This window comes from Furipterus horrens, unplaced genomic scaffold, assembly GCF_987537825.1.
Source record: "Furipterus horrens unplaced genomic scaffold, mFurHor1.1.pri manual_scaffold_8, whole genome shotgun sequence".
Lineage (NCBI taxonomy): Eukaryota > Metazoa > Chordata > Mammalia > Chiroptera > Furipteridae > Furipterus > Furipterus horrens.
In genome coordinates, this window is record NW_028327178.1 from 110300151 (window position 1) to 110368168 (window position 68018).

The 68018-nt window shown below is 63.9% G+C and overlaps 3 protein-coding genes across 3 annotated transcripts in view; 2 read left to right on the forward strand and 1 right to left on the reverse strand.

Annotated features, from left to right (window-relative positions):
- Nucleotides 1-21205: 21205 nt before the first annotated feature.
- Nucleotides 21206-23151, reverse strand: LOC150003792 (uncharacterized). Its single transcript, XM_090285346.1, has 2 exons — nt 23070-23151; nt 21206-22731 (listed from the first exon to the last, which is right to left on the reverse strand). Exon 2 carries the CDS (start codon nt 22419-22421, stop codon nt 21477-21479), a length of 945 nt encoding a protein of 314 aa, XP_090141472.1. The 5' UTR covers nt 22422-22731; nt 23070-23151; the 3' UTR covers nt 21206-21476.
- Nucleotides 23152-31068: 7917 nt separating this feature from the next.
- Nucleotides 31069-49858, forward strand: SLCO4A1 (solute carrier organic anion transporter family member 4A1). Its single transcript, XM_090285347.1, has 12 exons — nt 31069-31177; nt 38341-39207; nt 39586-39676; nt 41046-41167; nt 41499-41610; nt 44427-44581; nt 45775-45970; nt 46847-47012; nt 47093-47265; nt 47521-47585; nt 47861-48009; nt 49689-49858. The coding sequence occupies exons 1-12, from the start codon at nt 31069-31071 to the stop codon at nt 49851-49853; spliced, it is 2370 nt and encodes a 789-aa protein (XP_090141473.1). The 3' UTR covers nt 49854-49858.
- A 12284-nt stretch (nt 49859-62142) lies between these two features.
- The window catches only part of NTSR1 (neurotensin receptor 1), a 17017-nt gene continuing 11141 nt past the window's right edge, over nt 62143-68018 (forward strand). The window contains exon 1 of the mRNA XM_090285348.1: nt 62143-62884. Within this exon, the coding sequence (XP_090141474.1) occupies nt 62180-62884 (705 nt within the window). The 5' untranslated portion in view covers nt 62143-62179. The remainder of the gene's footprint in view (nt 62885-68018) is intronic.

Below are 68018 nucleotides of genomic sequence, written 5' to 3' on the forward strand. Positions count from 1 at the left end.
GCCAGCGTCTGCTCCCCCACCCCACCCCGGGCCACCCTGAGGGCACGGTGTGCCCACAGGTCCCATGTCACTGGCTGTGCAGTGATGGCGCGGTGAGCTACAGCAGCGGCCCCCAGGCAGCCCCTCCCCCACAGCGGCCGGGCCCCAGCCCCCTCCATGCCAGGGCAGCCCACGAGGGTCTCTCTGAGGACGAGGCCTTCAACATTCCTTCCTGGGAGGAGGTTTTATAGTAGTCCCAGTCCCCAAGAAATTGTTCCAACCTGGGTCCCCCCTTCCAGGGCTCTGTCCTCCTGAGGGTGGGCGTGAGGCATGGGGACAGGCAGGAGACCTCCCGACAACACAGTGGATGGGGCAGGAGAAGGGGCGTGAGGCTCTGCTTAAAGACACGTCAGGACCGGAGCTGGGGTCCCTCACAGGCTGGGAGCTTCCTTTCCATCAGGGCAGGGGAAGGGCGGCTCCGGGCATCATGGAAGAAGCGGGGGGGCCAGTGAGGAGTCTAGGCCTGTCCCCCAAGCCCTCCTCCATCCCGTCCCCACTGCCCCAAGCAGGCTGGCCTGCCACATCATTGGCGGGGAACCTGGAGGCAGAGGGATTTGGAGAGCTCTTGGGATGCAAACACAGTTCCCCTGGGAGAACAGTCTGTCACTCCCAGAAAGGTGACTGTGGTCTCCTGCCTGCCTGGAGGCTCCCCTAGCCGCACCCAAATTCCTCCTCCAGCTGTCCCAGGCGGGCCCCTTCCCCGTCCCCAGCACCGACCTTTGGGCCACTCTCGGTGAAGGTCACGTCTGGCATAGTTTCTAATCAATCCCGTCCGTCATAATCATCGCACAAAAATAGCATCTGTGTTTACATATCCCGGTATCACTGCCCCTACATGGGAAGCCCTCCCACCCCTGTACGGGGAGCCCCGTGCTTGGGAAGAGACTGCGCTCAGACTGGGCAGGGCTGGGGAAGGTTCGGGGACCGGAATGCCGGCGACCACCTGTTTCAGGCCTGGCCGGCGGTTTGCCGAAGGGCCCCGGGTCCACGTGAGGCCGTCTGTGTGTGCACAGACTCTACGGGGCCAGGCCAGCGGGGTCAGGTCGGGCTACGGCGTCTGCCGGATCGGGAACAGTAAACACGCAGAGGCAGAGAGACTTTCAGGACCTGCTAGCGGACAGCTCCCCGCAGCCGCCCTCCCTGCCGGTCCCCAGGCTGGTGGCAGGCAGGAGGGAGGTGCAGGGATGCGCCCAGGGACACGGCCTTGCCCTGACCCCCGCAGGGCGCAGGAATGGAGCCTCTGCCGGGCCCTCGGGCCAACAGATGAGGCCCATTGATGGGAGTCTCAGCAAGTTCGTCAAAACGCTTTGTTCATGGTTCCTGGCAGACTTGGGTGGAGGCTGTTACAACAGAGACTCCATGTATTTAGGGACTGGCCCCCAGTCTGCCCACGGGCCTGGCAATGTCCCAACATGCCCTCCACAGACCGGAGCTCCAGCACGTGGATTATTCATGAGGCGCTGTATTAATTGTATTGATACATAAATAATTAATAACGACACGCTCGTAACTGCTGTTGCGGCCAGTCTGCCGGTGCGTGTCCTCCTGGGACGTCCCGGCCTGGGACTGGGACCAGAAGGTGTAGCTCCAAGGGGCCGGCAGGACGCGGCAGGAGGAGCAAGCAAGTTTCTCTGTTGAGCCCCTACCCTGAGGGTGCGTGGAAGGCGGCTGGTGGCACCGTGACACAGGCGTCCACGCGGAAGTCCCAAGGGTAGCTGGGCCTCTCCCTGAGCAGAGGGCCAGGCTGCCGAGCCGTCGGTGTGGGTGCCCAGACTCGGCCGTGAGTCCACGCTGCCCCTGCAGGCCTGCGAGCGGGCGTCCTCCCGGCCAGTGGGGTTCCAATCCAGCCACGCTCCTGGGCTCAGTCGGCCACTGGGTCACAGCATGTGAGGGGGGCCCCAGTGGGAGCAGAGGTTACTGCCTGCCCCGGAAGCCCCTGAGGCTTCTGTCTCAGGTCTCTCTTTGGAAAGCACCAGAGTAAGTTCTAGAAACTGCTAAATTCCACAGCATCCTACTGCCTCCCGGCTGGGAAAGGAGTGGGAGCTGAGGCGTGTTTCAAAGGTCAAGGTCTGGAGGGTTGGTGTTTGGAGCGCACCGGGCAGGAGACCCTGAAACTCATGGTTCCCGGGCGCAGGCCCAGGTGGTACCAGAGCCTCCCCACACCCACCTGCAGGCCTGCTCGGTCACAGGTCACCGCTCGGCCCTGCTTTACAGGGCAGGCAAGTTAAGTATCTCCCCCAGGAGACTGCTGCCTGTGAAATGGCCAGTTGGGTTTCCAACACGGCAGAAGGTTCCAGAACCCGAGAGCACGGTCACTCAGGGCTACAGTTGGAGAGGCTGGGATGATGGGCCTCCCAGACGCCCCCCGTGCTTCCGCGGCCCCCGGCCCCCTCCGCCTGCCCCTCCCCATCTTCGCCGCCTCTGCCCCTGTCTGCCCCTCTGCTTCCCTGCCCCTTTCCCGTGCCATGAGGGTTCCAGGGTGCTTATGGGTGAGGGGAGCCGGCCTGGGAAGCCTGTCCCTGCTGGGGCGCACACTGGTGTGCGCAGGCGTGTGCACACAGGGACTCCCAGCAGCCTCCTCGCCTGCCCTGTGCCCGTGTCCTTGACCTTCAGAGTTGCTCCCCTGGGACAGGTAACTTGGCCCAGAACTGGGCACATGAACAAAAGCCATGGCACTTGCTTTTATGCGCCTTTGACAGCTTACTCCAGACGGGCCTCTCACCCCAGCAAAGCGTCCCCTTGGGGCAGGGCACCAAGGACGCGGTGAGGACAGAGTGGGGCTCCGTTAGAGGAGGACGACTGCTCCCAGGACCAGGCGCTCCTCCCACCGAGCCGCACCGAGCCGTCCAGGCAGGGCCCCCGGCAGTGCAGGCTCGGCCCCACGCGGCTGCGGCGGGCTTTGAGCGGTGCTGGCAGGGGCGCAGGACAGAGCCGGGGGCCCAGCAACCACGCGGGAACCCGGGGGCGTGGGCGGGCAGGTTTGCTGCGGGACAGAACATGGAGGAGGCGTTGGGGTCCCGAGAGGCGCAGACGCGGTGTGAGGGGCTGCAGCCTGGGCCCCGGGCCTGCGGTGACCTTGGGCAAGTGACAACGTGTCCCTGGGTTTCGGGATCCTCGTCTTTAAACTGGGCTGGCCGTGCGCACCCCTGGGCTGCCTTGGGGTCCAAGGAAGGACGGGTGCTCAGCTGGGGAGGCTGGCAGGGAAGCCCAGCCCCCGGCGGCCACACTTGGAGGGGACCCACCTTGTCAGGCCTGACCCCGTCCCCCTGGGGGCTCCAGTGTGAACTGGGCCCTGGGGAGGGAAGTCCTGGGCGGGGGGACAGTGGGGCCTGGTGAGGGGGTCTCAGCGTGGCTACTGCGCAGACGGCGGGTCCGCGTGCACCGGGGCGGGAGCACCTGCGACACCTGGGAAGTGGGCGCTGAGGGCGACGCTGGGAGGAGTCGTTTAAAGCGCCCACGGGTGCATGTGGGTGTGAACGAGGCTGCTCTGGAGGCTTTGGAGAAACTGCTGAGCGGCCGGGGCTGGTGCTGGGAGGGACAGTTGGTTCAGCTCTATCTCATATTTTCTCGATGGTCTGAAAGTTAAACCAGCGGCAAGGGCTGCTTTATTTAAAAAGCAGAGCCAACAAATCTCGGAAGACTGAATGCAGACAAGGCAAGAGCACGGATCCCAGGTCCCCAGCCAGGCTGAGAGGCCACCAGCCCCGGCCACCCCTCCTTTGTCAAAGCCCCCGGGCTGGAGCAGCAGGGGCCCAGCCTCCTGGGGGCAGTGGCCTTTGGGGCGATGTCACAGGGCATGGCAGCCCTGTCACTTAGCGTTCAGGCTGTTTAAAAAGAAAGCGCTTAGCTTGCTGTGAGCAGGTGCCCTTCACGGCCTCTTAGGGCTAAAGTGGGAGACAGGCAAACAGTACCCAAGACGTAAATATTTTGTAGCCGCCCCTACCCCCTGGAGCCACTGCCAGGCTGGAGGGACCCACTCACACCTGCTGCTGAAGGGCAGCTGGCCCCAAGGGCAGACAGGACCTGGCAGGGGGGCACCTCGAAGGAGCCAGAAGGAGCTGCGTGGAAGGGAGAGGTCCGGAAGAAGGGCAGCCGCCACCGTGAGAAACTCCGGGTTTTGCGGGAGGTCTGTGGTCCTGGAGAAGGAGAGGGGGTCGTGCTAAGCTGTGTGGGCCTGGGATAGCGCAGTGCCCATGGGCATCGGGGCCCGGTCTCCAAGGACAGGGTGGGGTGCATGGACCTGGCCTGGAGCCAGCGCGCAGGCCTTTCCTGCCTCACAGCCCTGCGCCGCCTCTTGGCACCCGGGGAAACTGAGGTGTGGAAGGCTGGAGACAGCCTTGGTGTCTCCACGTCCGTCTAGGTTCTCGGGAGAAAGGCGGACAGGGCTGGTGTTTGCACCTGTATCTGTCTGCCTGTCTGTCTATCACTCATCTGTCACCTGTCCATCCATTTGTGACTCCCTGGTCCCGGGGAGCCTGAAGGTGTGCATGCTGCCCACTCTGCACCCCAGCCCCCCCTTAACTCAACAGGAAATGCAGAGCAGAGGTCTGCTGCCCTGACGTGCACAGCCCAGGCACACACACCCCAAACACACGTGGCCCCTTCAGGGGCTGGTGTCTGGCCAGTAAGGGCTGCGTGGATGTGACCACAGCCTGCTGACCTCCAGGAGGTGCCCAGCAGGTGGCCCTGCCCAGAGCTGCATCTCCAGGCGGCCACTCCCCTCGGCACAGCTCAGCCCGGCTCTCAGGGGCAGGGCGGAGGGGTGGTCTGGGCCTGGGGACTCGGACGGACTCCACGTGGGCTGTGTGCGCCAGGCTCAGCGATGCCTCACCCCCGGCCTCGGCCTCCTCCTCAGTAACAGCCCTGCCTGCTGGACCACGGGCGGTCACACAGCAGCCGTGCGCTCTGGTCACCGCCAGCACGGCTCACCTCTGGGCGGGGCGCTGGCTGAGGCTGGTGAGCTCGGGTCCTGCCCGCCCTGGGGCTGACAGCACATGCGTTGTCCTGCCTCTGGGACACGCACAGAGCGACCCATCAGTCGTGTGCCCGGGATGTCACAGATGCGTAGATCACATGTTCCTAAACCAAGTACGAAACTGGATTTGGTGATTTCTCGCTCCTTAAATGCACGGAGGAAATCTGCCCGGGGCAGCTGGGAAGCACAGGTTCCAGGTGATGGGCTTATGGGCGCCCGGGAAGCACCTGCCACTAAAGCCGCCGGCTGCCTGAGCTGGCCACGGGCACACCAGCTGCAGGGGCGTTTCTGGGAAGGGGTGAGCGAGTTGCTGGCCACACAGCTCCTGCAGTGTCCTGGGGACACACTCTGGAAAGAACTGCTTCCTCCAGACTTCAACACCAGGACAGGCGGGGTCAGGGCCCCCCTGGCAAAGTCAGCAATGCCGTGGCAAAATGAGCCCAGCGCTCAAAGGAAGGGGCTCCCCTCTCCAACGACTCAGTGTGGCACGACCCAGGGCCTGATCTGGGCATCGAGGCTGCCACGCATGGGGGCACTGTTCGGGGCCCCAGAGGCAGACCCCGGGGCGGAGGTGGGGGCACATGGTCTGCTGGATGTGGGGTCAGCAGGTGTGATGAGGAGCCGGGGGCTGAGGCCCTGCGGGGAGGAAGGCCGCGAGGGCACGTCAGTGAGAGGTGACACTGGACAGCTGGGCTCGCTCCTCTGAGGACCCGCTGTTCAAACTTACTCAGAGCCGCTGGGGGACGCTGGGCGTCTCTGCCTACCGACCACGTCCGCCTTGCCGGGGACTGTCCCACATGCCATCCATTGGTGGCCAAAAATGTCACACTGGCCTGAGGCGGCCTCTGTGGGCCGCGGGGAGTTCACAGTCTCCTCCCACGGTGAAGTGTGGTTTCAGCACCGGGGACAGCGGCCACTGGGCCTGCGGCCGGTCCCCTACTGGGGTCCTCGTTGTCCAGAAGAGCCACGGCCTGCGCAGGGGCAGGCTGGCTCTGCCCAGTTGGTAAATCCCTGCTAAGGCGGAGTGCATGCCGCTGGCCTGCCAGACAGAAAGGGCTGCAGCCGCCGAGGGTAACAGCTTCTTGGGCAGCAACTTACGTGGAGGCAAGACCTACTGTCGTTGGGGGCGTGGGTAGCCAATTCCCTGCTAACCTGCCAGGTTTCCCACTAAGAATGACCAAACCCAAGCCATCTTCCAAGGCCTTGTACGGGGAGTCCCAGCTGCCCACGGGGCGTGGCGTCCACGTCTGTGAGCCCACCACGCAGCCGCCATGCCGCTCCCCACCCCCCACCCCAGCTGGAACACGCGTGCCCTCTCCCAGCACGCCTCAGTGTCCTGGCGGGCCTGTGTCTCTATCGCCCGGAACCGGAGAGAAATGCTGTCTGTTGTCCAGGTGGGCGTGCGGGGCTCCGGCTCCACCTGCACCTGTGTGTTGGGGGCGAGGGACAGGACCAAGGGGGTGCTGCGTTTAGGTGTCTGGGTCTCCCTGCTGTTCCAAAAGCCTTCCATGCAAAATCGTCTTGCTCCTCAAGGTTGGGCTCAAGGTCACCTCCTCCTTGAAGCCTTCCATACTGCACAGCACCTTCATGGTCTCCCAAAGCCCTTTCTTCCTGCTGCCCTTGTGGCTGGTCGCTCAGCTCAGCCCCTGTGGTTGGCAGCTTGCACACTGGCTTTTACAGCTCGGGGCTATGGCAGTGCTGGTGGACACGTGACCCCGAGCCCGGCATGTGCCTACAGTCCCCTCCCTTCATCCTCACTGTGGCCCCACTGTGTGGGGTCGGCTTCCCCAAACAGCAGGTGGAAGTCCGGGCTCAGGGAGAGAGGGCAGCCCCCAGGCCCCACAGCGCACTGGGGGCACAGCTGGGGTGTGAACTCAGCTGTGGCCCCAGCACGGGTGGCCCAGTGATATCAGGAGCGCCAGGCGGGCACCTGGGTCTGCTGGGCTCAGAAGAAGCGTGGGGGGGCCTCAGGGACCAGCGGGAGCTGCAGGGCCCCTCCTGGTCTGGCAGGGGTGTCTGCTGGGCATTGTCTGGCCTGCCCTGGGCCCCCCGCACCACTCCCAACATCCCAGGAGGGTGGCCGGCCAACAGCTGCATGGGTGACCCACGTCCACCACCCACACGGGAAACAGGGACCACGGGGCAATGCTCTCCGGGCCTCGTCCCTCATGGTGGACTGCAGGGAGCCCTCCCCGCGGAGGCCCACGCAAGGCCACGGGGGTCAGAGCTGCTGGGGTCCCGAGCACGTGCAGCTGGGGGCCACCCAAGGGAGCACTTGATACCCATCACCTGGGGCCTGGACAACTGGTTGGGCGTGGGCGCGGCCAGAACTCAGTCCCGCCACAGACTTGCCCCCGCGCCGTGCGGGACTGTGCGTGCGTGTTGGGGGTTCGGGCTGTTGTTCAGGGCCCCGTGCGGACCCTAAGCACTCCCAGCTGCAGCCCCTGTACACTCATACATGCACATGCACACACATGGGCTCACATGGCACACACATGCACACACATCAACGGGCACACACCCATGCATGCACACTCACACATGTGCACACCCATGCACTCACATGGGCACATGTGTGCATACACACACACACACACACACACATGCACACCCATGGGCTTGCACAGGGATACACGCATACACGCACACACATATACATGCACACCCCCAAGCAAATGTGTGGGTGCCCTTTCTGTGCCCCTGGAAACACCAGGAGAAAACAAGGCCATGTCTTCCTCACGAGTCCTTGCTCGGTGGACAGCGGCGTTTGGGGGTCAGTGCGGTGACCGGTTGGAGCCTGTGCTTGGCAGCAGGGACGTGGCCCCAGCCCCAGAGCCAGCGCGGGCTGCGGAAAAGGGAGGGGCCTGCGCTGAGGTTCCATTAACGGCAGGAACAGAGGCTCGGGCTCGAGCCAACGATGACTCACACGGCCGAGGTGGGACACGGTCCAGGACTACACTCGCCCAGCCGCGTCCCGCCCGGGCCTGCCCGTGCCGTGTGGGTGACACAGCAGGCCGGCCCCAGGCCGTCCCGCCAAGGGCAGGTGGGCACTGGCAGGAGGGGCGCTCAGCTCTGCGGCTGATGTCACCCCCACGTCCCTGGAGGCCGCTCTGATGGTTTTAGAGTGGGGGAAACTGAAGCCCGGGGGGCTCCCCTGCAGAGCCCTGGGCTGGGCCCCGGCCCCCAGCAGGGCTGCTCCGGCGCAGTGTTTGGGGCGCAGTGCCTGGGGAGGCCCCAGCCGCAGCTCCAGTGCAGACAGGGCAGCGGCCGCTGCGCACCGCGTCCCCAGGGCCCCCGGGGAAGAGCTGCAAAGCTGCCGGGCCACATGCGTGGCGGGTGGCTGTCATTGCTCCATTCTCCTCTGGCTACCACCCCTGTGAGAGGCCCCTGGCTTCGGGCCCCTCAGAAATCCATGGCACCCCTGAGCCAGCACCGGGTTCACTCCAGGAGCAGGGAAGCCAGTCTCCCTGCTGCGGCCTCTGCAGAGGGCGGGAGGCTGGGGCCCGAGGGCCTGGCCTGGAGGATGGGGCACGGATGAGCCTGGTGGGTCCTTCAGGCACCTGGCTGGTGGCGACGACACCTACCCAGCTCCAGCCCCTTCCCGGGAGGCCCTGTCCCGGCCGCGGGAACACTGTAGGACCCCGGCAGCTGCCTGGAGCTCTCACGAGCCCAGCATGGGCCCACGGCAGCAGCCTGCCTGCCAGGGCTGCCGTCCGTCTGTGGTGTGGGTGGGGCATGGCAGAGAGCCCCCCTGTGGGCACCCCCCAGGTAGCCATGAGCACGGCCTCCCCCCTGCAGGTTCGAATCCCACTCTGCCCTCGCTGCTGTGCCCACTGAGACTCTCCTCAGCAACCTCCCCACCGCCGGGAGGACATGCTGGGCGAAGGGGGTGTTTCTCACCACACTGCTTAGAAGAGCAGACTGACTTTGACTTGGGTGTATTCGTGCTTTTAAATTCTCCAGGGACAATGCTGCCCACACTGGCAGGGGCGCCTGCCTCCCCTTAGCCCTGGTGGCCAGTGATTAATTTCAGGGGAGGCGGGGACATCAACGGAGGGGCACGCGCCCAGGATGGGCTCCCGGGGAAGGAGGCTCGGGGCCCATGCCCACGTGTCCGGCCACCCTTGCGGGCCCTGCTCATCCTGGGACGATGACCTGTCCCATCGATCACCCTGAGGTTCTCGGACAGTGAGCCCCAGAAACGAGCCAGCCCCAGGCTGTGGACGCAGAGGTGCCCGCTGATCCCTGGTGACAGAGGGCCTTGGCCAGGGACCAACGCCCAGGCAGTGGGCACAAAACGGTGTCGCCCTGAACCAGCTGTGCCGGAGCCAGCCCTCAGCAGGCCCAGGAGCCGGCCTGCCTCCGATCAGAGCCCCGTGTGGCCAGTCATCCAGAAAGCTGGCGGCCACGCGGGTCCATCTGCCCGCTAGGGCGGCCTTCATCTCTCCCACGAATGTGGAAAATTCCAGCAGCCGGGAGCAACATTTTGTTTGTGTTAAATAGCTCTGCACGCTTTACCGTACCTAAGGGAGCGAGAGGCAGTCTCTGTGTTTATGTGGTCACCCTTCTGAAGACCCATGCCCCCGGGGCCACTGCCTTTCTGCCGTCAGCGTTCCTGGCCCAGAAGGTCAGGCCTGACGTAGCCGGGTTCCATTCCTCCGGGAGCACCTTGCTTCACCTGCATTCCTGAAAGACGCAGTCAGTGGGAACCGACCTCGTCCCCTGCGGCTCTCACGTCTGCTGCACTCCGCCCCGCCGTGGGTCACGCAGCCATCGTCTGTGTGTGGTCCCAGCGGCTCTAAGGATATTTTCTTTGGTTTTCAGTAATTTGATCAAGTTTCTAGGCGCATTTTATTTATTTATTTATTTATTTTTGAGATTGTATTTATTTATTTTTAGAGAGAGGGAGGGAGGGAGACAGAGAGGAAGAGAAACATTAATGGGTAGTTGCCACTCACATACCCCCCACTGGGGACCTGGCCCACAACCCAGGCCTGTGCCCTGACTGGGAATTGAGCCTGTGACCCTTTGGTTCACAGGCTGGTGCTCAATCCACACCAGCCAGGGCTCTAGGTGTGTGTGTGTGTGTGTGTACTCTTTGGGGTCCTCTGAGCCCCATAAAATTTTATTTTAAATTTATTTATTTAAAATTAATCCTCACCTGAGGAAACATTCATTAATTTTTAGAGAGAGGATGGGAGGGGGAGAGAGGGAGAGAGAAATGTCGATTGGCTGCCTCTTGTACCCGCGCGACTGGGGGTTGAACCTGCAGACGGGATGATGCTCCAACCCGCTGAGCCGCCTGGCCAGGGCCCCGTGAATTTTTAAATTTGCGTCTCCCCCAAATTTGGGATGTTTCTGACGTTATCCCCACATATGACTACTCTCCAGAATTCCCCTCGGAGGGTGGTGGCTTGGCCTTTGGATACTGTCCCTGCTGACCCCAGAGCCTCGGCCACTTTTTATTTTGTTAATCTCTGTCCTTCAGGCTGGACATTGTCTCGTTACCTTCGACTCACTGACGTCCCCCTTTCAGTCTCCCCCCCTGTTACTGAGTCCCTCAGCAAGTGTTCTAATTTCAGGTGTCACAGCTCCAGGTCTGATACTCCTGTCTATTTCCTGTCACCCCTCCCTTCTCTGCTGAGATTTCTTACTGTTCGTGTCGATCACACTCACTGCAGGTGTGTGTCATGTCTCGGGGGGGGGGGTCACAGTGCGGAGGGGGTGTGTCACGCGGGCAGAGCCCTTTCACCTGTCGGCAGCACCTGGGCCGTTGGGCCAGCGCCCACCGCTGTCCCCTCGGTAGCACCCAGCTCAGGTGCCCTCTGTCCTGCATCCATCCTCCATAGGGGCTTACACCGGCAGATCTACCTCGCCACCTTCTCGCCATTGCGGCTGGTTGGGGTCTGTCCTGCCGTGCCCCTCCGGGTGGGTCTGAGACACGTGCGGAATCCCCCCCGAATCGGGAGCCCCTCCTGTCCACTGTCTCCTGTCCAGGCCCCTCCTTGCCTGCAGGGGCCCCTTTCTGGCTCCTCTGGTGGAAAGTCGGGGTTTCCGTCAGCGTCAGAGCCTCCCGCGTGGCTGTGCTGTTTTGGGACGGGGCTCTGTCCTGGGGGCAGGTGCCCCATGTTTCACCTCCGCCCTCTCTGCCCACCAGCCTCAGCGGCCGCCAGCTGCCTCTTGTCCCAGGTTTTGTTTGTAATAGTGGAGGGACAGGCCCTGGCCCACTCAGGACCTTGGGGCTGGGCGTGAGACATCACCTCCCTCATTCCTTTCAAGGGCTTTGTGGCAGCAAAGCTGGGAGCTGGGTGGAGAGAACTTCGGGGGCCTGAGGTGCGTGCAGGCGCCTGGGCAGTGCCCGTCACAGGGGAGGTGGGGACGACTCCGGGAGCAGCTCTTGTTCTGGGACGCTGACCGTCCGCCTGCCCTCCACGTGGGGCCGGCGGGGCCGGGCTGGACGTCAAGTCTGAGCTGGGGGCCTCAGGACCACGTCGGCCCCCTTCCCGACACCCTCACACAGAGGCCCAGCCCGGGGCAGTGACCGACGACAGAGCCGATGAGCTCAGAGCTGGCAGCAGGAGGTCTGGCGGGCGGCCGTGACTCGGGGGAGGAAGGAGGCGGGCGCGCAGGCCTCTCACGGCCTCCTCGCCCGTCAGTGCCGGCAGGAAGGGGGCTGAGACGTATGGGCCGTGACAGTTTAATGGCCCTCGGTTGAAGTGTCCCCTGGATGGGTGGCTCAGGGGCAGGCTCTGAGCCAGGATGCTCTCCACTCTCCCCCCCTCTGCCCACTGGGCTGGGAGGGGCACCGTCACCTCAGGTGGGACCTCTCCCTGCTGGCCCTGCCCAGCCTGAGGGACGGTGGGCGGGCTGGGAGGGGGCTGCATGGAGGGATGTCACCCCCGGAGCCAGGAGGCAGGGGGCAGGGGGGCCAGGGGTGCAGGAGCCCAGGCCGCTCCAAGTCCTTCCAGATCCCGTGTTTCTTGGTTTGGAGAGACCGGGAAGGTCAGACAGGAGCCCAGATCCCCTCAGGGGCGGGGAGAGCAGGGTCGGGGGCCCCTGACTGCAGCTCTGGCCCCTGGTGACACAGTCCCTGAAGTTGTCTAGCAGGTACCGGCCTCAGGACTCTCTGGGACCACCTGGCTGCACCCTCTCATTTCCGGTCAGTGAGGAGGTTTGCCAAGGGCACACCAAGGCCGGGCGTGCGTGGAGCCCCGCCCTGGGCTGTCGGTGTGGACCCAGCACCTGCATGAACGGTGGCTTGGATCCAAGCAGACCCAGTGCGGCCAGCTCAGGGCAGGTACCCCTGTGCCTGGAGCGGGTGAGAGGTCCGTGCGGGGGGTCAGCAGAGCAGAGGCAGAGAGGGCAGGGCGCTGAGTTGGGGGATGGGGCTTCAGGACTGCTTCTCGTCCCCAGACACCTACCAGCTGCCATCAGAGCCCCACCTGGGACCCCTTTGGGGCCCAGTGCCCACCCCCCAGGCCCTGCTACACATCAGCATGTCTGGGAGCCAGCCTGTCTCTGGCTGCTGAGGCCCCTCACTGTCCAGGATGCTGGGCAGTGGGGGGAGGGTCCCCTGCAGATGGTGCCCATCCTCCTGGGACCAGGGTCAGCTCACGGCAGCTTCCCCTGCAGGCGGCCCATCAGCTGCGACATTGTTCCAGGTGTGAGCGCCATGCTGAATATGAACCAGCCACCCGGAGACTGCGGTGGCCCTGACATCACCTGTGATTCACCGTGAGCTCTGAGGTCGCTCTGTGGCTTGATTAGCAATGGGGCTGCGCATCCTGGGGGATGCAGACTTTGCCACACTGAAAGCCCCGTCTCACCCGCAAGGGAGAGTGTTCACGGTGACACTAAATGTGGTCACTAACCCGGTCAGATTTAGTGAGAATGGGGGAGAGACACTGCTGCACCCAAGAGAGGATGACAGAGGCGGGGGGACAAAGAGGGGGCGAGAGAGAGAGACAGGACCAGCAGCGGGCGGGGGGAGACGGACAGACAGAGAGACCTGAGGCCGGGGCAGGTGCCATGGAGAACGCAGCTGGAGCCTGCCCGCTGCCGCCCGGCCTCGTGGACCACAGGCCAGGCGAGGGGGCCCCCGGAGCGGCTCTTCCTGCTCTCCCTGGACCCTGCGATGACCCCACGCTGGGAAGCGCTGGGCTGGGGGCCAGCGAAGCACTCTCGTAGCCACACGCAGGCCCATTTTTAACTGGAGTTATTCATTAGCAGTTTTACTCAGCCGGCTGGCAGGGCCCCAACACGGGCGGCTGGCCGGCAGCCTCCGCAGATGCAGGGATGCGGGCACCGGGCGCGGCCCTCAGGGACGGACAGGGGCCCTGCTTGCAACGTCTTCCTCCTGCACTCCGGCGGGACTTCAGGGAGGCAACCCCGCCCTCCAGAGCTCCCCGCCGCCCCAGGGAAGGGCACCCACAGCCAGCTGCCAGCTCTCAGCTTTGAGAATTTGGAACCCAGATGGGGAGGAGGGCTGAGCAGCGGGTAAATTCTACTTGCAGCAGCTTCAACCCTCAGAAATCCTCGCGTTATGAGTTGCAGACCATGAGGCTGCCACAGTGACCCCAGTCTGCCCGGACACCTCTTGACTGAGTCCCAGTCAGGAGCAGAGGGTCCTCGCTGCCCTGGCCCGATCCCAGCTTGTTCTGCTCAGTTCACCTCAGGTTTGTGCTGAAGACAGTGAGGTGGACTCATTGGCCTCTGATCCCCCCGTGGGGTCAGGCCCTCCCCCCAGATATGTCAATCAGGTGCCAACCCCCACCCCCTGACTGCTGTTCATGTGGAAACACGGGAAGGCCTGGGAAGGTGGCCACCCAGCCTGCTCCCAGAAACACCAGAAAGGGACCGGGATTCCCCGCTGGCCAAGCCCATGCTCGGGGAGCAGAGCAAACGCCTGTCCCAGTGTTCCCTCCCTCTGTCTCTGTCCCCTGCCCAGCCAGGCCCCATGGCGGAGCTTTACAGGAACTGCAAGGATGCTGCACATGAAAGCGTTGCTTTCCCGGAAAACTGCTGACAGGCGGGACATTCTGGCAGAGAGACAGCGGGTGGGAGAATGGGCCTTGGACCCATGCGACCCACGAAGGCTCCGGCTTCAATCAATTCTCAGTCCCAGAACGAAAATGGCCTTGATTTATGAAATTTCACAAGTTGGTTCTTTCCTACGCTGCCCGCGCAGTGAGCAATGTGGTCCTGCAGGCAGCCCCGCCCGACGCAGAGGCACCCCCAGACGGCCCGATCCCCGATCCCCCCACGGTGCCCAGTTCAGGGGATGCTGAGTCTGCTTGTCATCGTGTTCCTTCTCGGAGACCGGAGGCCTCGCGTGTGCCGCCGGGGTCGGCAGCGGCTCGGTGACCCCGACCTGAGGGTCACCGCGCAGCAGGAGAGAGGATGACCAGCTGAGGGAAAACACCCTCCCAAGTGCACTGCCCAGGATGAACAAGGGTGGATTTGGGGATCTGACGAAGGTGTCTAGGCCTGTCAGCTTCTCCCACCTCCACCCTCTGTTCAGGAAGGCGAGCCCCGCCGCGCGTGATCAAAGTGAGTGACTTGAAGCAGAGCTGAGAAGACTTACATCGCCACAAAGCCAGACCCACCAGACAGATAAAATAGCAGGGACATTAATGTATCATTTATTACCTTGGGGTGGGGGGGCGGGGCTTTCTAAGCACCGCAAAGGGAAAGGTGGGTATATCAGAGGACGCAGGGACGTAAACCGCCGGGGTGGTTACTGACACCGTGACCCCAAATTAAAAGCAAGTCCCAAACCAGGAGAGAGGGTTTCCGTGTATGTGCCAGACAAACGGTTCCCCGCGTTCTCGTAAAGCAGTGCATTTTTAAAGGACAAGGACATTGTAGGAAAATGGGCAGAAGACGTGAGCAGGCATCTCACAAACGGCGCTCTGGCCGGTCAGCTTGTGACAGACGCTTGACTTCATGGGAATCAAAGCAACGTCCTGAGAGCGTTGATGGCATTCCTTGTGTCTTCTGTCAAACTGGCAGATGATGTTTTAAGTCGTAAAACCTATTCTGGCCAAAGAACAGGGAGAAGTGGGAATTGGCTGGTCTTCTCTGGAAGGTGGAGGGGGGCATTGGGGTGCATGTTGGCACGAGGCTCTAAAACCCCAACAAAATGCCTAGAAATCCATCCTAAGGAAGGAAGTTGCTACATGAGAAGTCGGTGCAAGAATCGTCAACATTGTGTATCCAAGCTGGAAACAACCTACGCAGGTGACATGGATGATGGTGCAACCGTAAGTATGTTGCCACTGCCGAGTGTCCATGACACGGACTGGGACGCGTGGTCAGCTGCAATGGAACAGAAGAGGCTGACGAAGACAGGGGACATCCTGAGCGTGCTCTCCGATGAGAAAGGAGTCCTTACGCAGGTCATCAAGGGCACGTGGACGGTGCTTGGCCGTCCCCGCCAGCTCGCAGGTGTCCAAGGGACCTTGCTAAACTTCCTGGCTGGGAATCAGAAGGAATGAATTACCAGAAGAGCTGGTCAGCTTCCTGGCTCCCACGCTGACTAACCCCCTCTCTGTTCCCACTGGTTTTGTTCTACAAATCACTTGCAGTGGTGTGATTGGAACCAGAATGCAGAGGCCTGCACTTGAACCAGGCCAGCCAGCACAGACGGAAGACGGGCACCTTCCTCTCGCCGGCTCCTGGCCCAGCAGGTCAGTTACAGCGGGCGGGGTTGGGGGCAGGGCCAGGGGGCTGTCACGGTGCTTCCCCTGCAAGTAGAAGGGATTTTGGGAAACATAAGGCTCGTGATGGAGAGGCGAGGAGGTGCAGGCAAGATGTGAATGAAGACTGTGTGCCCCAGGGGGGTTCTCCCACTTACCTGGGTTCTCCCCGTTACCTGGATCCTCCCAGAACAGAGGGTCAGAGGCCAAAGGACCAGCAGATCTCCCCCAGTGCCCGGCTGAGGAGGAGACACGTGCTTCCTGCAGGTGAGGCCCCCAGGTCTGGTCCCACCTGTCTTCCACGCTCTGGGGCTTCCTCAGGAGCCCACCTCCACCTATGGGCAGCCAGGTGTGGGCACGGGGTGGTGCTGAGCAGTGCTGTCCCCAGAGGAGCCGTGATGGGAAGATTTGCAACATGGTTCCAGTCCACTGAGTCCAGAGGCCTTGGTCAAGGACGGCCCCCACCTCCCGAGCGGGCGGCGGCGTGGAGTGGGGAGGAGGCAGCTGCCGGCTGGGTTTCGCGTCTTCTTCCCCTTCCAGCTGCGCATGAGACAGCAGCCGTGCCCAGTGCGGAGAGGCGCAGCACCCGCGCGCGGAGCCCCGAGCAGGAATGCTGCTCAGACGCCAGCCCTCCCCGGTTTGCCAGGCCATGCCACCGTCCACACAGAGTGCCAGGCGGCGGGCCGACCACTCACTGCCCTGCGGGGAAGCTGGGTGCATCGCACGCGCGGTGCCCGGGGTCAGGGGAGCAAAGGGCCAGACACACCTGGCTTTGCTCTGGGTCCCAGGGCCCCGACCACCCCTTGCCTTCCTGCTCACCTCCCACCCCCGCCGACACCAGCAAAGATGCCACCTGTCTTGTGGCTGCCAGAGGCATGGTGGCCAGGGAAGGACCCCGGTCGGGCAGCCTCTCTCAGCAGGCCCAAGGCCAAGGCCTCGGGAACCTTGGAGCCAAGGGGCTCCTTCCTCACCAGAGGCCCCCCTCATTCAGGGCCAGGGAAGGGAGGCAGGAGGGGTGCTCACGGTGCGGTCTGGACACTGCCCGCCTGCCCCCACGTCCTCGGTGGGCTTAAGACGCCCCTACCACAGGCAGCCGGCTGATTTCCTCCCATCCTGGGCGTGATGGGCCCTCTGAGACGTGCGCTGCGCCTTCTCCTGTTTGGAAATTCTGGCCGAGGGGAGAGGCACCCAGCAGAGCGGGGCCTGGTCTCCAGAGGGATCTGCCGACTTGGGCTGACAGAAGGGAAGAGTGGAGACTTGGGAGCCCCCAAGAGACAGTGAGGCACCGCAAGGGCAGGTGGGCGCAGAGGTCACGCCTCCCTGTGCCCACCCATGCCTCTGCTGCTCCCCCCACCCCGCCCCTGCTCAGCTGGGTGGTGGGCAGAGCCGGTCTCGCCCCGCCCCCCTGAGATGCCGGCAGCAGGGGAGTCCCTGGAAGTCTCCTGGCAGCTCCCAAGGTCGTGTGCAGCGGCAGCCACGTGCGCTCCCCTCCCTGCGTCTCCTGCCAGCTGGGGCGCGGCTGCCCTCTCCTGGCCCAGCCGGGCGCTGCCTGCCGGGCGAGTGACCACACTATTGGGCTCTCAGCGTTCTCCGGACAGAAGAGGGAGCCTTAAAAGGATGATGGGACCTCACAGCCAGCCCCTCGGCGTCCTGCCGCCAGCTGTGTGACCTGTGAACAGCCGTGGGTTCCCCAGGGGCACTCCAGGGGCCGGAAGGGAGGCACTGGGAAAAGCGAGGGTAAAAGTGTTCTTCCTATTCATGTCCCTCGTTGGCACCCTCAGCGGCCATCAGAAAGGCTGCCTGGCTTTCTCCCAGGGCAGGGTGACCGCCTAGCAGACCCAGGACACAGAGCAGACGTCTCCCACCAGGACTCGGGATTTGACTCAGCCCTCCCGTAGTCCCGGCTTGTGGGGGGTTCCTGTGTCCCCCAGTCCCTCTCACTCACAGAGGCTCCTCCTTGGGGCTGTGCTTTTCCACTGCGGCCTGCGGGGGAGGGGCGAGGAAGTGACTTCCTTTCCAGCAAGCCTGTGCAAGCCCCGGGGTTGGGATGACACACATCTGCGTCCCTCCCCCGCCCCCGCAGGAAGCGCTGTGGCTGCCTGGCCGCTGGGCCTCAGTCTCCCTCGCCCTCAGGCTCCCTGGGAGCTGGGGGGCTGCGGGGCCCACTGCACAGCCAGCCAAGGGAGGGGCAGAGCACCCTCCACGCCCCACAGCCCTGCCGCCTGCTGCCATTTGGAGACCAAGAATTTCCCAAAGAAAGAGTTACAGCTTGTCAAACATTTCCACTCCTGCCCCTGTGAAAGGTCACAGTGAAACCTGGTGACGTCCACATGACCTGCCATTTCCTGAGCACAGAGGCGCGGGCTCTGAGTAATTCCAGGATCACAGGTCCCCAGGAAGTGGCCTGGATGGACAAGCCCAACCCCACAAGGGGGCTCCAAGTCCCACGGGAATGTCCCCACCCCGCCGGCTGCAGGGGGGTTGCCCCTCAACACACTGGCCCCCTGCCCCACCCCCAGGGTTGCACACAGATGCACACACGTGCGCTCACACACCGCACACGCTCCCGGGAGCCGAGGTGCTCATGGTAACGGAACTGAAGGTGTGAGCCCCGGCTCAAACTTCCCACCAGGTTCTGTGTATTCAGACCAGCTGCAGCCAATAAAAATACAACAAACGGCCCTGGCCGGGTGGTTCCGTGGTTGGAACGTTGTCCGTGCACCAGAAGGTTGTGGGTTCGAGCCCCAGTTGGGGCCTGTACACGAGGCAACTGATAGATGTTTCTCTCACACGACAATGCTTCTTTCTTTCACGCCCACTCTTTCTCAAAGCAATAAACATCCTTGGGTGCAGATTAAAAAACAAACGAACAAAAATAATGCAGACATACGTGTGATTTTTACATGAAACAGGGGAAATTAATTTTAATCGTTTTTAACTTAATCCATTATCACCAAGATTATCATTTCATCAATATAATTGATATCAGGAATTCTTGTTTAAGATTTTATTTATTTTTAGAGAGAAGGAAAGGGAGGGAGAAAGAGAGGGAGAGAAACACCAATGTGTGGTTGCTTCTCGTGCGCCCCAAACTGGGGATCCGGCCCGAAACCCAGGCTTGTGCCCTGATGGGAATCGAACCAGTGACCCTTTGGTTCACAGGCTGGCACTCAATCCACACTGAGCCACACCAGCCAGGGCTGATATCAGGAATTACTAATGAAATATTTTGCTTTCCTTTTTCTCTATGGAGTCTTCAAAATCCAGTGTGTGTTTTATGCGTGCATCACTCCTCAATCCAGACCTGACATTGTTATTGGAGATTGTCGATTGTCCTTAAATTTCATAACATTTATGGTCAAAAGAGGACACTCCTTTACCTACGTTGTTCCACATACACATAATGGTTTTCAGTGACCAAACCAAGTTTGATTTTAAATTTTAAATTTAACCTAAGTCTTGTTAAACGGCTCTGTGGCTGCTCCGTGGGGCCCCGCGTCCCTCCTCCTGTGCCCACTGCCCGCTCTCTAGCACGGCAGCTGGGGACACTGTGTGCCTGACCCCGGCACCATCCCCTCCCCTGGCTCCTCATTCCCAGCTCCTTCCCGGCCTTCGCCCACCCTCCCCCTCAGACCCAAATGGGCGGGTGACAACCAGGGCCCCTTCCAATCCTTACGGTCCCTCCTTTACCTACGTTGTTCCACATACACATAATGGTTTTCAGTGACCAAACCAAGTTTGATTTTAAATTTTAAATTTAACCTAAGTCTTGTTAAACGGCTCTGTGGCTGCTCCGTGGGGCCCCGCATCCCTCCTCCTGTGCCCACTGCCCGCTCTCTAGCACGGCAGCTGGGGACACTGTGTGCCTGACCCCGGCACCATCCCCTCCCCTGGCTCCTCATTCCCAGCTCCTTCCCGGCCTTCGCCCACCCTCCCCCTCAGACCCAAATGGGCGGGTGACAACCAGGGCCCCTTCCAATCCTTACGGTCCCAGGATCGACCTCTGCGCCCTGACTAAAGCAGAGGACCACGAGGCCACGGGCCTGTCTGCCGAGGTCCGGAGGCTTTCTCCCTGACCCTCAGACTCAAGCCTGGATCCCCTCGCTCACGACCCCCGCCAGGCTGCTGCGCTTCCCCCCGTCTGTGTCACGTGGCCTGTCCAGAGGGGAGCTGAGCGCAGCTCCCAAGTGCCTTCCCTTTGGAGAGCTCAGGATCCTGCCTGGGACTTCCAGAGTTCACCTGCGTGTGCTGGGGTGACATGCCCCGACCAGTCACCAGGCAGGGAGGATGGGCGAGACAAATACTCAGGTCTGCGTGGTGTTCACAGACACGAATGGCGTCCGTCCGTCACCTGTGCAGGCTGGGGGCTCAGTGCGCTCTGGACCTCCTGGGACTCACTGCCTGACCCAGGCAATTGCATTTGGGGGGGCGGGGAGCTGAAGGGTGATGGGGCTCCTGTGCACGTGTCTGCCACTGCGGGCCGGGCCGGGCCCCCGGGCCTCTGGAAGGAGCCCTGTGTGTCTGACAGGCTCAGAGCGCGCACCTGCCGGCTGGTGTGGCCGGGCCCGGCGCTGATGGGGGAGCTGCCGGCAGGAGCCCGGCTCCGCGCGGGCTGAAGCACAGGAAATCTCTCCCTCCCGCGGCCCGGGGCGGAACCTGCCTAGCTTTCTGGCCTGGTGATTTTCCAGAGCTGAATCTTTCCTCTCGGGGGCCGGAAGGACATGGAACCACAAACAGCTCAACCAGAAACAATTCGGTCCAAACAGAAGTCAGCCCGGCTGCAGGCGGGAGAGGGGGTGTGACTGAGCAGCTGGAGGGAAGCAGGTGGGGGCGGGGCTGCCAGCTCCGGGGGGCCTCTGGGGCCCAGCGGGGGGCAGGGGTGCTGAGTGGTCTGGCCGCCCGCCATCTTTCAGGCCACGTGCGTATCTGCCTGCACGTGAGCGGCAGGACCTATAGAACAGCCCGTGGCCAGAGGCTCTGGGGAGGGGGGGGCCAGGACTCGCCCCAGCCAAGGTAGGCAAGTGGGCTGCAGAGGTGGCTCATGCCGGTGCCCACGTCGGGGGGCAGCAGAGGAACAGAAAGTGCGGGTCCCTTCAGGGCCCCAACGCACCGGACAGCTTCTCCTTGGCCCTGAGGCTGGGCTCTGTCCAGCTTCCCCAGAAAGGAACCCTGACCCAAACCCCAATAAGGGGTCGCACGTTGTGCTGAATCTACGCCTGGAACCGTCAGGGAACTTGGCAGGGGTCCCCTCCTCACCCTGCGGGCGGGAGGCCCACTCGCAAAGCGTCAGGTGGGAGCCCTCGGGACCCCGCCTTCCCCGACTGGTGGTGGGCGCTCGGGCTCCGAGTGGCAGGCCCCCGACAGCTGGACCTGCTCAGCCTGCGTGACAGAGATGCCTCAGGACGGGGCTCAGCCCGGAAGCCTCACCGACTGAGCCCCGTCTTCTAAGTAAGTTCCAGGCAATCCTGTATTTGGATATTTAACAGAAGTTCTTTATTACTATCTACATATGTCACTGTCGAAAAGGGGAAATGCCCACCAAGCCACATGGCTGCCAGTCCCACCAGACAGAGCAGGTTGGTGTGGGACTCGGAGCAGGAGGCCACAGCAGGCCTGCACTCCAGACAGGGCCCCGGGGTCCTGGCAGGCAGTGAGCGGGGGACAGGCTGTCTCCAGCCCCACGTCTGCAGGGAACACGACCACAGGAGCAAGGCAGTCCTCGTCCCTGCGTCCCCGCGTCCCTGCATCCCTGTGTCTCCATGTCCTCAGGTGCCCCGAGTCTCAGTGTCTGGTGTCCCTGTAAGCCACTGAAAGTTACAGGCTGGTCTGAGGAGAGCCCAGGGGTGCACACGGGTCACAGCGCCCAGGCACGCCCCCCGGAACCAGCCCTGTGCAGGCCCGGCCTTTGCCTTCTTCCCCAGAAATGGAAGCAAAGGAAAATGTGAATGCAAATCCCCTTTTTCCGAGCCCAGGTTCACCCACGGGCGGTCTCCCCATTTCCCGCTGGTGAATTTGCCGGTGATGAGCAGAAGCTCAGGGCTTAGCAAGTGACCGCAGGGGCGGCTGTGCCCAGGGTGGGAGTGCAAACAGCTCGATGCCCGTCCCCATCCCGTCCAGAGAGGCAGTGACAAGTTGTCACCATCATAGAAACTCCACTCTGACGTGCGCAGTGAGGTTCCCACCGCGTTTCTCCTTCGGTTTAACTCCACGCTGCTCGGAACCGAAACAGGACAAACCACGGCCAGGAAAGCCGCCGGCCCTGGCCCACCTTCCCTCCGCCCGCCCAGTGGCCGCAGTGCCCAGGACAGCAGCTTCGGGGACGCAATGTCCTGGGTGTGTGCGGCCAGGGGCAGCCCGGCCGGGGCGCTGGTTGGTCCGGAAGGGAAGGCGGGTCTCCGTGACCGGGGCCGAGTGTGATGAAGCCGCTGAACCAAGTCCGGGACAGGCGGGGCTGCTCGGCCGGAGCCCCGGGGCACATGCTGGGTCCAGGCGGTGGACAGGGTGACGCAGAAACCGGCAGGGCGGCCCCTCCGCCCTTGTGGCCCAGCCCTTTCTGGGTCCCCTTCTTTACAGTGACATCCCTCCTGTCTCAGATGCCTCGGGGCCCGGTGAGGCCTCAGACCAGGGCCAGGGCTCTGCATAGCTGAGGGTGTATCTGGGGGTCGGGGTGGGGGGCGGTGGCTGTTCTGCTTGGCTCTGCCTTCGGTCATCGGGGTTCTGCCGCTTCACAAGTGGGGGAACTGAGGCTCTGAGGAGGCTTGTGACTCGCCAGGGCGTCTCAGGACAAAGAGCAGGGACCAGGGGCCTTGCCATGTGGCCTTTCCACGTCTTCTGAAGTGATGTGCCAGCCAGTGCCAGTGGGGCTGCCCCAGACTCCCGCCTGGCGTGGGTGGACCTTGCGCCCCTCCTGCTGGGTCCCCTGACTCCGGGCTCTCCTTGGCCTTTAGCTTAACCTCCCGGACGGAGAGGCCCCTGGGGAGGGGTCAGCCACCTCCCGTGGGTGTCGGGAGCTGCTGGCACCTGTCAGGGTCACCAGGGAGGTGCTGACTTTCTCCCTCCTATCTGTGCCCCAGCCGCCCCCTCCTTCAGCCCCCGCCCGGAAGGCCTCGGTCACGGTCCCAGATAAAGGCCACCTCATTGCCACAGAAGAAGCCTCATTTCTCCAGGCCTGACTGTCCTTGGAGCCCCAAAGCTGCCTACCTAGCTGCCGACTCACTGTCCGCTCCAAGGACCTCAGAGCTGCCTGGGGCAGACACTCCGACCGCCGCCCCCAGTGAGCTCTTCCCGCCCTCCTCAGCTCCCAGGGGACCCCCGCTGTCCCTCCCCCACGTCTGCTCCAGGCGCGTCCCCACCCCCACCTGTCCATCGAGGGGGGAGTGTACGTCACGGGATGGAGAGCCGGGCCTCAGGAGCCGTCAGGGCAGCGTGCCCAGTGAGGCTCAGGGCTTCCCATGGAGCTGAGCGGGGGGGGGGGGGGGGCGCCCCGACGGGCTGACCCAGCGTCTAACACAAAGACTCCGCGCAGGAGACCTGAGAACCGTGAGGACCTGCTCAGCGTCCCGGGGCCCCTCTCCTGCTCTGCAGCAGGAGCACTGTCTGAGCGCAGCTCTGCTTCTTGGTCTCTGTTTCGATTTTGGGGGGGAAACACCCAGGAGCAGAGGGAAATACCCAGAGATAGGGTGACTCTCTGTTTAGTTTTTGCGGAAAGCCCATACTGTGTTCCATGCCATTGGCACCCCCATCTGCGCAGAGGAGGAGAGCTTCTCAGAAGCCCCAGCAGGCAGGAAGGGGGCTGGGTCCCTGAAAAGTCTTCCTGAAGACCGAGTCCCCAGCCACCCCAGCCACCCAGGCCCTTGAAGGAGCTGGCCGAGCCATCGAATGAACCAGGATCCCACCTGGGCAGAGCCTCAGTGACGTGTCGGATGGGGACGCCTCTGGGGGAGCTGGTGGGCAGCAGGGTGGGGGGTAGGGAAGGGGAGGAGCTGCAGGACTGAGGAGGAAGGGCTGGAAGGAGGGCGCTGGTCCCTCCCTGGGTGGGGGTGCGGTGGGGGGGGTGCTGCCTGTGGGCCGAGATGGAAGATGCCCAGCACCCACCCCCACCCTGGCGGTGCCTGGCTCAGGCATGCTAGACGTGCGAGACATGTGTGGGAGGAGACTTGTGCTAACTGCTGAGTGCAAGGCCCCCCAGGAAGCTGGCACTGAGGAGGAACGCCCCCTCCTCAGGACGGGCCATCTTGGAAGTGCTGTGTCCTGGGTCCGGCTGTCCACAGGGGAGGTCCCTTCTTCTGGCAGAGTTCAGCGTGCTAGGCTGGGGCACTTGGTGCCCTCTCAGGGCCTGGCCCTGCACACCGCCTGCCGTGGGTGGCTTAAGACAAAGGAACATGTGGGGGGGGGGCAGGGCAAGGAGGCCTGGCTGGCGAGCACCTCGGGCCCTATGAAGCCACAAGCCACTTTACTTCCTGCGACAGCACCAGCCCTCTGGGCTCCGGAAATGTGCTGGCACCCCAGACCCTCTCTGGGCTCCACGTTCCTGGGGCTCGGAGAACATGCAGGCCTCTCAGTGACCCAGAAAGTCACCGTTGTTCCCTGGGACAGAAACAAAAATTCTGCTCAGGGGGACAGTGCCCAGCAACCCTGCTGGGTACCGGCCACAGGTCACGTGGTCGGAGAGTCAGAACGGGGGAACGGGCTCCCTCGCTGCTGAGTGGGCTTTGGGGTCGTCTCTCACCTTCTCTGAGGGCTCACCTGTTCCTGGTCCTGCCCAGACCGCAGGCCAGCGTGTCCTGGGTCCCCGCAAGCTGGCACACGTGGGGACAGCTGACACTTCCCAGGAAGGAGCTTGGGGACCGCAGGGCCCCCCTCTTTCATGCCCGGTCTCCCGGTGGCCTCAGCCAGGCAGCTCTCTGCTGGCAGCCAGGGAACTTGGAGAGGGTCTGGCTGGTCACCCTGCCCTTGGCGAGGCTCTTTTGGGGATAACACACACCCTCGGGCAAAGTCCCACTGTCCCAGCCGCTCCCACGAGGGTTGCCCTGGGCCTGAGGGCCCCCTAGGGGTCTTCACCCTGCCTGCAGCTCCCGCTGTCCCCTAACATGCCCAACAAACTCCTCTGTCCTCCAGACTCAGTGGCCCCTCGAGAAGACAGGACTTGAGGGCTGCTTGTAGCCCCCCTGCCCTTTGTGCCCAGTGCCCACCGATTCTAAGGGGCAGCTGTGTGACAGGGGGCTGCCCAGACCTCTACTCCTATGCCCCAGAACCACTTCCCACTTCAGGACCACACACATGGGACGTGTCCCCATGCTGGGCCGGGGCTGACCTCCCGGTTCTTCTGAGAACAAGCCAGCCACCTCCCGCTCTCAGCTCTGTCACCACCTGGGAGCTCCCAGAGGTTGGTCTCATTCTCCCCAGGGGAGAGGGTCTCAGACTCCTGTATCCCATCAGTGGTCAGTCGGGCTGGAGCGGGCTGTCCAGGACACCTGCCGAGAATGCCCCTCATGAGTCAGGAAGGTCATGGGTGGGAGAGGAAGGCGGACCAAGGGCCCAGGCTTCTGACCAGCTGCTCAGCCAGACCCATGTCCTGGTGACTCAGAGAGCATCAGCAGCAGAAAGGGGTCATGGTAAGACCATTCTGAGCAGAGAGCACACTGGGGCAGGCTCCAGGCCGTGACATCCAGGATGTCTCCCAGAGCTGGGGAAACTAAGGCTTTCCCTGCTTCTTAGCCCCCCTGTCTCACCCAGGGCCAGGGTGCTGGTCGTTAGGTGACCAGCTTGCTTGCAGGTTCTCTAGAAAATGTGCGGCCTACCTGGGCCCAGAGAGAGGCCTATACCCAAGACACAATGAAGAGGCACAGAGCCCAGCACTTTGGCTTCCAGAAGTGGAGGAGAGGAAAAAGAGGGGACACAGTCCTGGCGGATTTCCTCGAGGAGGCAGGATTGAGATTTGCATATTCAGCAAAGGAGGAAATTTTCAAGAAAAGAAAGACTGGGAGTGGGAAGGCACAAGGGTGGGGGGACCACCCATGGGGTGTGTGTGGTGCAAGGAGGGTCCGGCTGGAGAAGTGGGGTGGGGCTGGGCAGGGGTGGGGGACACAGAACAAGGACACTGAACAAGGAGGAGTCAGGGCCGGAGGGGCACAGGACCTAGAGGATGAGCGCAGGACGGACCAGCTGCTCCATAGGAGAAGCAGAGGTCCCTGCCGCCCTGCGGCCTGTGACTGTCCCTTCCAGGTTGTCACGAGTAGCAGCTGGGGCATCTGGTCCCTGGGGAGGTGGCAGCTTGGGGGTGAAGACGCGGAGGGCAGGGCCTTGACGACAGGGAAGGGACCTGCCCACCCGTGTGCTGAGGTTCCCAAGAAAGTAGGACATGACTCGATGCCTAACTGGGCTGCCGACACCGGTGGGCCGCCTGAGCCTTTGCATTTAATGCTTTTAACCCCAAACACCCCAGTGCGATGTGATCTCGTGAGTCACAGGCAGTTACGGGATCCGCAGACAACGCTCCCCATTCCGGGTGGGTGGGCTGGGCCTGCCGGGGCCTGTCTCTCCGCCTTGCCGGGAGGTCCTGCGGCCGCGTGCTCAACCGTTTATGGAGCTGACGTAATGGCTCACATAATGTGAGCTCCTTCTGGAATGCGAGGTCTGACCCTCCTCCACCCAGACCTGCGGGGTGGGCGCTGGGCAGGCCCGGACGGAACGGAATGGCCTCCGGCTGGAGGACAGAGGCCGTCTCCTCTTTGTAGATGTTCCACAGGAAGACAACACGCGGCCCCCAGTGACGCTCATGCATCCCCACAGGGAAATGCCGGCCTGGACCTGGGCCGGCCCGGACAGCGCCGGTGTGCGGGCACCAGGACCCGGGCCACCTCCTCCCGCAGGCCCTCGGCGCCTGCATCACAAAGTCGCCTGCAAGGACGGGCTCCTCCCAGCCCATGAAGTCTGCCTTCCCTGGAACTGGGGGTCCCCCAGTGTCCTCACATGGTGCTCGCAGTTTGGGGCAGCCTGGCCTGGCAGGGAAGCCCAGACTCCGGCTCCCAGCCCTGCCTAATCTCTACCTTCAGGCTCTGAGCAGCAACCGGTTAGCTGGCGGCCTCTGACGAGAGCATGAGGCTGCCTCTGCCCGCTGGGCGCCGAAGCCCGAGCCGTTGCCGGCGGATGAGCCCCTGGCGCTGGTGAAGGACGGCCTCTGTTCTCCCGGGCCAGCCGCCAAGCGGGGCCCGCTGCGCAGCCATGGCAAGCACAGCGGTTCCTGTGTGGTCCTCAGTGTGGCTGTGGTCCCCGGGCAGCCCGAGCGTCTGGAAGAAGGCCTGGATCCGTGCAGCAGAACCGGGTTCCCCGGCAGCTGCTTTGCGTGGTGGCAGGTGCTCCAAAAAGACCAAGGTGGGGTGAAGCCCCATCTCCCGAGAGCCACGCTGATGCGGAGACAGAGCAGGGCCCGCCGGGCCTTTGTACAGAGCTGGCCGGGGTCCCCGCCCGTCTCAGTCCACATTGGAGGCGAGCAGATCAGTGTGGAAGGCACATGACGGTTCACACAGGAGCTCACACGTGTGTGCCCCCCTGGTGCCAAGCACTGTGAGAGGGGAAACTGAGGCCCAGGGGTGCCAATGAAGTGCCCCAGGCAACAGTCAGCAAGGGGTCACGGGGCTCCCAAGCTCTCTGGTCCTGCTCTAAAGGGCTCTCTCTGCCCTGGCCGGGGGCCAGTGGGTTGGCCTGTCACTTACACCCAAAGGTCACTGGTTGGATCCCCGGTCAGGGTGCTTCCCAGAAGCGACTGATCCATGTTTCTCCACCCCTCCCCCACCGCCCCACCTTCCTCTCTCTCTAAAGAATCAATAAACGTATCCTCAGGTCAGGATTTATAAAAACAATGTTCAAATAATAATAAAGGGGCTCTCCTCTCCTGGGGTAGAATTGTGGCTTTAGGGACAAAAATGCTTTTTACTACCTGTGGACTCTTGCTACCAAAGACCTTCCCAGTCTCCGGCATCCTCCCTTACATGACAGTCTCACTGCCCCTGAAGCTCTGCCTTCCAGGAAGTTTGAACTCCCAGACGAGCCTCTTCCTGGAACCACTCTGACCTCATGCTTCTCCTCTCTGGTAAAGCGTGTGCCTGCCGTCAGCCCACACCTGGCCTGAACTGTGATCGTGACCCCACCCAGGCACGGCGCCCACACACGCACACGCGGTGACTAGGGGGGCCCCCTGCATTCTCCCTTGGGCCGGATCCTCTTAAGCCTCAGCAAAATCCTTTTTCTCATGCAAAGCCAGGCCATCATAATGTGAAGTATTTAAAGTACATTTTTTTCCAGAGCCTCCATGGGGGCCGCAGCCCTGACTCGGGACCCAGGCTGTTGTCATTTCCGAGACTTGGTGTTGTCACCGGGCTGAGATGTCAACCCCGGGGAGTCCAAACAGGAAAACATTGTCCGTCCCCAGTGCCTCACCTGACACCCATGCAAAACTCACGAAATGCAGCATTAACACAGGACATTCCATGTTCTTCGTATATGGCATTGCCCGCCGGCCTAGGTCCGTTTTGGACACCATGCCTAGTGTAGTGTTTCTCAGGCCAGACCTCCAGACTGGGGGTCTAGTATTTGGGGGGGTGTTAACCTGTCCCAGAACCTGGAAGATGTTTCCTTCTCTCTCTCTCTCTGCCCCGCCCCCCGACCTCAGAAGGAACACCTGTTCCTTGAGGTGAGACGCTGTGAAGCTGGCGGCGTCCGCGGGGGGTGGGGGGGGTGCCTACCGTGTGCACACTTCAGTGTTGGGGTGATGTCAGGGAACTACGGCCGTGGAACGGGACACGCCTGTCCTGAGCCTCCCCAGCATGATTGGCAGGCAGCAGCATGTCCCCGCAGGGCCACTGGGACACCAGGAAACCTGGGCTCTTTCTTTCCTTCCCTCCTAATTACTTTCTCTCCAGACAAAACCCCACCGGGATAGGGCTCACTGAGTTCGGAATGTTCCGGGGCACCTGGGCAGGCTGCCCTTGTTCTGGAAGCCGCTGTGCTCTGTGGGTGACCTCCCCCCCCCCCCCCGTAACTCCTCCACCGTAGGAGGGAGAATAGAGAGCAGGTCAGTCTGACCCACAATGCCGGCACCTGGAGTCTGGGCCAGGTGTCTCCCCACTCCGGACACCACAAGGCTCGCCCCCGCTCCTGCAGACAGGTTGCACGGGGTGGGGTCCCAGGGCACACAGGTGTCCCCGGGGCCTCTGGAGGTGCCTGGGCGCCAGGCCTGCGTTTTGCATTTATCTGCTGGGACGTTCACTCCCATCTCCCTTTCACATCGTATGCAGGAGGACAGGGGGTTGGGGGCAGCCATCAGCCCAGGCTCCTTGTGGGCTTGGGGCCAGTGTCCCCCAGGCTGGTGAGGGCCCGTGGCATGTGCGTGCAAAGTGCAGTGAGTCACGGAGGGAGGCCTGTTCTTCCCCTCCCCCTTCCACAGTGCCGATCATGGGCAGGAGGTGCGCTCTCCTGGCAGCACATCCCCGACACCTGGCTGGCACGGCCGGCGTCCTTTTGCAATCGGGGAGAGCAGGTCTGGGGCTCAGCGTTCGCAGCAGGTAGCAGCAGTTCTTGGCTGGAACTCAATGCCACTTTGTTTCTTTGACCTGTTTTAATTGTATCCTCCCTGTGCTAATGATGCAAATTTACCTTTTAAAAAAATGCACCCTTTTAGTGAAATGCATGAACTGTTCATGTAAAAAACCAGTTCAAGGAATCAAAATTCAAAATGAAGTTCGGAAACACTGCGCGCAGTCCTACTTCTGACATATGAAAGCCTTTCACAGCCTCCCCACCAGAAAATTTGCTAGCTTTGCTTGCATGCCTCCCATGATGGGGAGCTCACTACCTATCTAAGGCATCTCCAGCCAGCTCTATTGGGAAATGTTTCTCCCAGCAGCTGAGGCCAGGTCAGAGCAGCTCTACCTTCCTTGGGGTGTTGGGGGGGTATTTGTGCAGTGTGCCCCATCCACTCCCAGCATCCTCTTCTCCCAGGTTCCTTAAATAGGTCCTCATCCTATTGGAGGGACCTTCTCCATCCGGGACAACAGCTGGTGTCTTTTTCTCTTAAAGGCTGTTTTCAGGAATGGAGGCGCCTATTCCAGGAGCAGCTGGAGCCTGACCCAGCTTCCAGGAGAGGAGGCTCGCACAGAGACAGCCAGGGACTGTTGATATCAGTGAGTGGGCACAGGCCCCACCCTCTGAGGGAAGAGCATTTCCTAAGTAGCAGGACTGTGAACATTTCTCCATGAGCCCCAGCACCCCCGCCCCCTCCCCCCCCCACCCCCCAGGAAGCCACTGAAGGCCTGTGTGCTCCCTCAGCAGCCCAAGACCACACTCTGGTCATTTCCTCCTTATCCAAAGTAGCTCAGGACTCACACACGTAGGGTTGACTTTTGTAGACTTCTTATAAAAATAAATTCATTTTACAGGAACCACAAGGGAACCATAGCGGCGTGTTACTGGGACCCGCTGTTACTAGGTTAACTGGGCAGCCTCGTCCCGCTTCCTGGATTTCGTGTTTACAGAGAGGAGGGAGGCAGAGATGGAGCTAAGTGTGCTCACTGCGGGCACCTGGCAGGGACTCTCGCAGGACCTCGCGTTGGTGGCGAGGTACCCCCTGTGGCCCAATGTCAGTGCTGCCTTCAAAACAGGATCGTTTTACCCAAAAGACAACAAGCAGGAAACACGGGATTCCCCAGGCGAGGGTGCTGGCCTCGCCATGCACCCAGGGCGCACGTCCCTAGGTGGCCTTGCCCTGACGGCCCACCTCCGCTCCCAGGGGCTCCAGGGGGTGCACCCGAGGAGCTGCGCACAAGTTGGGGTCCCGGCCTGGACCCCAGGGCCAGACCAAGGCCGGCTGTGACCTTCGCGTGGCCTCCGCTCCCTGGCCCGTCCCCCATCCGGCCACCGGCAGCTTTTCCGAAAGGTTGGGGAAGAAAACGCCACTCCCTCCCACGGCGTCGGCCCCATGCGCCCGGGTTCAAGTCAGTTCGAAACTGAGCCTCCGCGCGGCCTCGGCTGCGGCCTTCGCCGCTCGGCTTCGGTTTCCCGGCTTGCAGCCGGGGATGCCGCGTCTCCGGGGTTGGGGAGGGATTAGCCCGCCAAGGCGCGCGGTCCCGCGCCGGCTCCAGGGGCGCTGGAATCCCGGGCAAGGGCCACCTGGGGATGGAGGCTCGGGGTCGCGGCCCCATCCCTGGCCCCAGAAGTCCCGAGGCCCCTCCTCCCGCACCAGCCCCGGCCCCGCCCCCGCCGCGGGCTCCCGCAGATGTCACTTCAGTGGGCGGGCCCGGGGGCGCGGCTGGGGCGGGGGCAAGGCAGCCGGCTTCCAGGCGGGGGCGGGCCCAGGAGCGGATGAATGAAGCACCGGTGAGCCGCGAGCAGCAGTCAGAGCTGGGTGCGCAGCGCGGCGGCCGGGACCGGGGGCGGCGAGTGCTCCGGACAGCGCGGGCCGGCTGGGTAGGTGCGTTGCGCCCGGGCCTGCTGACGTCAGGAGCGCGGCAGGTGCCTGCTGCGTCGGGGCGGGGGCCAGCGGGGTCGAGGTGACGCCCGCGTGGGCGGCGGGGTATCGGGGCCGGGCGGGGGCCTGGGGTCCGCAGCGCGTCCCGGACTCTCCGACGGGGCGTGGGGGTGGGGAAGGACGGGACCGGACGCGGACTAGCGCCCCATAGCCCGTCTGCCTCTGGGAAATCGAATGAAAAATGCACCCCTTCTCGCTTCCAGCTCCCCATGTGGGGAACCCTAGGAGGGGACAGGCGAAGGGCAAGGGGATGTCTGGTGGGTGATTGGGGCCCAGATGGGGTTGGAGGGAGCGGCCAGCGAGGGTGGAGGGGCGCGCACGCTGAAGCAGGCCACGCGGGTCGGGCCAGGGCCAGACGTGGCTCCCGGAGCTGCTGGGTGGCTGCGGGCCCCCCACCTGCGGCGGATGCCGCCGCCGCTGAGTCAAGGAGGAAGCCAATCATGAAGTTATTCTGGGGAGGCCGGGCTCTGTTCGCGCCAACTGCGCTCCTCCGGGAGGGGAGCGCTTGCGGAGGTGTAGCTGCGGATGGGCTGTGGGGTGGCCGCGTGGGGGGCTGGCCCCCAGCCACCGGGACACCGGGCCACGCGCCTGTCCCCGCCCCACCACGCGACGTCCCACACCCGGCCCAGAGCTGTGTCTGGGGGACCCGGGCAACCCGGGTGCAAGCAGAGGGCAGAGGAGGATGGAAATGAAGGTGCGGACCCACTCTCCAGCCAGGTGGGCACACTGCGCCCCAGACCCGGAGACCTGGGGAGAGGCTGAGACCTGCTCTTTGTGGAGGGAACCTCTGGCTCTGGGAAACGGGTGGAGGAAACCCACGGGGGTAGTGAGGTCAATGGCCCGGGAATGGAGGGGAGGGCAGTTGGCCCCAGACACCCCCACCCAGGCCCCAGCTCCCTGGAGTGCCTGGGCTCCCTCATGCGGCTGACTGAGGTCCCCTGTAGGAACCCTAGTAGTTTTCCACAGGCTTAGACCAGCTTGTAGCCTCTGCGTGGCTTCCCTCGTTCTGAGCAGAAACTGGCTCTGGGAAGCACGGGGCTCGCTGACCGTGAGGCCGCCCGGCTGTGAGGGTTGTAGTGCTGGTGGGGCAGGTACGACTTAGCAGCAGCAGAACCGAAGACGGCAGGGGCTGTTGGCAGAGCCCCCGGCAGGTGCCAGCTCCGTGCTGAGTGCCTTGAACTCCATCTGGTTAACCATTGCTGCTGCAGAAGGCAGCCACTGTTGCCCCACCTTCCTGAGGAGCAAACCGAGGCCCAGAGAGGTTAAGTGAGCTGCCCACGGTCACACAGCTTGTCTGGGCGCAGAGGTTTGACTCTGGGTTTGTGTGACTCCAGACATTTAGAGCTCTGTTCCTGGGGGTGGGGTAGCCAAGCCTGACACAGAACGTGGTCCCAAAGGATGGGCTCCCGGCCAGCAGGACAAGAAGAGTCTTTGGCCCTGTGACACAGGGAGGCCCACCCTTTGGGACACTGTTCTGCACAGCCAGGCCATCCCCTGTGTGACTGGGGGGAGGCAGGAGGGGCATCTTGGGGGGACCCATGTTCCTGACTGCCCTGCACAGGGACCTGTCCTGTTCCCTGCTGGGCAGGGCCCAAGGTGGCACCCGGAAATTCCTCATGGGACTGCTTCCCTCCTGGGTGTGGCTCCCAAAGCAGGTGCCAGGCAGGTCCCGACCAAGTTCCTCCCTGTTGCCAAGGGGACATGGCCGAGTGCCTGGAGTCGGGCAGGATGGCGGCTGAATGAATGGGGTCCTTGGGCTGACCTGTCCTTATCAGCACACCTGATTCCCAGGGACTCAGCTGCCTGGCTCTCCCCAGCCCTGATGGACCCTCGCCTCAATCAGCCGTGGAGACGCGCGGGTTCTGGTTTGCCGCTGGCTGCCAGATGACAGAGGTTTGCTTGGCTGATCTGACTCTAAGTCATTGGGCTGAGCACCCTCTCTGTGGTGCCTTCCTTCTGGAAGTCTCCAGCTCCCCAGGTCAGCACGGCCTTGTGGGCTCACAGCTGGGGGCAGTGGCTGCTGGCTGCTATCGGGGCAAGTTTGAACCCCTCAGGCCCCCCGTGGGTGACATGAGCGATGGACAGGAGGAAGCTGGGCTGGGGCAGCCGGCCCAGTTGGGGACCTAGAGGACTGGCCTGGCCATCCTCCTGCCCCCTCTGGGGTGTCATCCGGCTGGGGCGTAGACACAGACCAGGAAAATGGCCCCTCTTGACTCCCATGGCCCCCTGGGCTCAGTCGCGGATAGGAGCCCATTGTCTGCTTTCGGAAGGGGAGGTGCAACAGCCCTCAGGGCCTCAAGGCCACTTTGTCCCAAGACGTCCAGCTGCTTGCCCGGCCGGGTGTGGTCACGGTGGGTGTGGGGACCGACAGTGGGGCAGGTCATGGGACAAGCCCGCTGGGATTCCGCTGGGAACAGGGCACCCGCTCGACCTCAGGGGGCCAGGTCCTGCTGCGGGAGGCGGAGGGGACTGGGCTGGCCGCCTGAGCACTGACCCCTGCTGTGCCCCCTCAGGGGCCGCGGTCCTCAGACACACCTTGTCCCTCCCAGAGGCCCCGGCACAACCCCATTTCCACCAGCGCCGCCCAGAATTAGCGCTCAGGCCACACTTCTGGGGACAGGCGGATGCCATCAGAAAGCCCATCCTCTGCACATGTGACTCGCGGCGAGGCCCACGCACGGGATGGCCCCACTGGCTCCGCTGACGGGTGCCGAGGACCTGGGGCTGGGGGTTCCCAGCAGGCCTTCCGCCCCATGTTGAGCTGGACCCCATGTGAGCACCCCTGCCCATGGTGGCTGCCTATTCTCAGGGACGTTTTTACTTGGAAAACCTTGGGGTTACCCCTCTGCACAAGTCACAGAGGGCTGGGGCTGGGCTGAGCTGAGGGTGGTACCCCACCCCCACCCTGGGCTTGCTCGGGGCCCTTATGTTTTGTGGGTGTCTACCTCTCGGCAGGCACCGTGGGCCTGCTATTTGGACTCATGGGCCTAAGAGGGCCACTGGAAACGGCCGAGGGCAACCTACGCTCGGCAGGCCCGCCATGTGGACAGAGCATGCTCCCCCTGCACGCCCTGCCCCGTGGAGACTCTTCTGTACATCTGCATCTCTCATGAGCCTCAAGGGGCGTCCTTCACCCCGAGGCCCCTCCCATGATGACATGCCCTGTTCCCACAGGGAAACAGGCTCACAGAAGCCTGCCCCGAGGCGGAGCCCGGCCTGGCTCTGAGTCCCTTTCTGCATCCCCTCTGTGCTTGGGCATCGCCCCGCAGAGGCAGGGGTTGTCTTCTTTCTTTTGGGTCAGGAGTTATGAATTGGGAAGAGGTATAAGCTCCCTCAGTCAACTGCCTCTGGCAGCTCACCCCGCCCTCCCCACGCTGGGGCTCGGGCGCTGGAGACAAGGGCAGGGACAGGAACATCCATGCTGAGACCACAGGACGCTCCCTGAAGTTCCAACCCTCATGCTCGCTCCCAGACAATCCTTCATTGTCAGCCCCCATGCAAAGCAGCGGGGCCACCAGGCCTGCTGTGGCCTTCCCAGACTGGGCCATGTGGGTGTCCATAGTATAAACAGCTCTGAGCCTCATCTTGCAGAAGTGAAAGCCCCCCCAACCAACACACACACACCGAAGGAGACGCCAGGATAATCTCAGAAGGCAGCTTCCTGGGGAGTCCCGGGATCCTGGGGTGAGGACTGAGGGTCCCAGGCAGCAGTGCTGGGGCTCGGGCAGGGCTATGGGGCCCGTCACCGTGCTGTGGGCTGCGGCTGGCGGCCTTGGAGCTGTCAGGTGGGCACATGAGGAAGAAGAAGTGAAATCTGTGATTTCCTTGAGAGCCAGTTCCCAGCAGGGCTTGGGGCGGAGCCTGGGGGTGCTTGAAAGTGAGGGGCTCCTTGGGGGGCCTTTACGGATCAGCTCTGCAGCCAGATGATCCCGTGGAGGCTTATAGGACCCGTCTTGGTCACGTTGCTTCGGCCCTGTCTGCCCCGCTTTGCAAAGATAGAACCTCCACCTGGGACGTGCACTGAGCGCATGTGGGGACCTGCAGAGGCATCTACAGAAGTAAGAGGAGCGAGACGCGCGGCTGCGTCCCCACCATGTCAGCCCTTTATGGAAGCGGGGATCCCAGACCTCACAGACAGGGCCGCGAGGGTGGGGGTGCTCAGGCACACGAGTCCGCGTCCCCTGCCCCACCCCACCACAGGGGAGCCCCAGGCTCCGTCCCCACTCACTGTCCTCGACTGGGAGACTCCCACTGCCCCCGACCAAGGACAGCCCCCTCCCCCGGTGGGCTCGCTGTGCAGCTGAGCCTGTGCCCTGTGACCCAGGGCGGCTGGGGGCCCCAGGCAGACCACCAGCTCCGGGGTCTCATAGCTACAGCACCCAGCGGGAGACCTCGTCCCGTGTGCTGGGCTGTGGTGGAGGGCAGGGCTGCAGGGACCGGCGGTGAGGTGGGAGCCAGGCACTTGCCTCCATGGGAGGGGCTCTGCCAGCAGCGGGGCCTTCAACGGGGCATTTCCTTGGGGGGCTCCCGCAATGTGGGCCCGACCTTGAGGCTATGAGATCCCAGGGGGCGCACGCACAGCCCCGGCCTCTCGTGGGAGCTGGCCGCCGCTGACAGGTTCCAGACGCCAAGGCTCCGCGGTGGGGGTGTCCCATTCAAGCTTCTCTTGCACCTCGGCTCCTGAGTCTCTGGGGACACGGCTCCCCTTTCTGATCCAGACTTGCTGATAAGGCCCAGAGCCTCCCAGAGAAGGAATCCCACTGTCAGCGGGACAGGCTCCTGGAGCAGGGCTGATAGGCACGTGCTCCCTGGACTGAGAAGTGGGGTCACAGATGAGGTGGGGGGACCCCCCACACCTCAGCCACGGTGGGTCTCAGAGTTGTCAAATCTGGAACCGGGCCCTGAGGGCCCTGGAGGAGGCCTTGGGGCTGGTGGGAGCGAGTGGGCCTTTAATTCTTACCATGTGCACGTGCCGATGGACGCGTAGGTGAGCTGTGGGGTTCGGGGCTGACCGCTGTCTGCCTGCGTCAGAGCCACAGCCGTCGGCTCAGGCAAAACTTGGCCCCAGAACTGTTGGGACCGCCCATCCCTAGAAGTTCGTGCATTGGGGTGGCTTTGTTTTCAAACAGGAAGCTCTCTGTTTCTCCACCGCCCTTTCTAATGACAAAGGCTGCTGCCCATGTGAGCCGTGCCCAGAGCAGACGGGCAGGCGTGGAGAGGACAGCTGTGGGCAAGGGGTTGATGGCAAGCAGACCTTGCTCGTGGGTTCGCAGGTCACTTACTGGGGATAGCCACCCACCAAGACTTCCTGGGGCCACACAGGTTTCTGGGTGGCCTCTGAGAGCCCCGCTGGCCCCTCAGCCTGGCCTGGCTTCTTCCTGGGGGGTCCTCTCCAGCCCCGGAATGAGGTGCAGTGCCTTGCAGTTTGCGTGTGCACACATGCAGACAGTTGTGAGTTCGTGTGCTTGAGTTGGTGCGTATGTGTGTGTGCGTGTGTGTGTACATGCATTGAGACAAAAGACACGGGATGACTTCCAGGCCTTGGGGTTGGAGGTAGTGTCACGCCTTTTCTGCACTCCCCTGGGTTTCTGTTTCAGCCGCCGTCTGAGTTGCGGGACGGGGGCGGGGGTGGTAGAGCCGTCCCGTCCGGGGGCTCAAGCTGGTCTCTCTCCATGCCCTCCCATTGCTTGCCTCCCACGTGTGCACGCCGGGGGTCTCCTAGGCGGCTGCCAGCTGGGGCGGCTGTGAGCAGGGGCCTCCCCCTGTCCCGCACGAAGCTCGGACGGCCCCTTAGGCCTCCTGCTCTCTCGTGACTGAGCCTGGCGTGCCAGCCTGTGCAGGGCGCTGGCACATGAACAAAGTGCCGGACACGGGGACAGCCCCAGGGAATGGCTGCAGCGGAACATTTGCCGTCTGCCCGCAGCCTTGATATGCGGCCGTGATGGCCCGGCGGCACCGGCTTCCAAGGAGACGGCCAGCCCGTGTGTAAATGCCACCCAACTGGCCCCAGGTCTTTCCATCAAAGGACAGTGAGGACATCTCTGACGCGTGTGCACGGGCTCTGAGCCAGCCACGTGGGCGGTGTTGTTCACCAGGGGCTAGCTCTGTGGCCATGGGCACACTGCTGATCCCTCCGGCCCACTTCCAGTACCTGTAATGCGGGCTGTGGCCAGGTGTGTACAAGGGACAGCCACATGGGGCCTGGGACAGTGTGATGTCACCATGGGGTGAAGTGGGGTTCAGCGGCACTCCCCCCACGCCCGGCTCTGTGGGAGAGGAGCCTGGGGTGAGGCTTAAATTATCAGCTCCGCAGATGCGACCTTCCAGTTGCGCAGAGGAGCGTGGCGTTGGCCACATGCCTGCTGCCCACTGCCTTGGTGATGTGGCCGTGCAGGAGGCCCAGGAGCAGGTGGAGGTCGTGGGGGGAGGCCTGGGAGTCCCCAGGCTCTAAGGCTCAATCCACAGGGCATGGGGGTCACTGTGCTGTCACAGGAGGGGTCCCAGGGAGGTGGGTGCTGCTCTGTCTCCCGGACCAGGGCAGGTCCCACCTGGACTCCGACTCCTAGTCTGTCTGCTGGGACTCCTGCTGCCGGACCCCACGGTGGTTGTGCTCCCATGGGCCCAGGACCCGTGCCTGACCGTATCCCCTTCCTCACTCCCACGCCCCCCAAAGTCGGACTAAGAAGGATTTATTGTTTGCACGAAGGGGTGTGAGTTTAACAAGAACGAGGGCTGAGCCGGACACTTGCTGTGGGAGGTCTCTCGGCACCGGCAGCTGCAGGTGCCAGAACCCACAGCCCAGCCAGTGGGGGGGGGGGGGGGGGCGGGATGGTCAGCGTGGGCCAGGGGCTGCCCTCCAACCAGGCCAAGGCACGTGCCCACCCCCAGCCCCCCAGCCCAGCTGTGGTCCGAGTCACACTGCCCTCAGTGTGTGGGTCTAGGTGCGGCCTTGGCTTCAGGGACAGGGCTGGTCCGGGAGGGTCACCCCATCAGGCAGGTAGAGCTGTCAGCCGCCGCAGGGGACAGGGCGTGCGGGTGTGTTCTCCCTGCGATGTTCGTGTGTTCATGGGTGGGGCAAGTTTACTCACCAGAGACTCTTCTCACAGAACAGACTGGCCACACGAACACGGTCACGGTCCCCACCTGGGCGGAGATGCCCCAGCACACGATGGGGGACAAGCCCTCTGTCTCCATGACTCAGCTGGTCTCGCCCAGCCCCGCCGCGGCCCTGGACGACGGGGGTGGCCGCACCCCCCCCAGCAGGCGGGCGTCCCTGAGCGCGCCCCTGAGCCTGGGTGCCCTGTGCCCGGCCCCCCACAGCCCGCCGGACCCCTGCAGCCAGCCGCTGTGCCAGCCGAGGGCCCAGAAGCCTGGGGCCCGGGCGGTGCACGCGGTGTGCTACGCGGCCGCGGGGCCGCAGGGCTCCCGGTGCGGCTGGCGCACCTTCTCCCCTGAGTGCCTGCAGGCCCTCAACACGCCGCGGGGCTTCCTGCTCTTCCTGTGCGCGGCCTCCTTCCTGCAGGGCATGACCGTCAACGGCTTCATCAACACCGTCATCACCTCCATCGAGCGCCGCTACGACCTGCACAGCTACCAGAGCGGCCTCATCGCCAGCGCCTACGACCTGGCCGCCTGCCTCTGCCTCACCTTCGTCAGCTACTTCGGGGGCAGCGGGCACAAGCCCCGCTGGCTGGGCTGGGGGGTGCTCATCATGGGCGCCGGCTCGCTGGTGTTCGCGCTGCCCCACTTCACCACGGGCCCCTACGCGGTGGAGGCGGACGAGGGCCTGGGGACGTGCCCGGCCAACCGCAGCAGCGTGGCGTGCGGGGGCCGCGCCTCGGGCCTGTCCGGCTACCGGCTGGTCTTCATGCTGGGCCAGTTCCTGCATGGCATGGGCGCCACGCCGCTGTACACGCTGGGCGTCACCTACCTGGACGAGAACGTGAAGTCCAGCTACTCGCCCGTCTACATCGGTGAGTGAGGCCGGCAGGGGCGTGGGCAGCCTGACGGCGACACTGGCCGGCCCCCAGCTCAGAGCCGGGCCCCTTCGGCACATTTTCCCGTTGCCACACCTGGTCACACATGGCCCCAGGGGCTCCTGGGTGAGGGGGAGAGATGGCTTTGAGAGAAAAAAATTTAAATCCTCTTAAAAAGCTGACCCCTGCCAATTTCAGAGATGAAGACCCTGATCGAAAGGGATCCCTCCCCGGGCGGGGTGCAGTCAGGCCCAGAAGGGCAGGTGGGGGAGGTGCCTCTCCCAGGCGGGTCGGCACGACTTCTGTGTGTCACGCACTGTGAGCCGCGCAGGGAGCAGGCGTGGCAGCTGCCCAACGGCTCTGCTCCCCTCGCAGGCATCTTTTACACAGCGGCCATCCTCGGGCCCGCGGCCGGCTACCTGATCGGAGGCGCCCTGCTGAACATCTACACGGAGATCGGCCAATGGTGAGTGACCTGGGCTCTCTCTGCTGGCACGGAAATCGCCACGCTGTCCACTTAGGAGCGCGCGGTGCCCACGGGGCAGGTGTGCAGTGCAGCCCCTGTGGGGCTGAGGACCACAGCCCCCGAGCTGGCCTCGCTCTGGCTCACCTGCCGGTCTGGGGGACAACAGGCAGGGTGGCTGCGTGGGTCCCAGAGCCACGTGAGACCAGGCCACAGTTTCTCTGATGCCCTTTGCGGAACTGAGAGTGGGTTTTCCTGCTGCCAGTGTGAGACTCCTTTCTGTGGGTTTTCCCACACCAGCTCGGTGGCCCAGACCCAGCTGCATCCTGACACTGACTCCCCCACATCCACGCTGGCCCCACAGGTCAGGGCGGGGTCCCGTGCGGCCGCCCCCTTAAGACACCAGGGTACCCACAAGCCCTGTTCCGCTTGGGCATGACACCGAGATTCTCACGACCTCCTCCTCAGCCCTGTGATTTTCTCGAAGGCTCCCGAACCTCAGAAAGGGCGTCACTCACTCCATCACCAACTTCTCACACAGGAAACACACAGGGACAGGCAGGTGGCAGAGAGCGCAGGGCACGGCGTGACAGTGGCGGAGCTCCGTGCCCTCTCTGGGCGCCGCCCCCCAGCTCCTCCACATTCACCCCCAGGAGCTCTTGGACTCCCTCCTGTTCGGGTTTTGTGGGGGCCTCACCTCAGAGGTGTGGTTGGTCAACAGCCTCTTGGAGGTCAGGCCTGGGGCTGAAAGTTCCAACTCGCTAGCCTCCTGGTTGCTCTTTCTGGTGACCAGTCCCGTCTGAAGCTCTCGAGGGACCTGCCAAGCGTAGCCACAGCCAAACACACGTCACTGCTGCCACCCAGGACATGGCGCAGAGCTGAGCTCTGTGCCCGGAGCCGGGGCAGAGGCCAAGTAGGTCTTCCTGGTATCAGTGTTTCTGTTGTCCCCCACGTGCTTTGCTTGCGACACTAGTGTTTGTGAATGTGGGCAGGACAGAGAGAGAGAGACAGAGATGGGGAGACCGAGGGGGCAGAGGGGGGAAGTGCACCCTCCAGACCTCACCGGGCTCTGCAGGGGGCCCCGTCCTTCGGGCGCCTCCACCTGCTCGTGTCCCAGCACCTCTGAGACGCACGGTGGGCACCGCGGGCTACCCCTTGGACTCTCTCTGCAGATGGCGCTCTGCCCTGGTTCACATGCCACCTGTGGCCTCAGGTTGACTAAATGGGGTGTCAAATGTGCACGTGGGCAGTGCAGGAGGTAGGTGGGGCCGTGCCCCTCTCTCTACACCCCCCCCTGGCCTGCGTGGACCGGCAAGCCGAGGGGCACCCGGCCATGTGCCTGGCACGCTGACCCCACGGTCTCTTCCCACAGGACTGAGCTGACCACCGAGAGCCCGCTGTGGGTCGGCGCCTGGTGGGTGGGCTTCCTGGGCGCCGGGGCCGCCGCCTTCCTCATCGCGGTCCCCATCCTCGGCTACCCGCGGCAGCTGCCAGGTGGGTGCCCTCCCAAGTGTGCAAGCCGCATACCCCCCCCAGTCGTGTGGCCGCGGAGCAACACAGGAGAGCCCAGGTGGCCTGCCTGGGTGTCTGCCGTCCTGCAGGGCGGGGCCGGCCAGCTGTGCGTCCCCTGTCCAAGGCCACGGACACTGGGGGTGGGAGTGCCTTTTCTCTGCCCTGTGGCCCCAGGGGGCGCCACCAGCTCTGTCCCACTCTTGTCACCATGGTGCATCCTCACGCCTCTGTCCCACGGGGGTCCCCAGCCTGGCAGGGGCGGGGCCTCCAGAGGCCTTTGGCCCCGGCCTCTCACTGACATCTGTCCTGCCAGGCTCCCAGCGCTACGTGGTCGTGAGAGCCGCTGAAGCACAGCAGCTGAAGGACAGCGGCCCCCACATGGCCAGCAGCCCCGGCTTCGGGAAAACTATCCGGGACCTGCCTCTGTAAGGAACTAGCTGGGGGGTTCCCCTGCGTGTGCCTCTCACCTATGCCCGTGCGTCCTGAAGACGCGCTGGGGGCCCCCCCACACTGAGTCTTATCCCCAGACCAGGAGTGTCCGAGGGACCCTCCAGGGTTCTGTGGGGAGCGCACAGCTCCTAAGCCCCCTCCTGACCCCTGGTCCCCAGGGCCACGCGTCTGACCCTCAGGCCCGCCCCCAGAGTTGCCCCTAACTGGCCCCAGCCCCCACCCTCACATCCTCCAACCATTTCATCCTCTGTCCCCTGCTCGGGGCTCCAGGCTGGAGCTGCCCTCCTGCCCCTGCTGCCCTGCACCGGCCCCTCCTCCCGGCCACACACGCATCTTGTCCACTGCCCCCCCCCCCCCGGGGCACATGGTCTGGCTCTGTCATCCCCATTCGCAAACAGAGCCCTGGGCTGCTGGGGTCTCAGCGGGATGTGAAGCCTGGCAGCCCCTCTTCACAAGACCCAGCCCTCCATGGGGTCTCTCCCCATTCCCGTCCCTGGCCTTGCTGAGCACCCACGGCCCCCGCTGCATCCTGAGCCCATCATTAACATCAGCGTCAGCGGCCCCAGGAGGGTGTCAGCGGCGGGAAAGGACCTGGGGCCTGCCTTCAGCGCGGGAGGGCGGCGGGGGCGGCAGGGCCCCCAGGAGGGCAGGCTGGCACGCAGGGGGTGGGGGAGCGGACCATCCCCACCACGTTTAGGGCTTTTTTCCCCCATCCAACCTCGTGTGAGGTCACCCCAAAGAGCCACTCACTAAGGAGGGTTCCCCCCAGGGGGTGGGCGGGTCGTATCCCCGTGCCTATTCCGAGCCAGGCTCTGAGCCCGTTGGCAGCCTGGTCCCAGCGGGGCCCAGGACAGAGGGCCGGCACCAGGAAGCCCGTGCTCAGCCTGGTTCCCCAAACCAGTCACTGGTTGTAGAAAAGTCCGGAACGGGCGCCCTCTGTCAAGGCCATGACCAGGTCTCCGAGCCCCATTCAACACAAGAGCTTCCGCCAGGCAGCCCGCAGGCTGGGAGGGAGGAGGGAGGGCATCTGCCTGCCTCGGGGGCGGCACCTCCCCGCCCGGCCAAGGCCCTGAATCTTGGGCAGGTCTGGGCAAGACGGCGGCAGGTCCGGCTGCACCTGGGTGTCCCTCCCAACAAATGCACACACAGGACCTGTGCCGGGGGTCCCGCGGCCCTGGCCACGCCCCCTCTGGTGGCATTTCATCCACGGCCTTTCGGGAGCTCAGTTAGAAAGCCTCTTCTGCAGAGTCGGTTCCCTGCTGGAATGAGGCCTGTGAGGGCTGTCGTGACGTCAGGCTGAGTGGGTCCCTGAGCCCCGGCGCCTAGAAAGACCAGTGGGCGGTCCTTCACCGGCCCTCCCGGCTGCCTGCTGCGAGGCTCGGGCGCCCCCGGGGCTCGCTGTGGCTGTCCTGCACGGGCCTGCCGCCGAGAATCCCACTCAGGGCCGGCCTCTGTCCCCAACGTGAAGAGCCTTTGGGAGTCCCATGTTCCAAGTTGCCCTGACAAGTGCAGGGAGGGGCTGTGAGGGTGTGGGGGTGGCCATGGGGTTATGCTGTCAGGGCAGGAGACCCATGAGGACAGCATTCAGCTGCCACCGAGAGCCTCTCCACGGTGACACCAGGCCACGGCAGAACTGCTGTTACTCACACATTTGTCACTGAGCACAGCACCTGCTTGGCTGCTGGGGTACAAGAGTGAGGCTGTCCCCGCCCCCAACCCGTGTCCCTCACGACTTCTGGGCACAAGGACGTAACCCCACCGGCCAGCACCTCTGCGCTGGGCCCAGGCACCCCCCCACCCGTGGCTGACGGGCTGGGACGGCGGGAACCCAGGTGTGGGGTGAACCCGTCCCCGCACGGGGTCTGCTGGCCGCCCACACAGACCGAGCCCTTTATTCCCAGGCCTCCAGGGGCTGTCACTTCCCTGTTCCCCATGCTCAGCTCTGCCCCCCTCACTTAGTGCCTCTCCTGACACTGTCGCCCGTTTGAAGGGTGGGCTAGGCGCCCCACTGCCCCCACTCCTCCCGGGGCCTCGTCCTCCCAGAGCCCGTAGGGTCATCCCTCAAGCGGACCGTGGCCTGGCACCGAGCCCCAACACTGTGATGCTGGGGACGCCTCCCCAGCAAAGCTTCAGGGTGTGACGCTGGCGCCTCCAGGCCTGTGGCCCGTACTCATGCTCCTGCACCCCACCACCGCCAAGGCTGTGTGGGGCTCCATCCTCAGAAAGGGGTCCAGGCAGGGCACCGGGGAGCCAGCAGGCCAGGCCCAATGGGACCAACACCGGCACCTGTCCTCAGCCTGGCATCACCCCTGAGTGCACAGCAAGCGAAACTGGGGGCCAGCCAAGACCCCAGGGCTCCTGGGAGGGGCTTCCTGGGGTCCTTCCCACAGGCTGCTGGTTAAGAAGGGGCCCCATGCCTCAGCGCCCCATTCCCTTTGCCCGGGTGCTTGGTGACCCTGGAGGTGGTTAGACCATGATAGGGGCTCCTCACCCCAAAGCCTGCACTCTGGCCAAGTGCGGAGGAGGTTTTCCTGCCATCGGTGGCCCAGCTTCTACAAGCCGCAGGCTGAGAGTCCCGGGGCCGGTCCCTGCGGGCCACAGCCCAGCCCACGCGCCGCCCCCCGGCTCCTCTGGGGTAACCCTGAGATGCCTGCTGCTCACCGGCGGCCCACGCTGTCCCCACGGAGCTGGGCTCAGTGGCCTCAGGAACGGTGGCTTCCCCGAGCCTTGGCTCTGACCCACTCGGACCCCTGTCTCTTCTCTCTGTCCTCCACTCCCCGTCCCCGTCCAGCTCCGTCTGGCTCCTCCTGAAGAACCCCACGTTCCTCCTGCTCTGCCTGGCCGGGGCCACAGAGGCCACGCTCATCGCCAGCATGTCCACGTTCGGCCCCAAGTTCCTCGAGTCTCAGTTCAGCCTGAGCGCCTCCGAAGCCGCCACCTTGTTCGGTGAGAAAAGCCCCCACGCCTTGGTGGGCCTCCACGTTTCCACACGTCCTCAGATGAGCAAGGGGTCTCTGAGAGTATGTTCTAGAAGGCACAGGCGCGCGGCTCCCCATGTGGCCCAGCCAGGCAGGGCGGCCCGAGAGTGAGGGCCAGGCAATGCTGCTCCCAGGTCTCCCCGACTGATAAGAGCAGACCATCCTTCCTGGGGGGGCGGGGCGGGCTGGGTGCGTGGACCACATGGATCACCTGGACCACCCGTGTATGTTTAGCATGTACTAATGGGTCTCTGAGGACCCCCGGGAGCCGTGCAGCCCTCCTAGTGGGAGCCCACTCTGCTGCGGGCGTGGGGTGGCGCTAACTCGCCCGCTCCTCCCGTGCGCCCCCGCCCAGGGTGAGTGAGTCCCAGGTCTCAGAAGACCTGCCCGGCTGCAGGCACCCTGTGGCCAGAGCCAGTTGGCCCTCCCGGGGGAGGGAGGACCCTCCTCCCGCCGCTGCTCACCCGGCAGCCTCGCCCCCCTGAGGATACTCCTGGAACCGAAGGGGTCGTCCCAGGACCGAGGTCAATGCCCTGTGTGCAAGGTGGGGGTCTTCCAGCAGCATCGGCCAGTCCCGCCGTGTGCGCCCCTCAGGGTTCCGCTCCTGCCCACGAGGGAGCCTGTCCGATTAGGGGACCGGCCCCCTTTCTCTAACGCCCCCCACACTGCTCCTTGCCTGGCCTTTCAGGGAGCGACTCCACACCCCAGATCCCAACGCACAGCAGTGCCCGTCCCTGCGTTAGTACCCGTCCCAGAGCAGCCATGTCCTCTGGGCTCCCCCCTGCCCCACCCCCAGAGCTGGCTTTGCTCAGTGCTGGGGAGACAGCCCACTGCCCCTGGGAGCCTGGGCCAACCGCCCCAACTTCACACTGAAGGGCCGCGACCGCAGGCTTCCGATGCGCCCCCCAGGTGGAGGGGCAGCGGCTGTGGGTGGAGCGGAGCCGCGGGCCTGGGCCCCTCCGCAGAGGCAGGGCGGCCGCGGAGCGCTCTGGGCAGGGCCTGGCACCCCGCGAGCCCCATGCTGCCACCCGGGCAGGGAGGGCTCTGCACCTCAGTTTCCCCATCTGTAAAGTGGGGCTAACACGACACTAGGGGGTTCAGGGCCCACCCCAGGCTCCCAGGACATCCCGAGCCCCTGGCTGAGCCCGGCCTCTCCCTCAGGGTACCTGGTGGTGCCAGCGGGCGGCGGCGGCACCTTCCTGGGCGGCTTCTTTGTGAACAAGCTGAAGCTCCGGGGCTCGAGCGTCATCAAGTTCTGCCTGGCCTGCTCCCTGACCAGCCTCCTGGCCACCTTGGTCTTCTTCACGCACTGCCCCAACGTGCCCATGGCGGGCGTGACGGCCCGCTACAATGGCAGGTGAGGCCTCAGGATGCTGCCGGGGTCACGGGCGGGGCCCCAGCGGGGGGCTGGTTGTGACAGTCACACCAGCAAGGCTGCCACCCCCCGTGTGGCGCACGGCACACCCAGGACAGGCCCTCACAAAGGACCCCTGGGCTCCGGCCTGGCTCTGAGCCTGTCTCTACATGTGTTGACATGGAAAGTGGCTGAGGATCACGTGTCACTGTGTCCCGGGAAAGTGCGGGGAGAGCTGGCATGTGTTTATTAGGGAAAATCTGAGGTAGACTCTGGGGACCTGCCCCTGGGCCCAGCGGGCCGCTCTGGAGTCCCAGGTGGCGATGGCCAGTGAGCCTCCAGAGCATGAACGAGTTTGGCTGGGAGCCCCTGGGAACTGGCGGAGGGTAGGCTGGCTGGGCTGCCTCCGTCCCTGCCCGGGGAGCTCACCGTGGGGCGGGGGAGGAGGGGCAGAGCAGTGCGCACGGGCACTCATGTGCGTGAGAGAGCGGAGGCGCGTGGGCGTGCTCAGCCGTGAGCCCGATGAGCTATCAGTGGGGATGCGGGGCCGGGCCGGGGCCGGGGCTTCATGCCTGATGCTCCTGTGCCTTCTCACGTGGAAGCACGTGAATCCGCTGCCTGTGGGAAAAACAAGCCCGAGGGGACACGCATGGCATTCGCGGCTCGATTCGGGGCTGGGTTTGCTTTGCTATGACAATTTCCAAGGACCCTGGGAGCCACCAGCGTGGTCTGAAGCCCTGATCTGTGGGCAGAGCCATCCCAGCGGGTTGGAAACCCACAGACGTGGGCCATGGGGATGAGACCAAGGCCGACCGTGTGTCCCCGGGGTACCCTGCCTGGCCCTGACCTGCACCCCATTGCCCGCTTCGCCCCCCGCAGCGCCTTGCCCGAGGGCCGCCTGGAGCTGCTGGCCGCCTGCAACGCCAACTGCAGCTGCCCGCCAGCACACTACAGCCCCGTGTGCGGCTCCAACAACCTCATGTACTACTCCCCCTGCCACGCGGGCTGCCAGGAGGTGACCGCGCCCGGCCCGGGCCGCCAGAAGGTGAGCGCGGCCGCTGCGCCCCGGACCCCGGGAGCCCCGCCCCGGCCTGCTGTAATCAGCGCTGTTGTTGCGCCCCTCAGGTGTACCGACATTGTAGGTGTGCCCTTCAGAGTCCGTCCTCTGGTCCTGGCCATGCCACCGCGGGGAAATGCACTGCAGCCTGTCGGAGCAAGCCCCCGCTCCTGGTTTTCATGTTCGTTGTAATTATCTTTACATTCCTCAGCAGCATCCCCGCACTGACGGCAACGCTACGGTAAGCGCGGGCCGGGGGCCGCTCCGGCCGGATCTCCCCCTTGCAGCGCGCTCAGGCGGAGCTCCGCAGAGCCCATGGGGTCCCTGCCGGGCCCCCAAAGCGGCGGCGAGGGAGAGCCGTGCCTCCGTGAGGTGCTTCCCACCTGGGGAGGTGGCGGTCAGCCTGGGGTGCGGCCAGGACCCAGCCGCAGGCTTGGGGGTGTGACCCACGGTGGCCAGGCTTCCCCGGGCGCTGACGCTGCGGCTTCCCTCTCAGGTGTGTCTGTGACCAGCAGAGGTCCTTTGCGCTGGGAATCCAGTGGATCGTGGTTCGAACTCTAGGTACTTGTCTGTGGGAGGAAGGGCGGGGTCCCCTCACCGCACGCGTGTGCATCCCACTTGAGGCTGGGCGCACCGCCCCACCCCTAACCCTCCCTCCGCTAGAGGACCCACCCCCTTCTGCCCAGAGGGCGCCTCTCCCTCACTGACACGAAGGCTCTGTGGGGGAATGTCCCAGAGAAGGCACATTTGGGTCCCCTCCGCGCCCCCGAGAGCATCAGCGGCTGCGGCCCGGCTCTGGAGCCCGGGCGGTGGAGTCTGAGCGCCTTTCTCCGCAGGGGGCATCCCGGGGCCCATCGCCTTCGGCTGGGTGATCGACAAGGCCTGCCTGCTATGGCAGGACCAGTGTGGCCGGCAGGGCTCCTGCTTCCTGTACCAGAATGCGGCCATGAGCCGGTACATGCTCGTCGCCGGGCTGCTGTACAAGGTGAGCGGCAGCGTCGGCGCTGGGGGCTGGGGGCGGTGGGGGGTGCTGCGGGAGGGAGCCCTGGAATCTTCCAGGAGGGAGGGGGTCTGGGCTCTCCACTGGGACCAGCCCAGCGGCCAAAGATGGCCCTCCTGCAGCCCTCGTTGCAGGACCGCGCCCTTCCCCGTTTAGAGCTGCCGCTGGGGCCCTGGTGGCGCGGTCACTGCGACAGAGCCACCGGTCACGGCACCCTCCGCCCCGCCCCCACCCCCACCCACACCCCGCTTGCCGCTTGCAGCCCCGCTGCTGCCTTCCGGGGCCTTTGCTCTCAAGCCTGGCTCTGGGCAGCTCTGGGCAGCAGAGGCTCTGGCGTGTCCGTGGGGGCGGGCGTGATGGGCCAGGGCCACAGGGCTGGGCTGGGTGGTCCCGGGCCCCCGCCCCACAGAGACGCCCTGCCGCGCCCCCGGTGGAGCACAGACCTGGTGTTTTGCATCCCTCCGCTCCCCACCCCCCCAGGAGGAGGCCCAGGACTTTGCAAATAAAATGAACCCCTAGGGCCAGTGGGGAAAGTGTGTTCACCTGCAGAGCATTTTCCTGAAGGGCCTCAGGCTGACCCTGGTTTATGTCGCTGCTGATTAGCATAAAAATAGCCACGTGTGACCAGGGGGCTGGGGGCTCCTCAGAAGAGCACAGGGTTGATTTTAGAGAGACTCGCCCTTCCCAGGGAGCCGGCCCCTTGGTTTTCTTGTGTGTGTGTGTGTGTGTGTCCTGTGGTCCCCCGCCCAGGGCCGCAGGCTGGTACCTGGGATGTCTGTCTGCCCAGGCAATAACCCCGAGACCTCCGCACGGCCAGCCTGCACCACGTGCTCATTTTACAGGGGGAGTGGCAGGGGTGCCCCTACGTACCTTTGCCACAAAGTGACCTCAGGCCTGTCAGCCCGTGACGCTGCAGGGAGCAACGTGGGCACTTCCGCTAAGACCAGTGCCCACGGGTTGGGGGTGCGCAGGGGTGGGCAAGGCCGGCGTGGGAGCCCGCGCGGCTCAGGTGCAGGCTGCCCGGGGTCCCCTGGGGCGGGAGTGCAGGCCCACGGGCGCTGAGTCAGGTTCCTGCAGCCGCCGTGAGGAAGGCCCTCAAGCTGGGCAGCTTAAAACCGTGGGGATTTACGGTCAGCTCTGGCGGCCAGCATCCACGCTCAGGGCGCCTCGGGCCCCGTTTCTTCTGGGGGCTCTGAGGGAGGGTCCGTCCCAGGCCTGTCCCTCAGCTGCTGGGGGCTGCCAGCAACCCTGGGCTTGTAGACCCATCACCCCATCTCTGCCTCCACGGCCATGGGGTCCCCCCTGCCTCCTTTCTCTTATAAGGTCACCAGCCATTGGACTGGGGACCCCCCACCCAGTACGCTCTTGTCTCAAGCTCCCTAATTACTTCTACAAGGACCCTATTTCTAAATAAAGGTCCCACTCCCAGGTTCCAGGGTTCAGGACTTGGTATAACTTTGAGGGGAACACTGTTCAGCCCCCCTCCTTACCTGGTGCCTCTGCTTTTAGTCCAGTGGCATTTCCATTCCTTGACTAATAGTACTGGTGGCCATGCTGGGGACTTCTCGCCCCAGCAGGGCATCCTCAGAACCTCATGAGGAACAGGGGCGGGTGGGGGCCCCCAGTAGGCAGCCCGAGGGGTCCAGCGGCTCCTTTCTCCCCAGGCCCTGGGTTTCCTCTTCTTCGCTGCTGCGTACGTCCTGTACAGGCCCCCGTCGGGGTCTCCCCACGGCCTGGAAGCTTCTCTACCCAGCCAGTCCTCAGCCTCGGACACCCCCTTGGGCCTCCAGGACGCCCCCTTGGACCTCCAGCTCCAGAGCAACGTCTGATGCCCGCCCGCTTGGGACCCGGGCCAGCGCACGGCGCTCCCTGAAAACACTGTCTAGCTGCTCCCTGGCAGGGCAGACCCCTCACCGATTGCTCGCCCAGCACTTGGGGCAGGGGGAGCCTTCAAGAACATCCCAATAGATTCGGGGGCTCAAGCCAGGGGTGTTGCGCATATCTGATCCTGGTGGGCAGCAGGAGTAGTGCAAAGCCATTAAAATTCATGTGGCGGGAGCACAGGGGCTGGAGGAGCCGGCCGGCGAGCACCCCCTGCACGGGGTGGCCTCCTAGCCGGACGAGTCTCCACCCCTCCCCATCAGACCATCGTGAGAAGCTGGCGATGGCCTGCAGTCGCTCATCCTTTGGTGCACAAGATCTCCATGGCTCCTGTGTCTGAGACAGATGCCAGATGCTGGCAGAGCTGCTCTGTGGGGAGCCCCACACGCAGGCCCCGCATGGGCGCCGGCAGCCAGCGGTGCCTCTGAGAGTGTCCACTGCGCGGCCCGACGTCCTGAGTTTGTCCTGACGATGGGGAGTTCGGTGTGGGGCCGCTTCCTGGGGTGCGACCCCCAAGGAGCCGGCTCCTGGTTCAAACCTGCTGTCCCCTCCTGTCCTGCCGACGACCTGCAGTGGGACGGGAGCAGGTCGCATAAGCATGTATTTATGGACCCATATTTTGTGTAAACACTTATTTCTGGAATCTGATTTTTACCTGTGGATTCTTCCCGAGGGTGTCGGACTTCCATGGGACGTTTGTTCCCTGGGGTCCTCCCTCAGAAGTGTGTGTATAAATATATTTTAATATTTAAAACACGCGCCCTGTTAGTGTGCATCATTTCTGCGTGTTTGCAAAGCCTGGCGGTTTTGCACCTGCCTTGTAGGGGTTTTCTCAAGTCTGTGGCGGGGCTGCCCGGGGAGCCCTCTCTTGGCCAGAAGCCTCCTGGTGGGTGTCCCCCCAACCCCACTTGCTGAGAACCAGGCAGGGCGTGGGCTTGAGCAGTGAGTGCACGCTGGAGGGCCAGTGGAGCGTCTGCTCTGAGCCAGGCCCTGTGCTGAGTGACAGGGACCCCCGGCCCGGCAGGAGGGCGGCAGGGCCTGGGACAGACCCACAGGCAGTATTTGGGGCCCTCCTATCTCCCTGACACCCTCTCCCCGATGGAGGACATGCCCCACCCCCTTGTGGGGTGCGACCCCAGCCCCTGGCAGAAGCCGAAGCTTCTGCATTTGTCCGTCCTGTCTTTGCCCTTGAACGGGCTCCAGGCTGGGCTGGGGACTGTGTAAAGCTCACATGTTTAGAAAGCTTTACTGGAACATAAGCACATGCCGTGTGGGTGTGTGCGTGTGCGTGCGTGTAGGTCAGTGGGTTGCAGCGAACTCACGGATGGTGCATCTCTCTTCACCGTCAGCCAGAACATTTCATCACAGCCAAAAGACACCCCTGCCGACCCTCGGCCACCACGAGTGCCCTTCCTGTCTGTGTGTGGGCCTGTTCTGGACATTTCCCACGAACAGAACCACACACGGCACACTGACTCCAGCTGTGCTCATGGAGCGTCACGCGGGAGGTTCACCCACGTTGTCGCCGGTGTCAGGGCAGGTGAGGGAGCATCGGCTTGTCTGCGCCTGGCTCTGAGGACGGCCCTGGCCAGCCTGGTGCTCCGCGGCCACCGCTTGGTTGTCCCAGGGCCCCGAGGCAGCCCCTCGCTGGTCTGAGGTCGGAGGCTGGTGGTCCCTGAAGGAGGGCAGCGCTGGTGGGAGAGCCCTGTGCGCTCCGAGTGCCAGCTGCTCGGGGCACAGGTCCACGCGGGAACCACTTAACGACTGTGCTGCATGTGCTGCCTTTTATTCTCGGCTGGCTCCATGGCAATTCCATTCTGCCACGTTCAATTCACAACTCGGCCATTGATTCCAAGTGCTGCTGGGGGCCTCAGGCTCTCGGGGCCTGTCGCTGAAGGAGCCTGGCCCTCCGCTACGGCTGCGCTCGGCAGGGACGAGACCCATCTTCCCATGGCCTCGTGGGGGCTCCCAGCCACAGTGGCACGGTGACAAGGTGCAGATGAAGAAGCAGATACATTATTGCTGTACCATCAGATGCATTGTCACCATAACCTAATAACTCGGCCGAGGACCTGCCAGAGGCCTGGCTCAGATGCATGTGGCCCAGGGCGTTTTCCTTACGCGTTCTCTGACCCGGTTTCCCCACCTCCAACGTGGGGAGGACACCCCAGTATTGACTTCACTGGGGTTTTTGAAGACGAGAGGGGTCTCGACAAGAGTAAGTGCAGTACATGTGCGTGTTTATGCCATAATTAATCATCGTCCTTGCTCAACAAGGAGGGAACCGAGGCCCAGAGGGCTGAGCGAGCTGCCTCAGGCGGGGCTCTCCTGGAACACAGAGCCGATGGGGGTCGGGGGAGGAAGGGGGGTTGATTGCGAAGATCTGCCCCCGACCGTGGAGGCTGAGAAGCCTCACAACCCCACCGCCTGTGAGCTGGAGACCAGCAGAGCGCAGGTGTGAGCCCCAGGCTGAGAACAGGAGGCCAAGGTCTGGGCTCCGGCGGCAGGCAGGGCACCGGTCCTCCCCTCTCTGTGTTTGTTCCACCCGGGCCAGTAGCGAGGCCCACCCGTGCTGGGGAAGGGCCCCGCTTCACTGAGCCCACCGACCCCAATGCCAGCCTCCCAGACACCCCCAGAGAAACATTCAGTCTGGGCACTGGGGCCTGGCAGGTAGACACGTAAAATCAACCCTTACCCACTCACGCTGGACCGTGCTGCCTCTCGGCGGAGCCTTGGGTCTGCCCAGAACGTCTGTCTGTCCCTGAGCCAGCCTTTCTTGGGGTTGGGACCCCACACTTCCGCCAGAACCATGTGGGGACCTGCCTCTGAGGCAGAGTATGTGGCCCTCGCCCCTGGTTTAGACTCTGGGGAGGGCGGCTTCCCCACCTGCCTCCAGAGAGCACCCGGGGCAGCTGGCTGTGACCAAGTGCAGGCCACTGTGTCTGCTTTGTGGGTCCCACCACCCTCACTTTCTGAGCACACAGGCAGCCCCACCCCCACCGCCTGCCCTGCCCTGCAGTCACCAGTTTCCACAAGCGCATCCCCAGCTGCCGAGCAATCAGGCACCTGGAAGTCACTAACTAGCAGCCTGATTAGCCCCAGCCCTCCACCCTTCCCCCTGAAGGCCCAGCAGAGGTCTCCTGGCAGCTAATGACTGTGTCTCCCCAACAAGCACATGAAGGGCAACGCTGGGCACGGACCCCCCTCTTCTGCAGAAAACCCCCAGGTGTCAGCATGAGCCGCTGTGGGCCCTGCAGCCCCGAACGTCCAGGGAGAGACCTGAGAGGTGACCGGGCCAGTGGGAGGTCAGGCTGGGGAGCACGCGGCTGGGCAGCAGGTAACCAGCCTTCCGTGTCAGCAACACCATTGAACGGGACGGTCCCGTGGAGCAGGACAGAGGCGCAGCCCAGGGCGTGGGGTGGGGAGGTGTGGCCTTAAGGACCAAGATGGGGGTGCCAGAAAGCCTGCCACCCAGCCTGCGCCTCACAAACAGTCCTGTGTGGGGGCAGCGCCTTGCCTGGGTTGGGGGCATTTTGGGCTCAGAGAACCAGTGTTCCGCCTGGTTCCCCAAGTCTGAGCCGAGTGACCGTTGTGTGTGGAGATCAGAGCGCCCGCTGAGCGGTGTCTCCTTGTAAATCTGGCCCCACGAGGAGCTTCCCACTCAGAATGACAGGTGACATCTAAATAGCTCTTCACGGGGACCACGGAGACAGACGCTCTCTCCAGGCTCCCAGCGCAAATGAGCCTTTCTCCCCAGGCAGCCGAGAAGTGTGGCCACCGCCTCCTGAGTGTTTACCCAGGACAATAGCAGAGACGCAGAGTTTATTGCTCAGTGAAAATGTGCCCGTGGAGGCGACGGGACAGGACGTCATGTTTCTCAGCTTCGGAATGAAGACAGCTCAGCATGGGTGGGAGAGTGGGGGTGGGGTGGGGGTGGAGGTGGAGACAGGAGTGGCAGACAGCTCACCGCCTGCAGAGCAAACCCCATTTCTGAGCTTGGACCCCAACACGCCCTTCCGGCAGCCGGCCACCACTCCACAGTCAGATCGGTCTTTCTCCTTTTTAAGTCTCCTGTTATAAGATGTAAAAGAAAAGGGGGCCCGTGAAGTCTTCACAGTCATTGGCCCTTTAGTCTGAGTGAGCGCCAGCTGTTTCCCCACGGGCAGATCTGGGTGACGCAGGTGGAGGGGAGAGGGTGTCCGAGTATCTGGGCCGCAGAGGAAAGGCAGGCGGAAGGGAACGGGCCCTCCCTTGGACCAGCCTCCCGCTCAGACACCCCTGCAGCGCTGAGGCCCGTGACGGTGGGGGGAGGCCACACAGCCAGAGATGTTACGTGCTTCCTGCCCACGGTCGGTCAGCAGACACATGCTGAGCACCTTCCAGGTGCCATGCTCTGAGCTTCCGCCTAGGACAGAGCCGTGAGTGACACAAGGCGCCCGCAGGTCCCCAGGGGGCCTTACCCTGACCCCCACTGAGTGGGCAAGGCCAGTGGAGGAAGTGACATTGGAGACCAGACCTGGGGAGGAGGCAGCAGGGGAGCAAATGAACAGCAATGATTCTGGGGCACTCGGGACACTGGGGCGCAGGCAGGGGACTCCCTGAGGGAGTACGCCCTCCACCCTTGAGCCAGGCAGGGGCCCGCAAGGAGGCAGCTCCCACAACCACAGGCACCACACTGAGACGGGAGCCCCTCCTGCATGTCTCTGAGACCCTGGGGACGCAACCCTTCTCCAGCAGACTCCACGCCCCGAAAGCAGGGCTCAGGTGAAGCCACACCGCCCCCCGGGGGGTGCGTCTCATCGATCCCCATCACCGCGGGGCAGCAGGTCAGCATCGGCCCCACTGTCCACGGGAGGGAGGAGCCCAGGACAAGGTGTTACCTGCTCCTGCTCTGGGGTCACCTGCGGAGAGCCAAGAGTTGACCCCAGGCCACCGGGCTCTGCTCAGGGAGGGCTTTTCAGGGAGCAGCGAGAACCCCGCCAAGAGAACAAGCGAACTGTGACCCGTCCGCTGCAGCCCGCCGCCCCGGAGGCCCGGGCCCCCGCTCGATCCGCCCCGCTCCTGTTCCACGGTGTTATAATTTCAGATAGGCCTCTCATTTCACCGTGGGAGAAGCAGGGACAGGAAATGAGCATCGCCCCTCTGCATCCAGATGCCCCTGTGACAATGAAAAGGACACCCCCGCTGGTTTGCAATTCAGCGCCTTCACGGGAGAGAGAACGCACTTGGATGAACACAATTTTATTTTCACCCCATTTTGTGCGTTAACTTTGCTGCAGAAAGTGTCATGTGCCCTGAGTCCGTGCGCCCGTCACCCGACCCGCACGCCCCCAACCGCGGACTATCCCATTCCATCCGCTCCTCCCCGCACCCTCCCCTCCAATTATTTTAAAATAGGATTTGAAAAGACTCAGAAACTCCTCATCGATCCGTCAGCGGGTTGAAAATAGGTGAAATGTTGGTGTCGGGTTGAGTCCCAGGACTCGGGAGAGCCGCCGGCTCCGGCCGCGGACCCTGGGCCGTGGGAGGGCAGTGCGCGTGGGGCGACGCGGGACGTCCCCCACGCCGGACGCGGGCTCTGCGCTGTTGCTCAAGAAGCAGCACCGAGAGAAATGGCCTCTTGGATCAGCCTGGTCGGCCACCTGCTGCTACAAAGCCCATCGCTGGCTGTCTCCGGAAGAGGCCAGCCGTCTCTGCACGGTTCCCACGAGGCCAGAGCAGCTCAGGGGCTGATGTCTCCATCATCAGAGGAGACAAAAGCCTATGCGTGCGTGACACCATTATCACTTCCAGCCCATTATGGAAAAACAAAGCTGCATCATGCACTCCACGCTGTTCTGCCACCTGTCTGTCTCCATGTATAAAGGACTCAGCAGCCAAGTGGCGCAGTCCCTGCAGTGGTGTCTGAAGCGTCTGTGGTCACGGTGCTTGGGTGCAGCCGATGGAAACTCAGGCCAAAGCCACTGGAGGAGAAGCCACGTGGGCCAGGGAGCTCCGGGTGCAGCCGGGGCAGGGGCCGAGGCCTGTGGTCAGGGCTTATGCCTCTTCCCATCCCCAGCTCTGCCTGGAACCAGCTTAGCAGCCAGCACAGCGCTCTGAGTGTCCACCTCCCGTGACACGCTCCTCCCCAGACCTGCCCCTGGGCGGTGGGAGTGGCAGCTCTGAGTACCCAGGGCCAGAGCGGGGAGGCCAGCCCTCCCCAGGCTGTAAGCATGGGCTTTCCGCACAGAGCCCAGGGGCCCAGCAGGAGCGGCAGGCCTGGGGCTGGGGGCGGGGGACAACTTCCCCTTGGGCCTGGACAAGCAACACCAACAGATGTCCCCTCCAGGGTCGGTGCCAGCTGTTCCCGGCAGAGCAGCTCTGTTTGGCCCGTTGTGAAGACTAACAAAGGAGCAGCAGATCCCCCGTCCAGGAGACCGGCTGTCAAACACAAGTGGCATTTGGAGAAGATTACAGGAGCCAGACTGCGCTCCGCGGGCCTCCGAGGATGTCGGCGCAGAGCCCCTGACGCAGCGACGCCGGCGGGAAAGGAGGGTAGCAAACACACCGCGGCCCCTCGCCACGGTGCCCGGTCACACGGGCGCATAGGTAACGCGCTGCGCTGCGTGTGTGAGGGTTCACGGGGCCCACAAGGCGAAGGTGCCCAGAGCGACGCCAGCGCGCAGCATCACCATGACAACAGCGCTGCGTGCGCGGTCTGCGCGGATGTCTGCGCACACGGGTGTGACCCCAGCAGTGGCGTCTGCTGCGGGCGTGCAGGGTCTGCTGACTTGTAAGCCGCTCATTTATACGGGACACACGTCCCCTGAGCGCGCTCCCGTGCCCCGAGCGGTGCTGCTTTTTAAAAACCAGCGTGCGCGGCTGTGCCGGCGACCCCAGCCGGCTGCCCTCGGTGCCCGACACGGGGCTCCTGGCGGACAGGGGTGCGGCGGCCCAGCCCTCCGCCTGCCCCAGGAAGGGCTTCGCCGGGTCTGGGGGTCGGGGGAAAGGCCCATGCTCCTCAGAGGCCCTCAGGGACGCCCGTGAGCAGGGATGAGAGCCGCGCGCGCCACCTCTGCTCTGTGTTGAGCCCCCTGAGAAGGAGGTGGCTTTGTGCTCACCTGCGTTCGTGGACAGAGAGAACGCAGCTCCCGGAGCGTGGTCGCCGGTTAGGGCCACCCAGGACACTCACAGGGCCCAAACGAGGAGGACCTGTCCAAGGTCAGCTGTCCCAGAGGAGCCCTGGGACCCCCTGGCCCCGCCCAAGCCCTGCCCAGACTTGCTGTGGGGACCGCACCTCCAAATCCAGAGGCCACCTGGCTTGCTGGGGCCTCTACAGGGACTCCCCCCTCCTCCTCCCTGCCCCGGTCACCTGCCCAGGGCCCCTCCTGGCTTTGTTTCCTCTGGGTGCCCCCTTGAATGACAGAGCTCCAAGTCAAGAATGACAAAAGAGGCACCCATTCAGGTTTTATTTTTGGAGCGTGTGTGGAGTCACTAGAAGACAGGAGGTGTTTTCTACTTAAATATTTTAGGCGGCTACAGCGCCCGATGTCATTCCAGGCCTCTGGAGAAGGAGATGAACGTCAGAAGCCATGTTTATGCACAGCCCGCCCCTCGCCCCAGGAGGGGCACAGTCGAGGGCGGAGGACACTGAGTCGCTGACAGGCACGCAGCCGCCCTCCTGCCTTTTGGGGGGGGGGCGCCTGGCAAAGCCCCAGGTCCCCTCCCCCTACCCTCACGGCCCCAGCAGGTCACTGGGACATTCCCGCCCTGTACCCGATTATCAAATCCCAGAACCTGCCCTCCCACCGCTACTGACAGTGACCCAAGTCACGTCAGCTGAGGGTGTCCCTCCAGCCTTGGGAGCCCTGCGTGTTCACAGTGCACCCGTGAAATTTAACCACACGTCAGTGCATTTGTAAGAAACATAAAGGCTCAGCTTCCCAGGGTGAGTGCTGACAAAATACTGCTTTTCTTTGGAGATTGAACAGATGGGATTGTGGATGCTGTTTGTGTGCTTGTCTTTTGTCCAAGAGCAAATCTGCAAAAGAAAATGCTGTCCGCTGGGGGCTGGTCCTTAGGGACCTCTTCCCAGTGGGACCTGGGCGGGGTGGGGGATGGGGTGGGGGAGGGGCGTGTCCAGGAAGGTGTGTGCCCGGTTGTGGTGGCGGGGTGCTTTGTCAGAGACGGCCCTGCAGCGACTTCAGAGGCAGTGCTGGCACCCACTTCTGTGTGGATCAGCCGGAAATGAGTCCCGGAGCCAAACCTCCCCAAGAAGTTTTAGGAAACAGGGCTGCATTGGAACACATTTTGGAAATCGGGTTTTCTTTTCCCTTAGGAGACAGTTCCTTATGTGGCTCTTTGCAGGGCCCCAGTGGAGTCAGTGTGCCCCAGCTTGTCCCCGGCCCCCTTTTGCTGCAAGTGCCGGGGGCCACTGCTTTCAGGGGGTTAGGCCCCACAAATCTGGGACAGCGCGCGGGGCGGGGAGGAACAGTGAGACCGTTTGGGTGGTTAGGAGAAGGGCCATGTCTGCTGGGGACGAAGTGACCACCTGGACAGTGGCATCCCCACGGTCTGTCCCCTCCTGCCAGCCACCTCACGAAATGCCGTGGAGGGTGGGGTTCCCGGAGACACCTGCAGCCTGGGGCTCATTCTCCGAGTGGACCCCGCAGCACACAGGCATAAACCCAACGCCCGCCCTCGCCTGGGGCCCCGGGAGCTGAGCCGTCTGGCTGGCCGCTCTGCCCTCAGGAGACTGGCCCGTGCGCCCATACCAGCCAGGCCCCCACTCCCCTCCCCTCCCCCCGCACCCTGAAACGCTCTCATGCCGTGGCCTGGGCTCCTGGAGGGCGGACCATGCTCTGGGATGCTGGACAGATGGACGGACAGCAGGCCCCTTGCCTGTCCTCTCCAGCCGGCTTGAGCTTCACTTTTTCACTTTCATTTGTGTGTGTGTTGATCTATTTTTAAATCCTCCTTGGAATACTGTACCTTCTGGAACATGTACAATTTCCATGCGGCCGGTGGGAAAGTCTCCAGCCAAACGCTGCCAGTTCTACATGTTACGGGCCCTGAGGGTCTCAGTAACCCTACTCTCCCCCGCCCACCTCAGCCCCACAGGGAACGTAATAACAGTGATGACAACTTTGTCCTTTTGGGCCTCAATCAATAAATAGATAACAGGCACCTGTGGTTGTGAACGTCTTTTATTTTATTTTATTTACTCATTGTTATTACTTCAGAGAGAAGGAAGGGAGGGAGAAGGAGAAGGAGAGAAACATTGATCAGCTGTCTCTTGCTTACCCTCAGCTGGGGACCCACCCAGCAGCCCAGGCCTGGCCCTGACTGGGGATCGAACCCGCGGCCCTTTGGTTCCCAGGCTGGCGCTCAGTCCACTGAGCCACACCAGCCAGGGCTGTGCTTGTTTTCCAAACGTAAGAAGAAGCCCTCTTGCTGGGAAGAGCTGTCCAGTGGTGGCGTGGGGACCAGAGGAAAGAGAGGCACCTCGTGCCGCTGCGGCTCCAAGAACTGAACGCTTGAAGCCAGAGAAGGGACCGAGGCCTCTCGCCTGGCCAGCCACCTCCGTGGCCGGAAATGACAGGTGCCATCACGCGCTCCTGCTGGGGCTCCGTGGTCGCTCCTCTTCCTCTGCTCAGGAAAGTTCATGGAGCCTCAGTGACGTGCAGGCCGTGCCGGGGGCCTGGGACAATTGCGGCCAGACAACAAGGACCCGGCCAAGCCACCCGGGCACCTTCCCTCTGGGACTCTTGGGCCTGCTGCTGCCCTGCAGCACAGGACGCACGCTGCTCGCGGCCGCCCCAGCCTCACAGCGCAGGGAAGCCGTCTGCACTGGTGCCAGGCCAGCCCTCCCCCTCCCTCGGCGAAACGCCTGCGTCATTCCAGGAGTAAGACCCCCCTGGACGGACCTGGACCCTCGCTGCCCACCAGGAGGGCCAGCTCCTGTCACCACAGTGTTGGAAGTGTCGGGGCTGGGCAGCAGGTCCCCAGAGCTCCCCAGCCAGCCACAGGGCTTGGCTCCCCTGGAGCCGCCAACGCGCCCGTTGTATCTGGTCCCCAGCGGACACACCTCACCCCATCAGCCCCCCCGCCCCCGCCAGGTGACAACACGGAGTTGGTGGCTCTACGGTGCCCGGGTGAGCCGCCCACGCCGGACGCCAGGGAGCCCGGACCAGGGCCTGCTGCCCACTTTGTAAAACAAGGCCCCCAGGTGACGTTTTCTCCGTGGTTGTAAGCAAACGCCTTATCACACATGTGTGCTAAGTTGCCTTTTGTAATTTTCTAGTCTGGCTCCAAGTGAAACCTTTGAAAAGAAAGCAGCTTAGCAGAAAGGTCAGGGTTTGGAAGCCAAACAGTGAGCTGAGGCGGGGGCCAGGCTGCCTTCCCCTTGGGGGCATTGCTACGGCGGAGCGAAGCGACAGGCCCCAGAGGGGCTCCCGCGGAGGAGGGCGGAGCGCACTGTGGCTGGTGAGGCCCGACGCTACTGCGAGCCCTGGGGTGGCAGCCAGCGCCCGCGGTCTGGAGATCGCACCGTTACTTCCTCTGACGTGGGCGCCCGGGGCCCAGCTCCAGGATCTCTTAGCTGGTGGGTTTGTCCCGTGGGTTTAGAGCAACCTCTGTTGTCCAGAGCACTTCCCCCGCCACCCGCTGTGGCCGGGCCACGGGCCACTCACTCACCAGTGTCCTCTGAACGGCTGCCCGCTGAGCACCCCCGGGCCCCCCGCACAGCCAGCTTCAGTGGCAGCGCAGCCCCAGGAACGCCCGTCTGTTCGGGACAAAACCGAGGCAGAGAAGCGGAAACACTCGCCCAGGTGCATCACGGCCCCGTCAGAGCCTGTGTGGCCCCAGCCGGGCACTGGCTCCAGGCAGCGGACGCTGGCGTTTGCTCTGACGGTGAAACGTTGAACGTGCACTTCATGAGCCCGGACTCCCTGGTGAGCACTCGGGTTCTGTTGGAACGGGGAAGCCCGAAGCCCGCGAAACAGAAGCGAATCCGGACCTGGACTGGCCGGCCATCAGCTCCGTAGCCTGAACCCCCCCACCTTGCCCCCCAGGCGGGGCTGGGCCCTGAGCCGGGGGGCCTTCCTCAACTCCACCCCCTTCCTTAACCACCCCCCACTGCCCCCCGCGGTCTCCTGTTCCCAGCACAGCAGGTGCAGCCCGCCAGGCCGCATGGGCCAGGGGACAGGCCCACCCCCCCAAGCCCTACCGAGCAACGCGCTCAGGGTGACGTGCACTGACCAAATCCAGGCAGTGATACGGTGGCCACGGTGCCTGCTCGCACCCCAGGGGCCACCACACGGTCTGGGAGCAGGAACCCAGACTGCCTGGGCGGGGTGTTGCTTTGTCCCCTCTCTCTGCCCCCCTCATCTACCCCACCGCGTCTGCGAGAGCCCCAGGGCGCCCAGCTTCTGGCACAGCGCAGGCGCCCCAGGAGGGAGAGGGAACCCAGCCATCCCAGCAGGAAGCCCCCGATGGCCCCCTCTTCCCTGCTGAGCGAGCTGAGCTGCGGGTGAGGAGGAGGCGGCGCCCTTCCTGGGGGCGTGAAAGTTGGGAAGACAGGGAAGGAGGGCGTGTTGCGGAGGAGGGAGCCTGGAAACAGCCAGTATCCCTGCGCGCCCGCTGGAATCCAGTTCCCTGGGGCGCTCACGGCGGCCGAACTGCTCCTGTGAGCGTGCGGGGTGACCACCAGCCCTGCAGCCCGGCGGGGCGGGGACAGAGGCTGGGGCCGCCGCCCCCACTCGGGTGCCCTCCAGGCTCAGCGCGCTGTGTAGCCGCCGGCTCAGGCAAGGCGCGGAGGGCGCGGCGCAGCGGGCTGTGTGCGGGGAGGGTGTGCGTGTGGAGCTCGCGAGCGGGAGAGTGAGCGCGCCGGGCCGCCGTGCGTGCGCTCCACTCGGCGCCACAGGCTCGCCCCGCAGCTCGAACCGGGCGGGAGATCCGGAGGAAGCCGGGGCAGGAGCGGAACCCGGAGGGAACCCCCAGCCTGGAGCCGGGCGTCGGAGCAAGAGGAGCGGGGCCCAGAGCCCAAGGTGAGCGCAAGCCCCGACTGCTCTGGGGTGGCGCGGTCCGGGTCCGGCGCTTCCCGCTGGAAGACGCGCTCCCTCGCTCTTTCGCGCTCTCCCCTGGGGCTCCCTCCATTCTGTCCCCGCCTGAGACCGCCCACCCTCTTAGGGACTTCCAGAGGCTGAGGCGCCAGATAGAGTCTCGGACCCGACCTGACGAGAGACTGACGAGAGACGAGCGAGCGGAGCGCGGCACCCCGCCCATCACGCCCACCATGCACCTCAATAGCTCGGCGCCGGGCTCCCCGGGAGCCAACCCCTTCCTGCTGGCGCTGTCGGGGCTGGAGGACGCGCTGCTGGCCGCCACCTTCGGCAATGGCTCGGGCAACGCGTCGGAGGCCGAGCGAGCCTCACCCAGCAGCGCCCTGGACGTGGACACGGACGTCTACTCCAAGGTGCTGGTGACTGTGGTGTATCTGGCGCTCTTCGCCGTGGGCACGGTGGGCAACGCGGTGACGGCGTTCACGCTGGCGCGGAAGCGGCCGCTGCAGGGCCTGCAGAGCACCGTGCACTACCACCTGGGCAGCCTGGCGCTGTCCGACCTGCTCACCCTGCTGCTGGCCATGCCGGTGGAGCTGTACAACTTCATCTGGGTGCACCACCCCTGGGCCTTCGGGGACGCCGTCTGCCGGGGCTACTACTTCCTCCGCGACGCCTGCACCTACGCCACCGCCCTCAATGTGGCCAGCCTGAGCGTGGAGCGCTACCTGGCCATCTGCCACCCCTTCAAGGCCAAGACCCTCATGTCCCGCAGCCGCACCAAGAAGCTCATCAGCGCCATCTGGGTCGCCGCGGGCCTGCTGGCTGTGCCCATGCTGTTTGCCATGGGCCAGCAGAACCGCAGCGCGGACGGCCAGCACCCCGGTGGCCTGGTGTGCACCCCGGTCGTGGGCACCTCTGTCGTCAAGGTCGTCATCCAGGTGAGCGGCGTCTCTGGGGGCAGAGGGCTGGGAAGAGCCCAGGGTCTCACCTGGGGCACATCCTCAGGAAAGCCCCAGTGCGCCTCTTCCTTTGCCCCAAAAGTAGTTTCCTGTGAGTGTACCCTGAGAAATGTCACTCCCAGGAAGAGGATGTGGGAGGGAGCAGCCTGCCCCCCCCCCCCCCCCGTCTTCTCCCATTCACTCCAGCGGGGCCGTCTCAGCCCTTCATCCATGCCCTCCTTCAGTCACAGGGGCGGGAGCCTCGCGTCTTGACCTCCCTGGGGCCACCAGGTTCCCTGTGTGCTGGTGACTGGTGAAGAGCGTCCCTTTCGTGGGCTTCTCAAAAATCACTGTGTCCCAGGAGGCTGGCTCTGTGTCCCCTGGTGCTCGGGCCGCCCTCACGCGGGCGACAGCTGAGCCCGGTGCTGGGTTTAGCCTTAGCTTCCCCACTGAGCCTCGACTGCAGCCGGCAGAGGGTTCGGAGGGAGCAGCAGAAGCTCTGGCAGGTTCCTGCACCTAGAAAAGCCCAGGGGTGCTGTCGTGAGTGGCGGTGGCAATGTTGTCTTCGCTGGGAAGGTCCTGAGGTGTCTGGGCGTGGTCGCCGGTGGAAGGGCAGCTGTGTGAAGTGAGCGACCTGGCGGCTGAGCGATCAGCTGCCCTTGAAGGTCTGAGCAAAGGGCCACAGGGACCCGGCTGGTGGGACCCCACCCTGGCCATCGACTTGGAGTGGGGACCCATCGGGGCAGGGGATCCTGCCCCTGCAGAAGGCTTGTCAAGCAGGGACAGCCACAGAAGGGCCCGTATGGAGGAAGTCCAGGCAGCAGTGCCACTTTGAATGGCATTGCAGCCTCAGGACGTGGGTAGCCGTGGCAGCGCAGGGCAGGGTGGGAGCCCCAGGAATGGAGGGTCTGGGCACAGTGAGCTTGCAGGAGGCTCCTTCCCCTGCTCTGAGGTCCTGCAGTCCTTCCCGGCTCCTGTCTTTGACCTGCTGTGCCAGCCTTGGGGGCTCGGGGTGGGGGCAGACTTCCACTGCTTACAAAGTGACATCTGGCCAGAGCAGGGCTGGGTGCCTGTGTCCCCGTGTGTCCCCCTCGTCCTCTGTGCTTGGAGTGATTGGCCAGTCTCATGGTCCCTTTCCACAGTCCCACAGTGGGGTCCCTCCCAGCACTTGCAAACAGGTCACGTTTAGAAATGACGTCGTTTGGTGATAAGATTTCTGAGCAACTCTGAATTGCGGTGAATATGGCAGAGCGTTCCTGAGTATAGCAGGGCTGGGGGCAAACCACGGGCTGAGCAGAGCTGGTGGGGACAGCAGGGCCGGGCAGCCCCAAGGCCCACGAAGGCCCGGCCCCGGGCCCTGAGCCCCGCGTCCGCAGGATAACTGACGCGCTTCCCCTGCCAGTCCCTCCTCTGACCCCAACCCTCGTAAACAGACTGTTGGTCACAGGGACAGTGTCAGGAGCAGAGGACACCGTTGAGCGAGCGGTCGCGTGTGAGTCCCGTGAGGAAGTCCCCCTGAGGAGCAGGCTGCCCTGCCGTCCACTCCGGCATCTGCCAGGCAGTGGGTTGAGCCCTGCTGGGTCCCCTGCCATCCCGGCCGGACCCGGGTTCTGACCTCGGTCCTGCTGTCTCAGCTCCATGTTGGTGGCCTCGGGGGGGGGGGGGGGGGTTGGCACGGCAGGGCCCATGTCGGGTCCTAAGTGAAGGCCCCCTGTGCAGCCGGCGACCAGCAGGACAGGCCCAGAGACCTGCGTCCCCCGGGAGGGTCCGTGAACCCTGTGTGAGGCGGCTGAGGGCCAGTCTTGTGGTCACCCCATTCCTGCCCCGTTCCAGGGCGCCTTCTCCTGGGGGCCCCGCCTCACCGTTCGCCTTTGCAGAAAACCTCTTTCAGGTTTAGTGCAGACAGAAGTGCCTTCGCCGGGGGGGTGGAGGGGGGCCTGACCTCAGAAGTGGGGCCCTGTCCCCGGGGCCGCTCCCGCCCGCGCCCGCCTGCGCCACGCCCACAGCCAGCCTGTCGGCCCGAGGCCGCGTCCTACACGTGGGGCTTCATGAGACGTGTCGCTGCAGAGGCGGAGGCGGAGGCGGCCCCGCACGGCCCACCCCCACAACGTGGAGGAAGACGGGTTCCAGGGAAACCTTCTCAGTGTCTCTGTCCCGCGCCGCCGGCTGTGGCCAGCGACCCCTCCCCGGGTGAGGGGCGTCTGGTTCCAGGTTGGAGCTGTAAACATGCACGTGCCGGGGACTCTGCGTGCGTGTGCGTTTCTGCTCATCCCGAGTGCGCACGCAGGGGTCGGGCTGCTGGGGCACAGGGCGTCCTGGGAGCCGGGGTCCCGGGCGTCCCCTCCCCGGTGTCTTCTAGAACCTCCAGTTTTAGGTGTTGGATCAGGTTTGTGATCCATTCTGAGTTCGTGTTTCTATGGGCATGAGACGCCAGTACGTTTTGGCGTACAGGTACCCAAACGGCCACTTGTGAAGGGGCAGTTTTCTCTCCGTCGAATCAAAAAGCCAGTGACCCCGGTGCCCGGGCCTGGCCGCTCCCCCTGTCCGTGCATGGCCGCGTCCCCAGCCCCGCGCCGCCTTGCTCGCCGTAGCGCTGACGTCTTCCGAGTGGCGTGGGTCCTCCAGCTCCGTTCTCCCTTCCGGAGCCGTCTGGCCAGTCCGGGCCCTTCGCTTCCTGCGTGAAGCTCAGAATCAGCTGTGCACGGAAAGCCTGCAGTGATTCCCCCAGGGCTGTGTGCGCCTCTGGGCCGGGGTGGGCGAAGCGGGACACCCCCCCACGGAGCCTGTCCCCCCGAGTTCAGCGCCTCGCCCCGCTCATTCGGGCCCTTTGCTTCACCCCGCCAGCAGTTTTCCACATGCGGCTCCCACACCCGGAGAAACCCTTTGCATTTGTCCCGGGAGGGCTGTGCTCGGCCACCAGCGCGCATCCGCGTTTCCGAGGTGCGACGTTGCTGTTCATGCCTGGCCCTGCCCGCCCCTTCCCCTTCGCCTGCAGGCCTCTCTCCCTCTCTAGGAGACTGGTTGATGCGGCCTGGGTTGATTCTTCTGTGTGCCCTGACCGGGGATCGAACCTGCAGCCCCCTGCTGCCTCACTCTGCAGGTTCAAACCACTGAGCCACCCAGTCCCACCCGCTGCCTCCCCTGCTCCTGAGGTCACAATCAGGAAACTGTCCCCAAGAACCAAAACGGGTGACGGTGGGGCTCACCTCGTGCATCCCCTCCCTCAGGGACCACGGTCTTGTGCCACGGCTTGTCCAGCTTCTGTAATCCTGCGCCTGAATCACTCCATTTACACAGCAGACACAGCGCAGGAGCCCGGTGGGAGGCTCCTGCGGGCTCGAAGCCCTGCCCGTGCGCAGAAATAGCTGAGCTAGTTTATGGTAAAGGGGGGGCTCAGGGGAACGATTGTCACGAAAGGCTCCGGAAGACGCCTGAGGCCCGAAGCCCGGGGCAGCCCCTGTGTTTGGGCCAAACTGGCACCGAGGCTTAAGAAAAGCCAACGTTATTTACACTAGAACATTTTTAGTTCATTGTCTGTTATGAGGGGAGTTGATTGTAAATTCCAGCTGCTCGCCTTGCCTTGGCTGGGAGCGTTCTTCAGAGAGCTCTGTGCTCCGGTAACTCAAGAACAGCCCCTTTGGTAAAACGCAGGCCGCTGCCCACCTCCTGAGCCTGGGAGAGTCGCTGGGCGTTGGGAGTGACCCGCGCCAGGAACTAGGTCGTAGCTACTGGCGGCGGGCGCGGAGCCCTGTGTCGGGGGTGGGTGGGAGGGTGGGTGGGGTCAGCCCCGGTTGTTCGGCAGGATCGCACGTGCTCTGGCTCCTGGGGGTCAGGAGAGAGGGACATGGGGAGACCCGTGGGTCGGGCCACGCGGGGCGTGCCGGTCCGGAGCCTGAGCCAGGCCCTTGCTTGGCCCTCAGAGAGCGGCCTGGGCTCAGTGCCCAGCAGGACGTGCACAATGCGACCAGCTGTCCAGGATCGGCGTTTGCGTTCCTGGACGCGGGGGGAGCTGTCGCATCTGTACTGACCCGTCTCCCCGGACCCCTGGCCTGGGCTCACCCTCCACTCTCATCGCCCCCGGCTGCTCCCAGCAACCCCTCACGGTGGGGGCACCAAGTGAGGGTTAGGGCCCCTCTTGGAGGAGCCTGGAGCCCCCCTCCAGGTTGTCCTCAGCGTGGGGAGCCCCATAATATCACCCACTTATTTCTCCTCCAGCAGTGGCCTGGGGAGGCCGAGCCAGCCCAGGGAAGCACTCAGACTTCTGCGGAGCTTGCTCGGGGGCCTCCAGGGGGGCTGCCCATCACCCCCCAACAGCAGGTCTGGAGCACGGGCGCCAGCAACCAGGGCAGGAGGCAGGAGAGGGGAGCCGTGAGCAAGGGCTGAGTCCTGGCAGTCCCATGCCCATGGGGCTGTGGCAGGAGGCAGGAAGAGAAGGGCCACCCAAAGGCTGCTCTGTCCGCACAGGCTGGCTGCCTGGGGCACAGACGCTGCCCAGCCCTGAAGCCTGTTTTGTGGAGGTGGACTGTCCCCTCGGGGGACTTGAGTCATACCAGGGACCTCTGCTCATCCCGCGGGCTGTACGGAGTGGGGGAGGAGCAGGAGAGGGCCCAGGGCTTGGGCTTGGAAGGTGCCGGGCTCCCAGCCCCGCGCACCCTCGGAGGCCCGGCAGGTCGGGAGAAACACTGGGAAGCCACAGGGAACTGCCAGACAGGAGCTTGAGTGGGGGTCTGGGGTCAGGGCGCACCCCATGCCAAGGGGCATTACCGGACCAGGAGGTGCCTCGGAGGTCCCTGCCTGTCAGCAGACCCGACGGGGATTGTGACAGGCACTTAGACAAGGCCAGCCCCACCCCCCATCCTGCAGTTTATTTGCCTGACAGCTTGTGGAAGGCCGCCTGTCTGACATATTAAAAGTGCTCACATTTGTGCGGATCTGGTGAATTGCTAGAAACACCCAGAAAGCTCCCATTTAACATGTAGGTGGGTCCTTGTGTTTTAAAAGTGCTCTGATCCCAAACACCCTTTGTCAGGGAGGCCATGGGAGGGAAGCTCCACTGGTCTCTTCAGGGACACACTGGTGGCCTGGGGTGTGGTCACAAGGCCGTGTCCCAGCCCTGGGTCTGGCCAGACAGGGG

Bases quoted from the DNA above. Each gene is read 5' to 3' on its own strand.
- LOC150003792 (XM_090285346.1), bottom strand. From the start codon at position 22,421: ATGACCGAAGGCAGAGCCAAGCAGAACAGCCACCGCCCCCCACCCCGA.
- SLCO4A1 (XM_090285347.1), top strand. From the start codon at position 31,069: ATGAATGAAGCACCGGTGAGCCGCGAGCAGCAGTCAGAGCTGGGTGCG. The intron at 47,586-47,860 runs GTACTTGTCTGT...CTTTCTCCGCAG, and splicing joins GATCGTGGTTCGAACTCTAG to GGGGCATCCCGGGGCCCATC. The intron at 48,010-49,688 runs GTGAGCGGCAGC...CTTTCTCCCCAG, and splicing joins TCGCCGGGCTGCTGTACAAG to GCCCTGGGTTTCCTCTTCTT.